The sequence below is a fragment of the Hemiscyllium ocellatum genome, chromosome 6 (genome assembly GCF_020745735.1).
Source record: "Hemiscyllium ocellatum isolate sHemOce1 chromosome 6, sHemOce1.pat.X.cur, whole genome shotgun sequence".
NCBI lineage: Eukaryota > Metazoa > Chordata > Chondrichthyes > Orectolobiformes > Hemiscylliidae > Hemiscyllium > Hemiscyllium ocellatum.
The window spans coordinates 110,906,515-110,978,603 of NC_083406.1; the positions used below are offsets into that span (position 1 = coordinate 110,906,515).

The 72,089-nt window shown below is 42.0% G+C and overlaps 1 protein-coding gene across 3 annotated transcripts; it reads left to right on the forward strand.

The window, feature by feature from the left end:
* The first annotated feature begins 4,577 nt into the window (after positions 1-4,577).
* Positions 4,578-53,023, forward strand: LOC132816866 (interleukin-13 receptor subunit alpha-2-like). Of its 3 annotated transcripts, none has more exons than XM_060826853.1 (11): positions 4,578-4,706; positions 29,422-29,575; positions 34,291-34,448; positions 37,834-37,981; positions 40,650-40,770; positions 41,466-41,641; positions 41,755-41,894; positions 44,108-44,249; positions 45,173-45,266; positions 50,751-50,841; positions 51,803-53,023. In XM_060826853.1, the coding sequence occupies exons 2-11, from the start codon at positions 29,488-29,490 to the stop codon at positions 51,926-51,928; spliced, it is 1,284 nt and encodes a 427-aa protein (XP_060682836.1). In that variant the 5' UTR covers positions 4,578-4,706; positions 29,422-29,487; the 3' UTR covers positions 51,929-53,023. The 3 variants fall into 3 exon arrangements, with proteins under 3 accessions (XP_060682836.1, XP_060682838.1, XP_060682837.1); XM_060826854.1 differs by lacking the exon at positions 4,578-4,706 and adding an exon at positions 16,126-16,186; XM_060826855.1 differs by lacking the exon at positions 50,751-50,841 and having other exon boundaries at positions 51,803-51,885.
* The last annotated feature ends 19,066 nt before the right edge of the window (positions 53,024-72,089 follow it).

The window sequence follows — 72,089 nt, forward strand, 5'->3', positions numbered from 1 at the left end:
GGTATTGGAAAAGATTGTGGGAGATAGGATTTATGACTATTTGGAAGAACATAGTTTGATTAAAGATAGTCAGCATGGCTTTGTGAGGGGCATGTCTTTAGGATGTGTCGAGACAAGTTGGTGAAGGTCAAGCAGTGGATATGGTGTCCAGTATATGGATTTCAGTAAGGCATTCAAAAAGTTTCCTCACAGTAGGCTCATTCAGAAAGTTAGGAGGTACGGAATAAAGGGAAAATTGTCTGTATGGATACAAAATTGGCTGGCCGAAAGAAGACAGCAAATGGTAATGGATGGAAAGTATTCTGCCCAGAGGTTGGTGACCAGTGGTGTCCCGCAGGGATCTGTTCTTGGGCCTCTGCTCTTTGTAGTTTTTATAAATGACTCAGATGAGGAAATGCATGGATGGGTTCGTAAGTTTGCCGATGAACAAAGGTTGATGGTGTTGTAGATAGTACCGAGGGCTGTTGCAGGCAACAACAAGACATTGACAGGCTGCAGAGCTGGGCTAAGAAGTGGCAAATGGAGTTCAATGTGGATAGATGTGAAGTGATTCATTTTGGAAGGTCAAATTTGAATGCTGAATACAGGGTTAAAGACAGGATTCTAGGCAGTGTGGAGGAACAGCAAGATCTTGGTGTCCATGTATATAGATACTTCAAAGTTGCCACCCAAGTTGATAGGGTTGTTACGAAGACGTATTGTCTTTTGGGTTTCATTAACAGGGGTATCGAGTTTAAGGACCGCGAGGTTTTGCTGCTGCTCTACAAAACCCTAGTTCGACCACACTTGGAATATTGTCACACTGATCCAGTTTTGGTCACCTCATTATAAGAAGGATGTAGATGCTTTACAGAGGGTGCAAAGGAGATTTACCAGGATGTTGCCGGGATTGGAAGGCATGTCTTATGAAGACAGGTTGAGTGAGCTAGGGCTTTTCACACTGGAAAGAAGAAGGAAGAGAGGTGACTTGGTAGAAGTGTACAGGGTAATGAGAGTAAATAGTCAGAGACTTTTCCCCAGGACAGAAAAGGCTGTCACAAGGGGCCATAATTTTAAGCTAATTGGAGGATGCTATAGAGAAAATGTCAGAGGTAGGTTCTTTACCCAGAAAGTGGTGGATGCGTGGAATGAACTGCCAGCAGATGGTAGTAGAGTCAGAGACATTAGGGAAATTTAAGCGACTGCTGGACAAACACATGGACGGCAGCAAATTGAGGGGTGTACAGGTTAGATTGATTTTAGATTAAGATAAATGCTCAGCACAACATTGTGGACCAAAGGGCCCGTATTATGCTGTACTGTTCTATGTTCTATGTTCTATAAAACCTTCCTCTTCATATATCCAAATGCCCTTTAAATGCTGTAAGTGTACCCACCTCCATCACTTTCTCTGGCAGCTTGTTCCATACCCACACCAGCCTCTGTGTAAAAAGGTTAACCCTCAGGTCCTTTTGAAATCTTTTCCCTCTCACCTTAAACCTATGTCGTCTTGTTTTGAAACCGCTCTACCCTGCGAAAAAGACCTTGGTCATTCACCTTATCCATGCCCTTCCTGATTCCCCTCAGCTTCCAACACTCCAAGGAAAAGCATCCCAACCTATTCATCCTCTCCCAATCAGTAAACCTTTCCAATCCCGGCAAAATTCTTGTAAATTGTTTCTTTACCCTTTCACATTTAACAACATCCTTCCTATAGAAGGGCAATGGGAATTGTACGCAGTATTCTAAAAGTGGTAATGATGTCACTGAAATAAAGGTGCACATTGATGAATTTCATACCTTGTAAAATCCTTTTTGAATGCAGATTATTGTGCACTGCAAGAAGTCTTAAACATAAGTAGCAAATGCTGTAAATACCCAATACCAAAGAAATGAAACAGACTTAACATTTCATTTGCCTAACTTTTCATCAATTCTTTTATTTATATCTGTTTTGAAGTCTCCTTAAGTTGCAGCTTAGCATGGATTAACCATGAATAGGCATTGTAAGTAGCTAACTTAATAAGAAATGGAGCTGAAAATGTGTTGCTGAAAAAGCGCAGCAGGTCAGGCAGCATCCAAAGAGCAGGAGAATCGACGTTTCGGGCATGAGCCCTTCTTCAGGAATCTGTAGAGGGAGGAGGAGAGCTTCTTCAAGGAAGGCATCTTTGCAAGAGGATTTGCAGTAGGTTAAAATCTTCGAGGAGAAAGTCAGGACTGCAGATGCTGGAGATCAGAGCTGAAAATGTGTTGCTGGAAAAGCGCAGCAGGTCAGGCAGCATCCAAAGAGCAGGAGAATCGACGTTTCTGGCATGAGCCCTTCTTCAGCCCATTCCTGAAGAAGGGCTCATGCCCGAAACATCAATTCTCCTGCTCTTTGGATGCTGCCTGACCTGCTGCGCTTTTCCAGTAACACATTTTCAGTCCTAATAAGAAATGGACTCATGTATGCCAACATATCTAGAAATTGGATCAGCACAATTTTTTAAGACATCTGCTCTGAACTAAGATCATGTTAATCATATAATTATTAAAAATATTTATTTTATGTGATAGATTTGTTGGATTTATGAAACGATCACTCAGTGCATGTTTTTCAATGCAAGGCAAAATAATAAATAACTGCATTCTATTGTGCTGCCCAAAGGTTCTGGCTCATGAATTAATTTTTTTTCTTTTTTAAGAATCCATTCATGAGCTGTGTGCATCCTTGGCTGGGCAAACCCAATGGGATATGGACCTATGAAGGATCTTAGCCTGGAGTTCTGCATTATTAGCCTAGTGAGATTAACATTATGCCACCACCATTTGCAATGCTGCTCATGAATTTTATCAAAAGCGTGGAGTAAAGTCGAGGACCATTTCTGCTGAAATCAAATCCCAGTTGTGCTCCAACGTGAAACATTTTCCTTGTTTTTCCACCTCACGGATCTCATCTCCTCCTGACACTTTTCTGTGCCATTTCTTATGGTTTTGAAAATATTTCAAGTTGCAATCGGCAGTACTTCGAAAGGTTAGAATTTAGGTGATGATTTGGGGTTTCCTCTCAGCTGAATTTGTTGGCTTTATTCCGTTGTTTCTCACTAGCACCGAGGAGAATATCACAAACTACAAGACTTAAGCTCAGTCTCAGAGCAGAAGGGGTTTCTGATCATTTTCTGAATGTCGTCATTTTCTTCTATATATTTTCCACCTCTATTTGCAATCAAAGCAACACCAGAGATAATTAACAGCAATGAAAGAGCAGAAAAGCCACATAATTCACTACAAAGTGTAATAAATACGAGTGTTCTGAGAAATAAGTTGGATTTGTTTAGGGGTCTGAATGAAGTAGGCGATTCAACATCTGTTACAGCACAGTGAGACCCATCTCGACATCGGCAGCACCTCTCTGCACTTTTTATACTTCTTCATTTGTTGAGATGGGTTTCTCATTAAGCATTGGTGAGTTACCAGTTAAGCTGGATTACTGCTTGTCAAACACTTTACTAATGGCCCAGTTAACCTCATTCATATTCAGCTGACCATCTGACAAATTAATTAGCCATCAAGAATTCTCGATATGAAAATTAGAGCCAGTAACTTCAGCTCACTGCTAGCTCCAAAGGACCCTTAGGCTGGCCACTGAGTGCTAACATCTCAGCTTGTGCTCCATGGGCACCAGCCACATTTCCATTGACATGTGGCAGCCAATGGGAACCCTCATGGCACATCCCCAGTCAACTGAAAGGATGCTTCTGCACTCAAATCTCAGGCTGCACCACCAATTCTCATTGAAATGCAGCAGCATAGACACTCAGGGACATCACCCAGCTCATGGACTGGACCAGGCTGCATCTCTGGGCTCTTCATGTGCTGTCATAGCGCTCTCGCGCTCCTTCCCTCTCTCTCTCTCTCTCTCTCTCAGTCTATCAGGATGCTCAATGCATTCCTCCTTTACATTGCTTTGCCTTGCTGTTGTGCACTTTGCTCCCTCAGCCAGACTAACCCCCCACCTTCTTAATATCGTCATGCCCCAACATAGCCCTGTCTAATTTTACCAACATCCATGTCCTTCTCCTTCATAAATACAGATGAAAAATATCCATTTGGGACCTCACCACTTTCCTCAAGCTCCACACATACAGTCTCTCCTTTGTCCTTGGGTGGACCTACTCTTTTTCTAGTTAGCCCTCTGCTCCTAATTACATGCATAAAGTGCCTTGAGATTCTCATTAATATTACTTGCCAAGGACATTCACCTTGAGAGAGTGATAGTGAGCCTGTTCTGCAACAGTCCATGTGTTACAGATGCATGCACAGTGCTGCTAAGGGAGGAACTTGCCCCAGTGACAATGACAGGACGTAGTTCCAAAGCAGAGGTGATGCATGTGTACCTTGGAAAAATGGTGTCGCTATGCACTCCTGCCTCTAATTTCTTCACAGTGTTGCTCCTGCACTCAAAGCGACATTATGCAACTTTGATAATAATCGGTTTGTGTGAGTTCTAGTCCCAGCTTCAGAGAGCACAGTCAGTCAGATGAACAGGAAGTTCTTTTGAGCAGCAACCTCAAAAGCCACGCTGAGAGGCAGAGAGTTACACAGCTGCCGTCACTTGCCAAGGGGCCATAAATGCACGTGAAGGAAAAGCTGTTTCTCACCAAGAAGTGGCTACATATCGGGAATCAAGCTCAGAAAGTCAACAAACAATTTGCCCCATTGTTCTTGCATGAACTCCCATTCTAATGGTGAGTGTTCTTAATTGGATGTGCTCCAGGGAAAAATGCTTCATTAATTTCAATTTGTTTTAGCTCAGTGAATTTAATGTTTGTCAGTACACAGATTTGTACTGCTACCCTTTAACTTCTCTTGGTGTTCTCAGGAAGCTAAGCTTCTTGAGCTGTAATTCCTAGAATGAGTGAATATGAGTCGTAATCTGATCTATGGCTGGGAAATGGGGTTGAGAGTGAGCTGGTTTCGTTTAAGGTGTATTCATGTTAAAACTAGTGAACAGGGTTTATAATTGGCGGCAGAGGCAAGAGTTCTGCATCCATGTCCAGTTTGTCATTATGATTCAAAATGTTTGCCTGCATGTGGGGCTGGGCAGAACCAAAAGGGAATTAGCAACCTAGTCTATATTGGGGCAAGGGATTTACAATGTCATACAGCAACAACGACGCTCTGCATTGTATCTTGGCTCATCCATCACATTCCTGACTTGCTCCTTGTAGATAGTGGACAGGCTTTCGGGAGTCAGGAGGTGAGTTACTCACTGCAGAATTCTCGGATGATAAAAGGAGGATGGTAGGCAATTGAGAATGAACGTGACAGATGATGAGCTCAGCAGCAGAAGATTAAAACAGCACAATGCAGTAAAGGGAATGATTATAAGGTGTTTTCAAATTCATCATGGGACCAAGTACTAAATTGTAAGACAATCCTACACTGTGTGATTCAGTTTCACAATAGAAATGTAATTGAGAAAACGTGGTCAGTTTCTAGAAAGAGAAGTTATGTTTATTTTTCAATGAGTCACTGGACAAATATTGGTTATTTCTAAATGATTCAAATTGCGTTAGTACTGGTTTGTACATGAGTAGAAAATACTTATTTGTGAAGAACATTTCTGTTTTACAATGGCTAGATTCCGCTTTCTATATCACAAGGCAGAAGCGTGATGATAGAAAAAGCAGCAGAAGTAGCCCATACAGCCCATGGAGCCTGCTCAGTGAATAAGGAACAGGAGCAGCTCAACAACCCATGCTCAGTCAATAAGGAACTCGAGTATGGTGCTAGAAAAACACAACAGGTCAGGCAGCATCCGAGGAGCAGGAAAATCAATGTTTCGGGCAAAGGCTCTTCATCAGGAATCCTGCTGTGCTTTTCCAGCACCACACTCTTGACTCTAATCTCCAGCTTCTGCAGTACTCACTTTCTCCTAAGGAACAGGAGTAGCCCGTAAAGCCCATTGAGCATGCTCAGTGAATAAGGAACAGACGTAGCCCATATAGGCCACTGATCCTACCCCACTTTTCAATACTATCATGGTTGATTGAACACTTCAACACCTTTTACCCATTCTATTCCCAGAGCTATGTACACCACTGGTATGCAGAATTTGGGACAACTCCAATTTAAGGCTTCTCAATGATGAAACCTCCACAGCTCTTTGTGGCAGAGGATGCCAACGGTTCACAACCCTCATAGCCATTATGCTTGGATCGGGGGGTGGAGGGTGTGGAGGAGAGGACATTTGGCTCAGTGGCTAGCATTGCGGTCTCACAGTTCCAGGGACCCAGGTTCTGTCTGTGTGGAGTCCACACATTCTCCCTGTGTCAGCGTGGGTTTTCACCAGGTGCTCCAGCTTCCTCCCACCATCCAAAAAATGTGCAGGTGAGGTGGATTGGCCGCGCTAAATTATCCATAGTGTTCAGGGATGTGCAGGTTAGGTGGGTTAGCCATGTGAGATGCAGGATTACAGGAATAAGGTGGGTCTGAGTGGGATACTCTTTGGAGATTTGGTAAGGACTCAGTGGGCCTAAATGGACTGTAGGGATTTGATAATCCGAAAGCAACTTCTCCTTATCTTTGACCTAATTGGGATCCCCCTTATTTTTAAATCTGGCCCTCTGGTTCTAAACTCCCCAACTAGGGGAAACCTATTGCATGTATTTACCCTGTCTATCCTTTTAAGTATGTTCTAGATTTCAATGGGTTAGATTCCGGCCTCGGGTGACTTGAATGTGTGGAATTTTCACATTCTCTCCGTGTCTGTGTGGGTTTCCTCCTTGTGCTCTGGTTTCCTCCCACAATCCAAAGATGTGTAAGTTAGGTGAATTGGCCATGTTAAATTGCCCACAGTGTTAGGTGCATTAGTCAGGGGGTAAATATAGGGTGGGTAATGGGTCTGGGTGGGTTACTCTTCGGAGGGTCGGTGTGGACTTGTTGGGCCAAAGGGCCTGTTTCCATATTGTAGGGAATCTAATTTAATCTAATCACCTTCTATTCTTTGACACATTAGAGAATGCAGGCCTGGTTTGCACAATCTTTCTTCATGAGATAGCCCTGTCATCGCATTAATAAATCTAGTGAACATTTGCTGTGAAAACTCCGGCTTTCCTTAATTGAGGCTAAAACTGCACAGAATACATTCCTCCAGGAGTGGTCTAAGCAAGTTCCTAAAAAGTTGGAGCAAGACTTAACTACCATTGTATTCATATCCTCTTATAATAAAGCCTGACACTCCATGAACCGATCCAATAGCTTGCTGCACCTGTACGTTGGCCTTCAATAACTTATCAACAAGAACATCAAAGCCCCTTTATGCATTACCACTTTCCACCCTCTTACAGTCAGAGGGTCACAGAGCTCCACAGCACAGGAACAGACCCTTCAGTCCAACATGTTCATGCCAATCAGCTATCCTGAATTAATACGGAAATTGCTGAAGAAGCTCAGCCAGTCTGGCAGCACCTGTAAATAGAAATCAAAGTTAACATTTCAGGTCCAGTGTCCCTTTCACAGAACATGTCACTGGACCCAAAACATTAACTCTGATTTCTCTTCACAAATGATGCCCGACTTGCATAGCTTTTCCAGCAATTTCTGTTTTGGTTTCTGATTTCCAGCATCTGCAGTTCATTTGGTGTTTATTCCAACCCAATCTAGTCTCATCTGCCAGCACCCAACCCATATCCCTCCAAAGCCTCCCTATTCATATACACATCCAGATGCCTTTTAAACTTTGCATTGTACTAGCCTCCACACTTTCTCCGTGTGAAAAAGTTGTCAGTTAGTCCCTTTTAAATCTTCCCTTCTCTCCTTAAACCTATACCCTCTAGTTTTAGATTCCCCTACCCTGGGAAAAAGACCTTGATTATTCACCCTATCCATGCCCCTCATGACATTTTAAACTTCTATTACGTTACCTCTCAGCCTCCGATATTCCAGAGAAAATAGCCTCAACCAAGTGAGCCTCTCCCTATAGCTCAAACCCTCCAGCCATGGCAAAAGCCCTGTAAATCTTTTCTGAACCCTTCCAAGTTTCATAACATCCTTCGGATAGCAAGGAGACCATAAATGAACACAGTATTACAAAAGTGGTCGAACTAATGTCTTGTACAGCCACAGTATGACCTCCCAACTTCTATACTCAACGCACTGACCAATAAAGGCAAGCGTGTCAAATGCCAATTTAAGGACTACTCTGCACATTCATTTCTCCTAGCAAAGTGGGTAACCTCAACACTACTCAACATTACATTCCATCTGCTACATTATTGTCTATTCACTGAGCCTGTCCAAATCCTCTGAAGCTGGTTTATACATTCCCACTTAGCTTTGCATTACTTGCTTAAGGTGTAAAGCTTATACAGTGGGAAAGTCACTGGGCTTCAGAATACATCTCCAGGGCACACACACAAAGCAACCCCATTGCCCCGTGCCCAAACACTTTAACTTCCCCTCCCAATCCGCCAAGGACAACCATGTGCTGGACCTCCTCCATCACCTGATCCCTTTAATCACAAGAGCCATGTTCACCTCCCTCTTGAAATATCCAACAACTTGTTGATCAAGTGAAGTTTTGATCCATGCTCTTACTTGTTTGCACAACATTGATTCCGAAGCAACTTATTTTAGTCACAGTTGCAAACCTCAGCATCTGTGGAACATTTCCACTGACACCTTAGCAATGTGGTTCTTTTCTAAAAGTGCCTGTGGAGTAGTAATTTTTATTCAAAATATATTTCTATCTAATCTGAAGCCTTTGGAGACTCCATGTGGACTGACTTTATAACCAAGAGCTCTGAAACACATTTAACATTTTTGGATGTGGTGAGGAATAGTTGTATGGTTTAGGCTGGAACATTTTTGTATCATGAATTGGGGCTAGGGGAGTTTTCAAGCTACTTTGAATTCTTAGAAGGGGCGGAAATTATTTGAATCACTTCATTTTTTTAATTCTCTTCCTGTCAGTTTGAGACACAGTAGAAACTGAAACATGCAGATGTTTATAAATTGTCTTCTATTGTAACATTTTGGGCTTCTTTTGAAAATTTATTCACTCACGTCCTGAGTGGATTGACTCTTGTGGGGTTACCATTTCACACGGTCTGATAGTTCTGTCAAGTTAAAAGCAAAATATTGCAGATGTTAGAAAGCTGAAACTGGTTGGATGACTCTATAACACAGAGGATGCTGGAGAAACTCAGCAGGTCTAACAGTATCTGGAGAGAATGAAACTGAGTTAACATCTGAGTCCCATATGACTCTTCTTCTACTTTGTTGTTTCCAAATTGATGTTGACAATATCTCCTTTGTCGATGTCCCCTTTACAGCTTCCAAACTCACAGTCCCCACAACTGTGCACTATCTGCTGTTACCTCCATTCCAAAATCTACAACTGCACAGCTCTGGCAGACCCATCCTTTCAGCCTGTTCCATCTCCACTGAATTTATTTTTTCCTGTCTTGACTGTATTTTTCCCCTCCTTGTTCAGTCTATCTCCATTTATATTTGTCAATAGGCTATAGTCCAACAGAGTTAAAAATCACACAACACCAGGTATAGTCCATCAGGTTTATTTGGAACTACAAGCTTTCAGAGCGATGCTTCTTCATCATGGGGCAGGATAATTGGACAGAGAATTTATAGTAAAAGATCAAAGTGTCATGCAACTGATGCCATGTATTGAGCAAACTCTGATTGTTGTTAACTCTTTAATCACTTAGAATAAGTTGCAGATTTTGATTCATTGAAATGTAAATTCCAGAACTTCTTTCGAGTCACATTCCCAAGATAACTTAAGGTTTTAAAGAAAAGGCAACATCTCAGCTCAGACAATGCATTAAAGACATGAGATTAAAGTCTGTCTGTATTCCAATCTTGAATCAGACTGATTCTATTTCCAAAGTAGGAATTTATGAATTGTCACATGGACTGACTGTCTCAAGCATCACAATGTTCATTATTCTACATCAGTATTCCCCACCACAACAGCATTGCTGCAACAGCCTCAGCACTTAATACCAACAACTCCCAATATCAGGACATCATCTCACAACTCATCCACAATGTCTTCACCTTTGACAACCAGTTCTTCATCCAGAAACACGGAATAGCCGCGAGGAGCAAATTTACACCCCAGTATGTCAACATTTTCATACACAAGTTTGAACAAGACCTCTTTGCTGCACAGGACCTCCAGAAATTTTGACAATATTTTCCTCTTCTGGATCCATGGCAAGGAGTCACTGAAGCAACTACACAGTAATATCAACAAGTTTAAAATCACCATCAGACTTACCACAGGCTACTCTTGGACTATAATCTGGTGTTGTTTGATTTTTAATTTTGTCCACCCAAGTCCAACACTGGCACCTCCACATCATAGTCCAACAGGTTTATTTGAAATCACAAGCTTTCGGAGCGTTGCTCCTTTGTCAGGCACATTTTAGTATCTACTCAAGGCTTCATGCCCCTATTTGGGCATTCACACTGTACATTGCTATATTGTAAGATTGTCACGTAGGAGATTGGGTGCCAGGTACCTTCTTTAATCCAAAACCAAAGTAGAAATTGCTGGACAAGTTCAGCAGGTCTGGCAGTATTTGTGGAGAGAAATCAGTGCTCTGATGAAGAGCAATCTAGATTCAAAATGTTAGCTAGCTCTGTCTCCATGGATGCTGCCTGACCTGCTGTGATTTCAAACCACAGTCAAGCCTGTAGCAAATCCAATGTCTTGCTGATTGACTTGCATTTCATTTTCAGTAACTTCTTGATTTAATTCAAAATATATCTCAGCATTCTTGGCTTTTATTTCTTTCTTTATGTGCTTCAAAACCATTTGATTTGCAAGAAGAACATAAAATGAATGTGAGCATTTTAGTTTTCATATTTAATTTTCCTCTCTTTAGATATTTTTTAATTAACAGGTCCAGACGTGTTACAGCACATGCCTGCGGCAGGTGGGATTCGAACCTAATGTTCCTAACTCAAAGTAGGGTCACTACTACTACATCACACACGATCAAAGCTTTTTCCATCAACAAAATCCCTCTCTACTTATATCTATTCCAGTCCTTACATTCATCAGAGATTTTCCTGTGTATCCTTAGAACTAAACCTAACATTCAATCAATTATTTGGCCCTATTTCAGTTTCTTGTACTGGAAATTTTGTGAGCTTAAGAAATAAGGTAAGAGGGATGTTTCAACCTCTTCAATATTTCAAGATTTTGTTTTAAATCCACGTTTTTTTCCCCCCAAAATCCCCAACTCTCTTGAATGTCCAGGCTCTTGGAGTTAGGCTCCAGAGTTCTCACCTCTACATGGGTACATCAGTTAAATAATTAGGACAAATAAATGTCAGCAAGCTGTTTATAGTAACCAGTGTCCATGGCACAACATCTTGATCTTGTCTGCTTTCTGTCCACAAATAGTCTCCAACATTGGATAGTGTCCTGTGCCTCATTCTTAATCTGTTCCTTTGTATAATCTCCTCCATCCAAATTAACAACCTGTCACTTTGTCTTGTCATCTCATGTGGGCCTTTTTACTCCCATTGTATCAATCACAGACAAGGCCATTTCCCAATTCTTTCTTATGTCACTCTTCAGCCCGAATCCCTTTTTGTAATTCATTCATGAAACGTGGATGCCACTCGCTCAATCAGCATTCACAGAGCCCAGGAGCCATTTTCTGAATTATGATGAACTTTGTCTTAATTTTGCTATTTTTTATTATTAAGTATGACTTCTGTCATTAGAATATGCACCATGGTGAGGTGATTTATAAAGCATTTCACTGTATTTTTCATGTCAAAGTACATGTGACAATAAATTTCTATTCTATTCTATCCTATCAATTTATTTATTGTCCATCCCTAACTGCCCTTGAGAAGGTGGTGGTGAGCTTGCTTCATGAATTGCTGTAATCTATTTGATATAGATGTACCCACAATCTGACACCTTTCCATGCTTTACTTGGGAAATTCAAAGCTCTTTCCCATTCACATGTACCTATATTTTCAAGCTACTAATAATCCAGTCTTTGGCTTTCCATTCGTCCTGAAAAACATCTGCAACAAACAATCTACTTGAACACAATTTCCATTCCACTTTTTAAAACCAAGTGTTTTACCCCAGTGATTTCCCCAGGTCAAACTTTATTGCTGCCTCCTTAAGCCCAAGGTACATTTACTTACATTGTTTCAATTTTCTTGGAGACTGATCAAGTTTCTTTCTCTAAGTTAATTCTCAGTGATCACCCACAAGCTCTCTCAAGATAACAAGATTAACAGCTTTTACTGCAACAAACTAACAGCAGCATTATCAAACACAATTTTTGTAGGCAACTTATACTTTAGACTTTTAGAATTTTCCCCTTTTAATACAAAATAACATTGCCATAATCTTACTAGACTAGGGGGCTGCTCTCTCCAATAACTGAGGTGACTGTTAGTGATTTAACCTGAGGGTCAACAAACTTCAGATGCATCACCAACTACATTACCAACTTAGATACAGACGTACCTGGGCACAGCTTCGTATGCCACAAGATTTTAGACAACAGAGAAATAAAATGTCCAGCATTTCAGGAAAGAATTCAATACAGCAGACCGCCATCTACAAAAGATGGAAATGTTGCTCTACCTCTATTTATTTTAGATGGGCTGTCTTCATTTGCTGTACCTTTGCTAATGGCCGTAGAGACCAAGCTTTGTGAGATGGGTTTTACCACAAATGCTGCATATGAAACTATCAGGACTCATTGTGGGTTCTTGTTTTCAGTGCTGAGATCTCTTACCAATGCACTGGAAATGACTGGTCACCATGAAGGTATGTGACAGCTCCCACACGCTGTTGCCATTTTTGTCTGTCATCAAGTAGTGATAATTAATGTCCAGAGATTTGATGTTGCACTTGCAAGCGTCCTTAAAGCGGAGCTTTCAGCATCCCACTGTTGTCCATCTCTGCTGGGATTTTCCAGTGCCACTTTTTTTGATTCTGCTCTCCAGTATTTGCAGTCCTCACTTTCTCCTACCACATTGTAAAATCTCATGGATGAAATGAGCTTGGAAGATCGAAAGCAGGAAATTGACCAGAAGCGAAGAATGACGTGAACTTATAAAATGGAAGCAGGAGTAGGCCATTTGTACCCTAATTCACATCAAGTCTCATTCACCTGTCACCCACTGTGCTCACGTTGGCTCTGGGTTAAGCAGCATTTCTCGTTTAAAATTCTGATTCTGATTACAAATTCCTCTGTGGCTTCACTTTTGCTGTGATCTCCTCCAGCCCTATAAGGCTCTGAGGTACCAGCTCTCCTGTAATTCTAGCCTTGAATATATCCCAAATGTTAACCCACACCACCATTATTAACCGGGCCTTTAGTTGCTGTGAATTTAAGCTCGAGAATCAATTCACTAAATCTACTTTTATACTCCATTCAGTTTGAAATAAGGGCCAACATTCAATTTCCCTTCCTGTTAAAAATTTTTGTGACTCTCAAATCCATCTTCATTTTTCCCCAGTTAAATAATATTCAGTTCCTCTCTTCTTCCTGCTATAGTGCATAACCTCACACTTCTCCAAAGTATATTCCATCTGCCAAATGTTTGCCCATTTGCCTCACCTGTCCACATTCCTCTAAGATTCTGTGTCATCCTCACCACTTGCCTTCCTAACTAATTTTATCTCACCTGCAAATGTGACAATAGCATTTTCTAAATATTGTAATGGGATTAACTCAATAATGCCCTCTCAGCAATTAGGATGGGCGATAAATTTGGGCACAGCCAGTGACCCCCACAGCCCATTACTGAATGAGGAAAAATCTTGCGGTTGGTTTTGTTTGACCAAGCTCCTGTTATGCGATGTTTTATTGCATTAAAAGTGCGATATTATGTGCAGGTTGTTGTTAATAGCAACTAAGTGGATGCCAGTGTTCTCTTCCTTTGCAACCCCTACCTCGCTCTTTCTCCAAAGAAATTGCTTTGAATTCAATCTCCTAGTTTAAAGTGAACTTTTGACCCTGAATGTACCTTCCTCTATCTCACTCACATTCTCACTACCTCCACTGACAAATGCACTAAGTGACCATATCTGTGTTTTGTTTTCACTTGAATGCAGTATGGCATTAATATTTTCAATTCTGCAGCTAATTGTAACTTACTTGAAGCTTTGTTGCTCATGATTGTGCAATGACCCCTGTTTGAACATCGAATAAGACATTGGTAGGCTGATGATGCTTTGTCTTTAAAAGGTGTATGTTGTCCTTGATTCTTTAAAAAGAGAGATTGAAGAAGAGGTAAGCAGCAGTCTGTGGTAACATAAACAGCTTGTGAGGCTTTTTTTTAATATTAAAGTTGGAACAGTCTGGATGGATGTGGCCAGTTCTCACAGAACAGGATCGCTAGAGTTTTTTTAGTTTTGGATTCAGCCAAAGTTGCTGTGGTTTTGAAGAAGTAAAAGCTATTTTTTAACCTCTCTTGGTTACAACTACGAAGTGGGGTTTCTGTTCCCTCTACAGGCATTGTGTGTGAGCAAATCTATTTTCTGAATTTGCTTTTTTGCCAAGGGGTGTGTATCTGGGATTTTATTATATTAGAGCAGTTAATAAGTAATTGTCACTGTATGTATAATACTGTTAAGTTTTGCAATCAAGTTGTTATCTTAAGTTTTTTTTAATTTTGTTGTATTTTAACTATTGTGTTTGAATAAGTTTGAATAATTTGCATAACTTTGAGTAGTTTGACTAGTCAAATTGCATTTGGAACGCAGCACCCCAAATTTACCTTTAAAATAAGAAAATATTAGGGTCTAGGCTAACTTCTTAAAATATTTTGAGGGAGTCTCATCAATTACAATAGCTTAAGATTAGATTACTTACAGTGTGGAAACAGGCCCTTCGGCCCAACAAGTCCACACCAACTAGCCAAAGCACAACCCACCCATAACCCTATAATTTACCCCTTGCCTAACACTACGGGCAATTTAGCATGGCCAATTCACCTAACCCGCACATCTTTGGACTGTGGGAGGAAACCCACACAGACATGGGGAGAATGTGCAAACTCCACACAGTCAGTCACCTGAGGCAGGAATTGAACCCGGGTCTCTGGCGGTGTGAGGCAGCAGTGCTAACCACTGTGCCACCCGTGCCACCCACAAACATGAACATTTTTCTGTTGTAAGACTCTTTTTGGTCTTAGGTGGTACCTCTGCATTATTGTATTCAGCTGCATTATCTCCTGCACTTCTCTCTAAATATATTGTAGTCTGAAAATTGTCAAAGCAGATAGTATCATCTCTTGAATGATAGTGGATCATTCATAAATGAAGTAGCCTGAAGTCCATAGTAATGTTCCCCTGGCTTCTTCAAAGAGCTTCATCTTCACATTATAGCCTCTACTCAGAGTGTCTCATTCTCACCTGAGTCAACAAATTCAATTCATGCAACAGAGACTACAGAACAAAATGGAGGCTGATACTTCCAGTACAGAGTTTTTACTCTTTCTTATGTTTCAAACTCCATTTTGTTAAAGCTGCTGCCTTTGAAGTGAGATGTTCAAGATTCGCTATTAAATTCAGACAGGTTGGCTTTCATGATTTTGTTGCAAACAAAGGAACACAGGAACAGAACTAGGAACTTCTGATGAAGGGCTTTTACCCAAAACGTTGATTCTCCTGCTCCTCAGATGCTGCCTGACCTGCTCTGCTTTTCCAGCAACACATTCTCAACTCTGACTTGACTTATGGCCTATCTCTAGATATTCGCCTTTGATCTATATCTCTAATAACTTCTCTTAACTAAATTGTTTTTCCCTCCAATTTAGAATTAACATTGACATGCCATGAGTATTTACGAACAGCTGAACCTGCCGGAATTACATTCAGGATAAAAGTGGGAAATACAAACCCAGTTGTGTTCAAACCCAACTAATTGTGGGATGCATTTATCCAACTGGCTGGGCTTCTTCTTCCAACATTCAATGACTACAAACATCCTCCATTACTTGGCTCCTTCATAACATAGTATATCTTTGCTTACAGTGTAAAAGGTGAAGTTGGGCAGCAGCTATACTGGCTGACATCAGGAAAACCAGACCAGAGGATAAGTAAATGGAGCTGAACCCAAAAAGGGGCATGGCTCAAAAGTACATCTTTTATTGCTACACCATTGTCCCATGCAAAGATTTTGATGCATTCTCCTAATTGGAATGAAAGGTCAGTGAACTGACAGTGCCTGAATCTTGTGTCGCCTTTAAGTGCTTTAAGTGCGAATCCTGGCAGATGTACAAGAGTCAGTTCCAATGGCATCACTTTTGTGACAAACTGACCAATATTGATTAAACATGACATGTCTGATGGAGGAACCTGGCACCCAATTTCTTATGTATCAAGCTTACAATGTGGCAAGGTTACAATGTGAATGCACACTCTCAAAAAGAGGCATGAGGCTTTGAGTAGATAGCGATATGTGCCTTGCAAAGTTCAGTAGACAACTCTTCCTTTTGCAATACTGTAGCCAGGTTCTCATTGTTACGAAGGTGAAGGCATATGCTGTACTTTTAAGAGAGAGTAAATGCTGTTCTGAACTGACAGCTTACAAACACCAGTGTATATGACTAGATGGCAGTATCAGAGTGCTCTGGAAAATTGAAAATATGTAACATTGGGCTGTGAAATGAATTCCTGAGTTGGTTGCTATTTTGACAACAATGTAAATTTAACCAATCAGTTTAATACTAAAATCCAATTGAGTTTGAATTTATCGTTTTGCCAACATCAACCCAATGAAATGATCCAATGTTGGGGATACAAAAATGCAGGCATTTTGAAAATTGGAGACAGAGTGACTGCCATCGAGAGAGATCCAAGACATTAGGAAGCTCTCTCTATCAAAGGTACCTTTTCATATGAAACATATTCTCAGTAAAAAGAAAGAAGACAACCCAGGGAGATCTTCTGATGAAAGAAGAAAGACACTGAAGACAATAGCCACTTTGTGGTTTTCAAATTAAGTTGATACAATTTCAGTAAGTGTCTGATTGGAACAGTATAGTATTATAGAGTTGGGGGCAGGTAATAAGCAGTTAAGAGAAAGGGAGGCTTAGAGTTGTGAATAGTTGCTATTTAATGTTCATTTTTAGAGTTTAAAGAGTTGAAATTATTTTCTTTAAATAATGGAATTTGGGAGTTCTCTGTCGCTCATATTTTAATAGACTATGAGACGAGGTGAGTTTTTCTGGGTGTTTGGTTTAGTGGGATGCATACTTCAGCTGAATCTTTCACCATTCTGTCTTAGTCTTAACACCGGTATCGTAACAAAGAGGAAGGAAGTTGTGCATTATCTGCACTTTAAGGAAGGCAGGGCTGTTGTTGTTTTGTGTGAAGATCGAGTGAATACAGATGGCGACCTGTGATCAGGGCTACGATACAGTATTCAAGTAATGATCGTTGAACATAGAAGTCTAGGCAACATTCCTGATGAAGGGCTCTGGCCCGAAACGTCGAATTTCCTGTTCCTTGGATGCTGCCTGACCTGCTGTGCTTTAACCAGCAACACATTTTCAACATATCCATTCCACCATAATCTAGTGTTCAAAAGCATAAGTCAAAATCTGATAATGACATTTTGTGGTTGAAAGGCTGTGTCTCAATCAGATTATGACAATGATGCCTTTTGTAACTTCAATAAATTTGAAAGGGTCAATGATATCTGAGACTGATGGTAAATATTGACATTATCACTGGAGACTGTTAACAAACCCTTCCGATTAGAATTGATTAGTCACGCTGAACTTACTGGTAGCAGTATTTGTCTTCAGTTTTAGTGACAGCCTAATGTTGTTGCTTTCAAACAATGTTGTGTAAAAACCATGTTGTTCTACCATTTACAACAGCAACTTGCCCCATCCAGGTCAATGTGTTTTGTCAAAATGTGTTTACTCAGGCTCCACCATAAGAAGATGTTTTTAAAGGAGGGGAGAGAGAGAGATGGGAAGGTTACAGAAGGAGATCTTATGGCCAAGAAACATAAAACATGGCCAGCAAAAGATGGAACAAGAGAATTCGGGAATGGTCTGGAGGCTTAGGGTGAGGAAATACTCAGGGTTGTAGGACTAAGGGTGGTCACGGGGGTAGGAGTGACTGAGATGAATAGTTTTAATGAAGATTGCTGATCTGGATGCCAATATAGAGTCTTTACATCATGGAAAGAGGCCCCTCAGCCCATCATGTCACCAATCACCAAACATCCATCTGTTCGAATCCCATTTTTCCAGCACTTGGCCCATGTCCTTACTTGGTATGGCATTCCAACTGTTTATCTAAGTAGTTCTTGAATGTCTTGAGGGTTTCTGATTCCAAGACCCCTGTTAGGCAGTGAGTCCAAATAGCCCAACCAAAAAATCTTTCTTCAAATCCTTTCTAAACCGTTTGCTCCTTATCTCAAACTGTGTCGCCTGGTTATTGACCCGTGTACTAAATGGAAAAGTTTCTCCCTACTTATCCTGTCCATGCCCCTTAGAACTTTACGCACCTCAATCAGATCGTCCATTAGACTTCTCTGCTTGAAGGGAAACAATCCATTCTACCTAGTCTCTCTTTATAGTATGGAAAACAATGGATAAAGCAGACAGCTTCTCAAGGGCAACTAGGGATGGGCAATGAATGCTGGGCCCACCAGCAATGCCCATGTCACACTCGTAAATAAAGAAAAAGCTTTAAAAAGCATCATTTGGAATTGTAGGTCAGTGAGCACAAAGGTGAAGAGTGAACTGGGCTGAATTTTTAGATTAGAGTCGAGGGTATGATGCTGGAGAAGCACAGCAGGTCAAGCAGCATTTGAGGAGCAGGAGAATTGATGCTTCGGGCAAAAGCCCTTCCTGCTCCTCAAATGCTGCCTGACCTGCTGTGCTTTCCCAGCACCATACTCTTGACTCTAATCTCCAAGAGCTGCAATCCTTACTTTCGCCGAGTTGAATCTTTAGATTAGTCCTGCTTCTCAATGATCAAGACAATCAATCATTTTCTTTGAAGGGTGTTAGTGTCAATGGTAGGGCTTAAATAAAAGCATGCAAAACAATAACTTGAAAGGAAGAGAACAAAGGTCACAAAATTTAATGCCAACTATTTTTTTGTCTCAGTACTTAAAATACTTAAAGTGAATTGACTCCTCAGGGGATAAAAAGTGTTGGTTAGAAGTTTATCTGATTCATTACAAAGGTGCAGAGCCATACAGGATTCATTTGAAGTGTAATGTTTGCAATTGATTATATATTACAATGAAGGTAACTTGTGGCTCATCTCAAAATGCTAAGGTTGAAGACTTCTATTTTTTTCTCTGAAGAAACTGCATCAAGAATAAGCTCCTGAATGGTAGAACTTGATCTTTTATTGTTAAAACTCACTTGTTATTGTGCTAATTTCTTAGTAAAGCTTGCATGCCTCAGTGCAATGAGGAACCAAATTGTACAAGTTTACTTTAATACCAAACTGCAACAGGATAAAGTTTTGATTTGGGCAGACTTTTTTTTTAATGTGCACCCTGCTTCCCAGCTTCTATTTTTTCTGTCTCAACTCCTGACCCAAACAAGATTATATTTGGGCAGCAGATGTAATGAGAATGACAGCTTTTTAGCCAGGTTAAGTGAAAGCAAATCAGGTATTAGAGTTAAAGATAACGCAACACCAGGTTACAATCCAACAGGTTTACTTGGAAGCACTTGCTTTCGGAGTGCTGATCCTTCATCAGACGCTCCGAAAGCTAGTGCTTCCAAATAAACCTGTTGGACTATAACCTGGTGTTTTGTGATTTTTAATTTTGTACACCCCAGTCCAACACCAGCTCTTCCAAATCAGAGGTATATCTTTAACTTCCAGCCTGGGGTATGGGGAAATTGGAGGGTTGTTAAAATGAAGCTGGAGCTAATTGGGTGTCAGACATCACAATGAATGGCTGTTTTGCCTCCTCAGTCTGAATGTCATGGATTGAAGTCTCCTTAAGGCTGGAGTGCTTGTGAACCTAATGCTCCAACGCAGTACTGTTCATTCAGATAAGACATTAACCTAAGATCCCATCCACCCTCCCAGGGATATGAACATGAATTCCTGGGACATCTGAAGAATGACAGGACCTATACAACTAAAATTAGGGACTTGGGTAATATTGTTGAGCAGAGAGACCTAGGGGTTCAGGGACATAATTCTTTGAAGTTTGCACCACATGTAGAGAAGGTTTAGCATGCATGCCTTCATTGCTGAGACCTTTGAGTATAGGAGTTAGCTTGTCATATTGAGGTTGTGCAGGACGTTGGAGAGGCCTCTTCTGGAGTACTGTGTCCAGTTCTGGTTGCCCTGTTTTAAGAAGGGCATTATTCAACTGAAGAGGCTGCAGAAACAATTTACCAGGATGTTGCGGGAATGGAGGGTTTGAGTTATAAAGAGAGCCTGGATAGGCTGGGACTGTTTTTCACTGGAGCATAAGAGGTTGAGGGCTGACCTTATATAAAGTTTTATAAAATCATGAGGGGCATGGATAGGGTGAAGGCAGGTATCCTATAACTGAGGTGGGGAAATTCAAAACTAAGGGACATCGTTTTAAGGTGAGAGGAGAAAGATTTAGAAAAGACATAAGGGGCAAAAGTTTTATACAGAGAGTGATTTGTGTGTGGAATGAACATCCAAAGGAAATGGGTGGGTGCAGGCACAGTTATAATGTTTGAAAGCCACTTGGATAAGTACATGAATAAGAGGAATATAGGCCAGGCGAGTGGGACTAGTTAATTTGGGAATATATTCGGCATGGACTAATTGGATCAAAGGATCTGTTTCCATGCTGCATGATTCTATCACTGTAACAGTGGAGTTCTGGTAGCCTACCTGTGGGATTGGAGTAGGAATTGGCAGTGGTTGGACAGGGTGATGGCAGTGATAGAGAGAGAAAGAGGCATGCCTGCCTGTCTGGACATTGTGTTGCTATGCAGGGATTGGCCTCTCCACACCAGCACCAATAACCCCACTCCCTCACCATACCCCGCCCCCTCCCCCCCACCCATCCCAATTGCAACTGCACCACTGAAGCCATCCTGACTGACCAAGGCCAAATGGCCTACCTCTCCACCAGGGATGCCAACTTTCTGCCAACTGCAGTCTCAGCTGTGGACACAGCTCCCATTGATACTGCCAGCTGCTGGCCATCCAATTGACTGGAAGCGCTTGGAGGTGTGGCCTTTTCTACCAAAGAATAGGGAGCTCGAGTAGCAGGCAGTAAGCTTGGATTTTATTGAGATTTTATCCCCTGGAGGCAGAAATGCCCACAGTGATGTTGTCATTAGGTGTCTAACTGGTTGAAAGTGCTCACTGCCACCATCATTAAATCCTCTGAGGGCAGCACTGGTAGTTAGCACTGCTGTCTGATAGTGCCAGGGACCTGGGTTCAATTCCAGCCTCAGCCGACTGTCTGTGAGGAGTTTGCACATTCTCCCTGTATCTGTGTGGTTTTCCTCCCACAATCCAAAGATGTGCAGTTTAGGTGAATAGGCCATGCTAAATTGCCCAGATGTGTAGGTTAGGTGCATGGGTTGGGGGGGGGAGCGTATGAGTCTAGGTGGGTTACTCCTTGGAGGATCGGTGTGGACTTTTTGGGCCAAAGGGCCTTTTTCCACACTGTCGAGATTCTAATTCTAACCAGTGCTGCGTAAACTTTTCTGTCTCTTCAATTGCCTTTCCAACCTGTTTTGCCAGCCTCATGGATTTGGTTCCTTCATGCACTCAGAATGATACGACTTCGATTATTCTCCCTCTCTACATTGGCCTTTGTAAAGGGTGTTATTTTCAGATGTACCTACATTCCTCATTTCACCAGTCTGAAATCTGTTTCTGTTTTGTTCACTAGTTGTTTACTATTTTGTCTTGATTAGTTTAAATCACAGACTTTCTGAATTGAAACCCCCTAAAGTTAAATCCATGTAGTTTTATAATATAAGGAGACGACTTGTCCTAATGTTGACATCCAAGATTTCCTCACTCTTCAGTTCAAACATTACATATTCACCTGGAATGTCAGCTCCTTGTTTCGATAATCTATCACTGTTTAATTTTATCTGGCAAGCTAGCGGATAAAATGGGACCTGTGGATGAGCTAATCTGTTGCTTGTGAAAGTTCTGACATCTGTTCCTCTTTTCCCTGAGATTATCTTTCCTCTAGCTGTTGTGGTGAACTTCCCATCGTCAATTATTTTCTTCTCGTTCAGGCTCATTTGAAGGTCACTTTGGGACTGTGTGCGTCAATCCATCTGGAGCTGCGGACTCTCTCCTGCACCTCGAGCCCCAGACCGTGTGGTGTGACTGAGTTTCTCACAACTTGCTTTGTCTCCTTCTCATTTCATCCCTCCTGCCTTACTTGACATCTCTGCCTCATGCTTTCCTGCATGATGAACATATTGTCATCGCTTTCAGTCACAGACTGTTGGCTGTGATCTGTTATGCACCACAACTACACATATGGTGTCCTCTTGTTAATGCTTTGTGGTCATGATTGGCTTGTTGGATATAATCCTGGATTAGTGGTGCTGGAAAAGCACAGCAGCTCAGGCTACATCTGAGGAGCAGTAAAATTGACGTTTCAGGCAAAAGCCCTTCATCAGGAATACAAGCAGAGTGTCTGAAGGGTGGAGAGATAAATGAGAGGATAGTGGGGGAGGGGAGAAAGTAGCATAGAGTACAATAGGTGAGTGGGGGAGGGGATGAAGGTGATAGGTCAGGGAGGAGGGTGGAATGGAGTGGATAGGTGGAAAAGAAGATAGGCAGTTAGGACAAGTCATGGGGACAGTGCTGAGCTGAAAGTTTGGAACTGGGCTGAGGTGGGGGAAGGGGAAATGAGGAAACTGTTGAAGTCCACATTGATGCCCTGGGGGTTGAAATGCTCTGAGGCGGAAGATGAGGCGTTCTTCCTCCAGGCGTCGGGTGGTGAGGGAGCAGTGGTGAAGGAGGCCCAGGACCTCCATGTCCTTGGCAGAGTGGGAGGGGGAGTTGAAATGTTGGGCCACAGGGCGGTGTGATTGATTGGTGCGGGTGTCCCGGAGATGTTCCCTAAAGCACTCTGCTAGGAGGCGTCCAGTCTCCCCAATGTAGAGGAGACCGCATTGGGAGCAACGGATACAATAAATGATATTGGTGGATGTGCAGGTAAAACTTTGATGGATGTGGAAGGCTCCTTTAGGGCCTTGAATGGAGGTGAGGGGGAGGTGTGGGTGCAGGTTTTGCAATTCCTGCAGTGGCAGGGGAAGGTGCCAGGATGGGAGGGTGGGTTGTAGGGGGGCGTGGATCTGACCAGGTAGTCATGGAGGGAACGGTCTTTGCAGAAGGCAGAAAGGGGTGGGAAGGGAAATATATCCCTGGTGGTGGGGTCTGTTTGGAGGTGGCGGAAATGTCAGCGGATGATTTGGTTTATGCAAAGGTTGGTAGGATGGAAGGTGAGCACCAGGGGCGTTCTGTCCTTGTTACAGTTGGAGGGGTGGGGTCTGAGGGCGGAAGTGCGGGATGTGGACGAGATACATTGGAGGGCATCTTTAACCACGTGGGAAGGGAAATTGTGGTCTCTAAAGAAGGAGGCCATCTGGTGTGTTCTGTGGTGGAACTGGTCCTCCTGGGAGCAGATACGGTGGAAGCAGAGGCATTGGGAATATGGGATGCCATTTTTGCCGGAGGTAGGGTGGGAAGAGGTGTAATCCAGGTAGTTGTGGGAGTTGGTGGGTTTGTAAAAAATGTCAGTGTCAAGTTGGTCATCATTAATGGAGATGGAGAGGTCCAGGAAGGGGAAGGAGGTGTCAGAGATGGTCCAGGTAAATTTAAGGTCAGTGTGGAATGTGTTGGTGAGTTCGATGAATTGCTCAACCTCCTCACGGGAGCACGAGGTGGCGCCAAAGCACTCATCAATGTAGCGGAGGAAGAGGTGGGGAGTGGTGCCAGTGTAATTATGGAAGATGGACTGTTCTATGTAGCCAGCAAAGAGACAGGCATAACTGGGGGCCCACGCGGGTGTCCATGGCTACCCCGTTTGTCTGGAGGAAATGGAAGGATTCAAAGGAGAAATTATTGAAGGTGACGACCATCTCCCTCACCATCCGACACCTGGAGGAAAAATGCCTCATCTTCCATCTCTGAACACTTCAACCCCAGGGCATCAATGTGGACTTCAACAGTTTCCTCATTTCCCCTTCCCCCACCTCACCCCAGTTCCAAACTTCCAGCTCAGCATTGTCCTCATGACTTGTCCTACCTGCCAATCTTCTTTTCCACCTATCCACTCCACCCTCCTCCCTGACCTATCATCTTCATCCCCTTCCCCACTCACCTATTGTACTCTATGCTACTTTCTCCCCACCCCCCCCCACCCTCCTCTCATTTATCTCTCCACCCTTCAGGCATTCTGCCTGTATTCCTGATGAAGGGCTTTTGCCCGAAATGTTGATTTTACTGCTCCTCGGATGCTGCCTGAACTGCTGTATTTTTCCAGCACCACTAATCCAGAATCTGGTTTCCAGCATCTGCAGTCATTGTTTTTACCTTGTTGGATATAATGTCTACTGAATCATCCAGCTCCAGCTCATTTAACAAGGGGCAACTGACCTATGAAGGCATTTTTAGATTAAGTACCACCTCAGTGAAGGAAGGTACATATCATGCTGAGACTGTAACTTGCCCAACCCTCATGTCTTGCTTGACCAAATTGAATACACAGAATCCCCACAGTGCGGAAACAGGCCATTTGGCCCGTCGAGTTCAGACTGGCAGTCTGAAGAGTATCCCACCCAGACCCACTCCTCTACCCTATCCATGTAAGCCCGCATTTCCCATGGTTAACACACCTAACCTGCACATCCTTGGACACCATTGGCAATTTGCCATGGTCAATCCACCTCACCTGCACATCTTTGGATTGTGGTAGGAAACCGGAGGAAATGCATGCAGACTCAGGGAGAATGTTCAGACTCTAGACAATTGCCTGAGGCTAGAATTGAACCTGGATCTCTGGTGCTATGAGGCAACAATGCTAACCACTGAAACCTACTCATCCCCCTGCGTAAGATGGTTTCCTTGCATTTGGAGATGTCAATGTGACTTTATTTGTAATACAGAGCTGTAAAACAGAATAAGAAGCTTGCTTCAATCCTGCTGTTGACTTTATCTTACCCATGGCCGGAGAAGAGGTTTTACCTGTGGAGAAAGGTTTCAAAAAATGCATGTTTAAAATTCATTCATGGGACGTGGACATCACTGGCTGGGCCATCATTTATTGCCTGTGCCTAGTTGCCCTCAAAACATTGGTGGTGAGCTCCCTTCTTGAACCACAGTAATCTGTATGCTTTAGCCAGACCCACAATACTGTTAGGGAAGAGATTCCAGGATTTTGACCCAGTGACGATGAAGGAACAACAATATATTTCCAAACAAGTACCATAGAATCCCCACAGTGTAGGAGCAGGCCATTCAGATCATCCAATCCATGGCGAGCCCCCAAAGAACATTCCACCCAGACCCACCCCATCCCTTAACCCTGCATTTCCCATGGCTCATCCATGGTAGCTACACATTTTGGACTGTTGGAGGAAACTAGAGCATCCAATGGAAATCCACACAGACACAGGGAGAATGTAAAAGTGAAGAGAACCTCATGGCAAACATGTAATCTGACGATGTCAAAGATTCTTAGACAGCACCTTTCAAACTCAGGGAGAATGCACAAACTCCATACAGGCAGTCACTCGAGGGTCCAATCAAACCCAGTTCCCTGGCACTATGAGGCAACATACTAATCGCTCAGCCATCATGTCCCTCCTGGAGAGTAGCCTAGAAGGGAACTTACAGAACTGGTGTTCCCTGTATCTGCTGCGCTTCTCCTTCTAGATAGAAGTAGTCCTGGTTTTGGAAAGTGCTGTCTCAGGATTTTCGACATCTCCAGAAAAAAAATGTTTGTCATGTGGCTCTCTTCACTTTTACATCGGCCTAAGCACCCAAGTGGGACCTCTTTAGTATCACAACTAAAAGGCAGAGCCTCAGTGCTGGACAAGAGTATCATCCTAGAGGTAGAGTTTTATGGCCCCGAGCCATCTCCTTTCCAGGAAAGAGAAGTTGATGGGCTAATGGTATCATCACTTGGTTATTAACCCAGTGACCCAGTTGGTGTTCTGTGTGGAGTTTGCACATTCTCCCCATGTCCGCAGCGGTTTCCTCCCACTGTCCAAAGATATGCAGGGCAGGTGAATTGGCCATGCTAAATTATCTATAGCTGTTAGGTGCATTAGTCAGAGGGGGAGGGGTGTGGGTTACTCTTCAGAGGGTCAGTGTGGACTTGTTGGGTCGAAGGGCCTGTTTCCACACCGTAGGGAATCTAATCAAAAGTCTGATAACAGCAGGGAAGAAGCTGCACTTGAATTTGTTCATGCGTATAATCAAACCTCTGTATCGTCTTTGGGTGGAAGAGAGCATAACTGGGGTGGAAGGGGTCTTTAATTATGTTGATTGCTTTCCCAAGGCAATTGGAAGTGTAGACAGAGTCAATGGATTGATAGTTATGGACGCAATGCGCTGAAGAGCCTTTTTCTCTGCTATTTGATTCTGTTATTGATACTTTGAAGATCTGTTTTATTGATACTTCTATAGAATTGTAACAATTGCCATTTTTTCAAGGTTATTATGAATGGATATTTTCTAAAGCATTCTTTGAAACATTTAAACATGCGTTTGTTACTGTATGGCTCATTGGTTCTGTACAGAGTTTCTATTGGATTAATAGGCATGAAAGTGACTTGAGTTCACATGGTGGGTACAAGGAGCAGTGGGGCAGGATGGGGGAGGCATGAATTGCCATGGAGAAAAGGAATGGGTTTGGGTGGTGGGGTGATGGTGTGTGAGGGGTGAGGGCTAGAGGATCTAAAATCTAAAAAGAAAAGACGACTGGTAAACTGCTCCAGAGGACCAATGTGATCTTTTTAACCAATCTGCATTGCTACCTGTGGGAAAAGATCTACTAACCCATGATAGGCCCACAAAAGCAAACTGTACCAAAAACGCCCAGAATTCCCAAGCAGGCTCACAAGCCAAATCAGACAGCCCACGCAGTCAAAAGAATACACTTTAAGCTCGTTAACCATGACAGAGCACCACAGATATCTCAAAGCCCCAAGGGCCCGTTCACAACCCAGCAATATCAAAGCCACACAAAGAGCAGGTCAGACAGAGAAGAACCAGCAAGGACATGCTCCAGGAACAGAATAATGGAAGCACCTCACCACTTCAGAGGAGACATTAACACCTACCTGTGAAGAGGAATGGAACCCTCGATACTGTCAAGATGTTGCATCATGTGAAGGAACAGGACATTCATCCAATAACTGTTTTCCAGTTAGCATCTTTGTAACTAGATTACTCCATTTCCAAATACATTGTAGTTTCCCATTTCTTAATCCACCTTATTGTGCAGCATTATTATAAAACTGGTCTCATCCCCAGCTCTGGAAAGAGAAACCTGATCTATCTGTACAAACTGTCAGTTCTGTGTCAGCCTAGTCAATTTCTTTTCCAGTGATATGGCTTGCAATTAACTGTCAATTTCACTTTGAGCTGTGTTTTGTGACCTCTAACCTATTGGGCACATTTCTTCGACACTACCTCTGACCTACTTCCAAACACAGTAGGCCTATCTCTGAACTAATTTAGTGACACAAGCTGTTCACCTTAGTCACAAAAATCCCAGCTTGGTTTTTGACCTGCAAAAGACGATCACAGCTTGATTTTTATTTTCTACTGTGTAAAATAATTCTGGTAGTGTCCATTTTTATATTTGTTTGAAGTTCCCTCTTTCTCTTTTGTTTAATAACATACTTAGTCATTGTGGTTCAATGGATAACATTCACTCCTCTGATTTACAGAGGCTAACACTCTTGGACAATGCTGAAATTATACAGTTTGAGCTGTCTGAGTGTTTATGGTATTTGATTAGATTAGATTCCCTACAATGTGGAAACAGGCCCTTCGGCCCAACCAGTCCACACCGACCCTCCGAAGAGTAACCCACCCAGACCCATTTCCCTCTGATTACTGCACCGAGCACTATGGACAATTTAGCATGGCCAATTCACCTGACCTGCACATCTTTGGACTGTGGGAGGAAACCAGAGCACCCGGAGGAAACCCACGCAGACACAGGGAGAATGTGCAAACTCCACACAGACAGTTACCCGAGGCTGGAATCGAACCTCGGACCCTGGTGCTGTAAGGCAGCAGTGCTAACCACTGAACCACTTCCCTTGCTGGCCGTGATTTAAATTTTGATAAAAATAATTTGTATTTGTGGGATATAGGTATATATAAATTAATGTTACTTGATTAGATTACTAACGGTGTGGAAACAGCCCTTCAGCCCAATCAGTCCACACCGACCCGCCAAAGCGCAACCACCCATACCCCTACATTTACCCCTTATCTAACACTATGAGCAATTTAGCATGGCCAATTCACCTGACCTGCACATCCTTGGACTGTAGGAGGAAACTGGAGTACCCGGAGGAAACCCACACAGACACAGGGAGAATGTGCAAACTCCACACAGTCGCCTGAGTTGGGAATTGAACCCAGGTCTCTGGTGCTGTGAGGCAGCAGTGCTAACCACTGTGCCACCGTGCCGCCCATTATAATTGCTGGTGCGGGGTGAATGAACTCACACCGGTGTGTAGTTGTTTCGGCCGGGGGCTGAGTCAGCGGGAGTGGAAGCTGTGTGGAGGAAATGCGTAATTGTTTGTTTGCATTAGCTAAAAATGTATGCAAGAAAGAAACGGGACTGCAAAACAATGGTAGTAATACAGGCGACTAGATAAGATGCTGTGAAGAGAGGCAGTTAAACTAAATATGCCTGTATAAATAGTAGGTATAAACATCTGTTTCCCACTTTTATTGAAACACAGGAACAAACCCCAATTAAAAGAGTCTTAATGATAAGATGCTGAGAGGGGCGGAACAAATGGAAGGAGTAGATAATGGTAAGGCAAGGATGTGCCCACAGCAGGATGAGTTCAAATGGCCTTGTGAGGCCAGAATTAAGCATTTTGTCACAGACAAGGCCGGATAAGACAAGAGATAAACAGGAGTAATGGGTACCGGTCTTATGGAAGTGGAGGATGTAAACAGGGGGGGAACAATGAAATTTTAAAAAATGTAGGAACCAAATTATATAAATATTGAGTATTCATTGAATTCAGTGTGTTTTGTCCCTGCCTTGTCAAACATCACACCCACTTGCAAGTGTGAAATAAATGACACTACTGATTCAGATCTTGTCTCGGACTGAAATTATTGAAGTGAGTGAGCTTAGTTTCTCACAGTATTCAAAACTATGCTTACAGTTTTTCTTTCTTTTTTTAATAATATGATGCATTTTTCTTTTTGCTGTTTTTCAGGATGTTTCATTATCAGCATCTGACTTTCCTTCAGAATAGGCAATATTTCTGTTGAAGATTTCCACCATGGTTCCACCAATCACCTGCTTTGCAATTTCCTTTGTTTTGCCAATACTTTTAAGTGATGGATATATGGACTTCCTCGCAAACCTTAGTAAGTATTAAATTTATATTAGCTATATTGTATTATAACTTGGATTTAAGACCACTCTGTATTTAATAAAGTTACATGACATTATGATAAATGACGTTCCAGTGTATAGGTTCTGACTCATAATGGATTCAACGTTTGTTGGTTGCAGTCAGTTCAGTACATATGTGTAATCTACAATAATATCAGTAAGCACAGAGCCCTGACCTAAGTGTGAATCTGTGATGTCATAGCTTTGCAAATATTTAGTATTGTGAGTAAACTCCTAGATATCTGACTCAACAGAACCTAACTATCTGTGGTATATCTTACATGGACTAACATATGTAGAAAACAACATACTGTGTTACGCATGAAATGAGGGAACATTTGAACTCTCGCAATTTTAAGGTACAAACGAGGATGGAACACGTAATGAAAATGTGTTCAGAAATGGTGGGCCAGGATTGCTAACTTTTGAAGGTTTAAAATGTTGCAGGAAATGAATAAGTTGAGAAGGATTATTTAAGGAAAAGGATGAGGAGGACAAGTCAGTGAAATTTAAGGGAGAAATGTTTTACTTTACAGAAGCTATTTATCTCAGAAACAAGACAAAGTCAAAACAGATGAGTAAAGTGAGAAGTAGAGAACACAATAAGATGGAAGAAGATAACTTCAAAAACAGCAATTGAGAAACATCACTGTTAGGGAAGATGGAAATTAAATCCAAGTAATATCTACATGCCTGAAAAGATACATGAGATGCAGATATAAAAAAAAACAAGAACTTTATGGATGTTATACTGCATTTGTTGTGTATCTAAGCAGCATCATGTGATATATTAATCTATTTATAAATGTGTTAGGGAAGTAATATTTGAGAACACAGAAGTAAAGGATGTACCAAGTCATTGCAATTTTTAGCCACTGATAAAGGATGAGAGATGACTGCTTGAGAGAGCACAGACTGGAAAGGGTCGGTATCACATAAGAAAACATGGCAGAAAAAGTTGGAACACACAAAGTAAAAATAGCCACCCTGTTAATTACATTGCAAGGATGTTGGAGGATTTGGTTGAGGTTATTTTCAGATCAGTAGCATACATGGCTGTCAGCCTTCACTTAATGAGAACTTAAATTGACTTAATAGAATTGAGTGGAGCAGTTGAGGCCCAGAGAGGAGTGGGCAGGAAGCATGGACTGAAGAGAACTGGAAGGATGGAGTGGACAGAACTGGAAACATGGAGCAGGGAGAACTGGAAACATGGAGTAGTGAGAACTGGAAACATGGAGCAGGGAGAGAACTGGAAGGATGGAGTGGAGCAGAGTGACTGAAGGCTGGAGTGGAGTAAGGACAGGGGACTGTTGCATGTTGTCAGTGGCTTGTCAGTGTGGTCAGACCACATATGGAAGCCGACTGCGCTGATCTACTGCAATGTAATGTTTATCCGTAATCTGTTTATCTGATTGTAATGTTTATCCTTTTAACTTTATTTCTTACTTTCTAACCTATAATGTGAATCACTGTAATGTTCTCTACTTTTCTATTTTGTATTTCAGGTTTATACCTAAGAATTTTGTAGCGAAGACGGCATAGTGAGAGGTGACTTTGTAACTTTTCACTGTGCCCCTGTACTTCTGTATTTGAGTACACATGACAATAAGCCTAATTCTAATTCTATCATCCTGTTAATATTAACATCCAGGCCTTCAAGCATATGTACAAAGTTTACACTTTGCGCCATCAAAGTGCAGTATTTTTGGCTGCATAATTTTGCTGCTGACCTCAGAATGTTAATCTCCCAGATCGACATAAACAGACATAATGATACTACATAGGCAGAGAAAGGAAACGTTCTCAGTGTTCTGATTAATTCACACCCCTCAACCAACATTACCTCAAACCAGGTCAACTCATCATTTATCCCCCGCTTGGTCTGAGACAATTGACTATCACATTGCAACATTTCTGTGAATGCGAAAAATGTAATATAAGTTCAAGATTTTGCTTCACACATTATTGGAAACAAGTAACATTAATTAGACTTTAAAGTCACAAATGAATTCGTCCAACTTATAAAAAAGAAGAGAGAAATAATTGCTCAGATGATTGACTTAATGCAATTTCAATTATTGAAGTCACTCTATTGTTTCAGTAATCGTCACTAAATCAACTTCAATTAATTGTTGTGATAACAGGAGGGATCACTGGTCCTGAAACGTTAACTCTAATTTCTCTTCACAGATGCTGGCAGACCTGCTGAGCTTTTCCAGCAACTTCTGTTTTTGCTTCTGATTTACAACAACTGCATTTCTTTTGATTTTTCTGTTGCAATAACCTATCTCGTTCAGAAATGCCCTTTAGGGAAGGTAAACCGCAATTCTTATCTGGCCCAGCCTAGGGTCTTTCCAAGCTGACAGCAAAATATTGACTTTCAACTTCCCTCTGTAATGGCCTCATATTGAATTACAGTTAGAGTTTGGCAACAAATGCTGACCTCGTCAGTGATGCCCACATTTGTATCAAAAAGTTATTTGTCCTGATTTGTTTTTCTGAAGAGAGTTTGTAAGGCAGAGGTGCTGAATTGGCTACTGAAGATGTCATGGAGTTATAGAGTTGTACAGCACAGAAACAGACCCTTCAGTCCAACTTGTCCAAGCCGACCTGTCTTAAGTAAACAGCTTGTGAGGTCTTTAGTTTTTTTTAAAATTTGGAACAATGGAAACAGCCTGGATGGGTGTGACCAGCTCTCACAGATCCAGATTTCTAGGTTTTAGTTAACTCAGTAACATCAGAAGCCTTCTGGGGTCTGAAAAGAGTTGGAGGCTTCAGTTAATAGGCTGCTATTCTTTCTGAACCTTCTCTTGATGCTTTTCCTCCTGGATTGGAGAACTGCATGTAAGAAGCTGTGTCTAAATTTGCCTTTTTGCCAAGGGATGTGTTTATGGAATGTTATTATATTGTAACAGTTAAGTAGTAATAATTAATAGTAATGGGTGTTGTATTTATTATTGAGTTAGGTTTTCCAATAGTTAAGTTATTCCAAATTCCTTTTTCTTTTGTTTGTATTTTAACTATAATACTTAAATAAATTCTGTTTTGCTTAATACTGAGTAGTTTGACCAGTCACAATGTATCTGGAACACAGCACTTCACATTTACCTTTAAAATAAGAAAATGTTAGGGTCTATGCTACCTTCTTAAAATATTTGAAGGGGTCTGGTCTGGTCTACCACATGAAAGAATAAGGAAAATAATATAAAACAGGGCAGATTAATGATCCAGGTCCTCATGTTTACAGGCGAAGTCAAAGTGAGTGGAGAGTCAATGCCTGGAACTAAAGGAGATTTGAATAACTGAGGTTAGCTAAACAAATAGTGGGTTAGGATTCAACACAACTGATCTAAAGTAATCAGATTTGGTGGTAAATATTTATGGATGATACAACATTTTGGAGTGTTATAAAGAGGACATAACATATACTAACATATTGGTGGAGTGAGCAGATAGATGGCAGATGAAGTTCAATGCAGAAGAATGTGAGGTGATACATTTTGGAAGAAAGGAAAGAGAGAATGGAACCAAGAGACCTGTGCACAAGACACTAATGTGGCTGGTCAGATGGTGACACCAGTCAATTTAATATAGTGTATCAAAAGTTTTATTTATAGGGTATAGAGTATAGAGCAGGGTGGTTGTGCTGAAACTGTATAAAACTCTATTTAAACCTCTCCTTGAAGATTATGTACAGAGATCTAGACAGAGCAAATTGGGAAAACATGTTTCTGCTGATACATAGATTGGGAATGAGAGAGTGTAGATATCAGGCCATTTACAAAAGAAGCAAATGTGATGTCAGACAAATATTTTAACGTAATTTGTGGTTTGGGTCTGGAATGGACAGCTTAGAACTGCAGTCAACAGGTTCAACTGAGGCATTGAAGAGGACATTATAGGTGTTTATTTGACTGGAAGCAATATTCAGGGTTTGGGGTATAAGGCAGGAGAATGGCACTCAGTCAGAATGCTCATTCAGTGAATCATAGAATCCCTACGGTGTGGAAGCAGGCTATTCGGACCAACAAGTCCACCTCAGAAGAGCATTCCATCCAGACACAACTCCCTATTGTAGCCCTGTGACCCTACACTCATCCACCTAGCCTACACATCCTTGAATACTATGAGCAATTTAGCACTGCCGATCCACTTTTGACCTGTACATCTTTAGACTGTGGGAGGAAACCGGAGGAAACCCATGCAGGCATGAGGAGAATGTGCAAACTCTGCACAGACAGTCACTGAGGCTGGAATTGAACCCAGGTCACTGGTGCTATGAGACTGCAGTGCTAACCACTGTTCTGTACTGTTTGCTATATGTTCTATGTTCTTTGACACTGTGGTTAAGACATGTTGGCCTGAATGACCTAATTTTGCAGTGTAACAATTCTGTGATTTAACATGTGATGGAATTATGGATCGAACAACAAGTGGATCCTTCTCAGTAAAGAGGAGACTTTGTTTGCAGATTCTCAGTAAAGAACTTGATAGATAGTTTTGAAGGGGAGCTTACATGGAATTTCCTACCTTGCACTGTTGCTAAAAGTTGTATTAAGTCGCTAGGAGTACATACATTTTTATCAGTGGCTACTAATGTTGAATTGCAATTAGGATGTGATACTGAAAATGTTTATAACTTTCTCCTCAAACCATTTATTTTTGTTTATTTATCATTTAACAGCCGACCTTAATCCGCCGACCAATGTCACGATTGTGGATAGACAGCTTGGGGAAGTGACCATTTCTTGGAATGATGGCCTCAGTGAAATCATCGATGCTTCTACACACGTTAGATATCCATTTGAGTACAAATACTTTGATTCTCAAACTTGGCAAGAAGTAAGATTTAGATATTTTCCCTCCGTGTCGAAATCTAATTCCAACATGCTGTTGTTTATTACGAACTTTCACTTGGGAGAAAAACAGGAATGTGGTTATGGAGAATTCGCTTTCTGCGCTTTCCAGAAATGCTCCAGTCTCCCTTCAAGAGATTGATGGCCAACAATTGTGAGACTTCTGCAGATGCTACATTTAATTGACAGGGAAAAAAGATACAGCATTTTAGCCTTTAATGCTTCTTGCCCTTTCTGGGCAAACACAACTGAGTTTGGAAATTCAGAAGCATGAGGGAATCCATGCTGTCAATGTGGTCTCCTCCATATTGGAGAGACAAATTGCCGACTGGGTGATTGCTTTGCTGAGCACCTTCGGTCTGTATGCAATCAGTTCCTGGTCCTTCCCGTTCCTTGTCACTTCAACACACAACCCTGCTCCCATACCCACATGCCTGTCCTTGGCCTGCTGCAATGTTCCAGTGAAGCTCAACGCAAACTGGAGGAACAGCATCTCATCTTCCAATTAGGCACATTACAGCCTGCCGGTCTCAACATTGAATTCAACAACTTCACATGATTATCCCATCTTGACCCTTCTGTTTTCATTCTGCTCTGTAATTTTATTTCATTTATTTTATATTTTTAAAGCTTTTTTCACTGTTCTGTACCTCTTATTTTTTGATTGTCTCTCTCTCTCTCTCACTCCCCACTCTCTCGTCATCTTTTTCCTCTCCTCTTCCCCTTTGCTACCCTTCTCCCCTGTTTTCCATTTTGCCTCTGCTTCACCCCCCCACACCCCCACTGCCCCACCATCCTCCACATATTTTGTCACATAGCATTAGCTTCAGCCGTGGTCATTTACAGCTCCTAATCTCCCTATAATCTCTCTATGCACTGTCATTATCACCTCTTTATTGCTACCTTTGCTACTGGAGCCATGACTCACCTTCTCTCAGGAGAAAGTGAGGTCTGCAAATGCTGGAGGTCAGAGCTGAAACTGTGTTGCTGGAAAAGCGCAGCAGGTCAGGCAGCATCCAAGGAGCAGGAAATTTGATGTTTCGGGCATAAGCCTGATGAAGGGCTTATGCCCGAAACGTCGAATTTCCTGTTCCTTGGATGCTGCCTGACCTGCTGCGCTTTTTCAGCAACACATTTTCAGCTCACCTTCTCTCAGCCTAGTATAAATACCTCCCTATTTCTCCCTTTTTTTAGCTTTGACAAAGGGTCGTTAGACTCGAAATGTCAGCTCTTTTCTCCCCTTACAGCTGCTGCCAGACCTGCTGAGATTCTCCAGCATTTTCTCTTTTGGTTTCAGATTCTAGCATCCGCAGTAATTTGCTTTTATCCCATGCTGTCAGAGTTATTTTATGTCCCAGCTACCACTACCCAGGAATGATGCAGGCACAATGTCAATAAGACAAAAGTAAAATTTACACAACATCAGCTTGTCGTCCTACGGGTTTATTTAGAAGCACTAGCTTTTTTAGCAGTGCTCCGAAAGCTAGTGCGCTTCCAAAAAAAAACCTGTTGGACTATAATCTGGTGTTGTGTGATTTTTACCTTTGTACACCCCAGTCCAACACCGGCACCTCCAAACTATGACAAAGGGTCAACCATAGTGTCATGTTACATAGTTTTATCACATAGTTACACTGGTCAGCCATAAAGCTGTGAGGATAATCACTTTAACCTCAGTAACGGGGAAGCATTTCAACACTAACATTTGAGATAAAATTAGGCATCATTTTGGCAAACTTGGATGAGTGAACAAAATCAAGTGCAAATTATATATGGACAGATTGTGTTTAATAAACCTGACTGAGTTTTTTGAGGTGGTCACAGAGGGCAGATGAGAGTAATGCAGCGATGTGATGGACATGGACATTTAATAATGGCAAAAAATTGCTGGAATGTGTTGAAAAGTACGAGATAAAATGGAATGTGGACAACATGCGAAATGAATGACAGTGAAGTAAAATAAAATAATGGATACCATTCTGAAGAACAGAGGGCTCTAGGATTATTGATGTTCAAATTTATTAAAGGTGACAAGACAGGCTGAGAGAGCAGTTAATCAAGCCTACGTGACCATAGAGTTTCAGATGTCGTCTGTAAGAGCAAGGACATTATGACAATTCTCTATATATCCAGAATAAATACAACACCTATTTTGTCGAATGGATTCCCAATAAAGTTAAGGTGGATGTTTGTAACATCACACCTCAAGATGTCCGCCACCTTATTTGCAACAATACAGCTATGCAGCATCTGTTTAAACACATCTCTGAATGGTTTACTGCCATGTTACAGCATAAAGCCTTCCTGCAATGGTACACTGGATGAGATGGAGTTTACTAAGGCTGAGAGCAACATGAATGGCCTAGTTTCTGAGTCCCAGCAATCTCAGGACACTAGAATTGGAGATGAAGGTGAATTTGAAAAAGAGGGTGAGGAAGAGGCTGCATAAGTAGAATTGCATGTTTTGAATCTTTAAACATGTTTTCTTTGTTGCATTAAGACCTGTTTCTGAAGTTTGTCCTGTTTCCTGTTCTGTGGTTTCATATTTTCTGATATGTGTCAACTACTGGTTTTGATTTGAACAAAAATTGTTGACAGTAATTAAAAAAAAAACAATGGGTTCACCCACATCAGGAGAATGTGGTCCAGTTCTGAGTAGCACACTACATAAAGGGTATGACAGGATTAAGGAAAAGATTTAAGGAATTGTTCCAGTGATGAAGAAGTTTGGTAATGTGGATAGATCGGAGAAATAGGTCTATTCTCTTTGGGGAGAATCTCCTTCACTACAAGTTGAAAAGCCTGGTTAGGGTGGGGAGAGACAAACTGTTCTTAAAAGGTTCAACAATCACAAACTAGAGATTCAAGGTGATTGATTTTTTAAAAACTGATGAAATGAGAGTTCTTTTGAATCCATTGAGTGGTTAGAATGTGAACTGCACAGGCTGAGGTTGTGGTGGTGGGAAGTCTAATCGTGCCTTCAAGAGAGAATTGGATCTTTATCTGAATAGAAAAGAAAAATTGGAAGGCTACTGAAAAAAGATGACACGAGAGAGGGAGAATTGCTACGGTAAAGAGTTGGCACAGACACAATGGATCGAAGTGCTGTAATCATTCTATTCTACAATCATATAATAACTGAGGTCCAGCTCAAGTTCAAATCACCACTCGTGTTTCTCTAAAGGCAGTACTGCCAATCATCGAGGTGCACGGTCTCCCCATTGCTTAACCTTAGAGGACTGTCACACCCTTATAAAATGCAACCTATGCCTTGAACTATTTAGCAAAGTGTAGGAACACAATAAAAATGTGACTGATTGGATGAATTCAAACAACAGTAATTACACAAATTGTTCTAACTTCTACCATAGGATTCCAGGCTTCTGCAACCAGAATATATGAAAAGATTTGAATTGCACAGGGGTGTTTACATACGAGTTAAAAATGTGCTTCTGGATGAACACAAAAGAACAATAAAAGAAAGCAACTGGACAGTAATGGACATTCAACCACCACCTGGTATGGGGGTGGGGAGGGGGGTGGGGTGCAGATTTGTGTATTGTGTATGTGTGTGTTTGAGAGAGAGAAAATGTGTGAGTGTGCATCTATGTATGCTTGGTAAAGTGTGTGTGCGAGTGTGACAGATTATATGTGTGTGTGTGTATGTTTGTGTGTTTGTGTCTGAGAGAGAGCATGTGTATGAGAGAGGGTCTGTGTGAGTGTGTTTGTGAGTGAGAGTGTGCGTATATGTGTTCATGTGTGTGAGTATGTGTGTCAGAGTGTATAGTGTATTGGGGTCACCTGTAGTGTGATATGAATCCAAGATCCTGGTTGAGGCCTTCCTCATGAACTTAGCTATCAGCCTCTGCTGGAACCGTGTCAGTGAAAATTAGATTGCACCAGAAATGTGGGCTGGAATCTTGGCAATTTTTAAACAATTCTGGAATCATTCTAACTCTCAGAAAATGTGGGCCAGGGTCATTACGTAGCAGAAAGAAGTCCTTTGAGTCCATGCCAGTTCTCGAGAGAACAATTCATATTTTATTTTTCATTTCTCCCCATCCCTCGTAAGTTTATTTCCTTGTTTAAAAATGTTATTAATTTTGTTACGACACTGCGGTGTACCCTCCTGTTAATTAAACCAAACATCCAGAAAGGCTCACCTTGCCTCATAATCTGTTAAAATATGGGTGACAGAGAATTCCTAAATTCCACTATTTTAAGAAAATAACATCAACTTATTTTTTAACTCTAAAAGTGAACATTAAACAACATTAAACACTCTCCTCATTCCTGATGAAGGGCTTATGCCCGTAACGTCGAATTTCCTATTCCTTGGATGCTGCCTAACCTGCTGTGCTTTAACCAGCAACACATTTTCAACATTAAACAAGTATTCACAACTTTAAGCCCCCCTTTCTCTTAACTTATTAGTTGCCACCAACTCTATATAATATGCTGTTTCAACTTATTAAAATTACATCAACTTAATTTCAAAACCACCCATCTACTGTCATCTTCTGTGTCTTTCATCTGAAGATCTCCCAGTGTCATCTTCTTTCTTTTTACTGCTAGTATGTTTCAAATAAAAAAGGTACCTTTAATAGAGATTGTCTCCTAATCTCATGGGAAGCTAGGTGTTAGCTGTCTATGCATTTCTGTCAACGGCAGTTGCTCTCTGACCAATTTTCAAAATGTTTGCATTTTACACTTTCGCAACATCGGATCGTCTCATTGGTTCGATGTTGGCAAAACAATAAATTCAAACTCAATTGGGTTTTAGCATCCTGGGGTATAATTTAAATTGATTGGTTAAATTCAAATTGCTGTCAGAACCGCAACTAAAACTCAGGAATCCATTTCACAGCCAAATTTTACATATTTTCAATTTTCCAGTACACACTGGGATTGTCATCTAGTCATATATACAGGTGCTTGTAAGCTCTCAGTTCAGACAGCATTTGCTCTCTCTTAAAGGTACAGTACACACCTTAACTTCATAATAATTTTAAGCTTCAATATTTTCATTAAAAATTTATAATTATTAATCATCTCCATTTTTAGCATCTTTGAAGGCATTGCATGCCAGATGATTATTTCCTCACATTCCCACACCCTTTCTCACTTTCCAAAGCTTTAATTATGTCCCTTAATCCAACTACCATTATTAATAAGAATAACTGTACTTCATCTGTTTTACCTGACACTGCCAAAAGATTACCCAACTCTCTCTAATCTCCCCTCAATCTGCTTTACTCTGAGGAGAATAAGCCCAGCCTCTTCAACCTAACTTTCCATCATCTCTGGAACTACTCTAGTAAATCTCCTTAACACTTCTTAAGGATCCTTCTAAGTTGTGGCAAGCTGGTTAAGAATATGTTGTATGTGGTCAAAGCTGAGCTTTCCAAGGGTTTATCTTTGCTTTTGTACACAACCCTTTATTTATTAAGTCCAAGGTCCTTTCTGCTTTTCCAACCACTCTCTCAATAAGTCCTGCCACCATTAGAGATCAAAGTACTTAGACCACGTGGAACCACAATTGTGGAATATAACATGAGACTGGAACACATGGACAGCCAAAGATCATGAAACAGGGATTCTTCTTCCACTGGCATCAGGTCATTACAAATATGAAATTAAGAATAAATGTCAAATGATTCACGTGGAATGAGCCTGAGGAAAACCTTTAGACTGTCTGTCCTTCTTCCATTTCCTGTCAGCTACATTGACACTAATGCACCTTTTTCTCCCGTGCGAGGGTCTGTTTCACTGCCCCAGTTCCTCTCCTTCATGATCGCCACCAGCTAGAATCAGTCCTGGTGAACTGCTCATTGGCCTTGCTCAGGTCCTCTCTCACTACTGCCACCTACTGTTGGAGGTCTGTTAAGTTAAGAAAGCTTCGCACAGCTTTTTCCAAGACAATAAATGTTGTCCTTGGTTGTAGAACATCATTCCAAGATCCATATTTTGTAAAAGCTGGGATTAGAGGGAAATCTATATTAAAGTTTACTTTAAAGTTGAGACCAGTGCATTTTCACTTGACATTGCAGTTACGTGTAATAGATTTAATTTTGAAAGAAAATATCTCTGACAACAATCTGTGTAAAAGATTTTGTCAACTAAAAATATTTTAATGAGCCACAGACATAAGAAATGATTTAACTAATATCCTGCTTGTGTCATGCAGGTGATCAAGAAACATTGGCTTTCAATTTCTCATGTGTTCTCTATAATCATTCGACCATGAATTGTACATGGAACAGTGGCAGGCAAGCAGCACATGACACACAATATAAAATGTATTACAGGTAAGCTCAATTAGGTCTTATCTCAATTTTGAGTGTTCCTTTATTCTGCAACTGTATCCTCTGGAACAAGATTCTTTCCATAGTGTAAACTTCTTGGCATCTTCCCTGTCAAAAACCCTCAGGATCATATGTATTTCAATAATTTCCTTGTTTAAATTAAAGTGAATAAAGATCTAATTGATATTCTGGGTCTGTACTCAATGGAGATTAGAAGAATGAGGGGAAGTTTCATCAAAGCTTGTGGAATACTAGGAGGGTTGGATAGAGTGGGCATGGAGAAGATGTTTATTCACAGGAGAGAGCAGAATCCTAGAGAATAGCATCAGAGTAAAGGGACAACCCTTTAGAAGTGAGTTGTGGAGGAGTTTCTTTAGGTGGAAATGGTTAATCTGTGGAACTCATTGCCACAGAAGGTTGTGGAGGCCATTGAATGTATTTAAGACAGAGATAGATAAGCTGTTGATTATTAAAGGGATGAAAAGGTTGTGGGAATAAGACAAGTGAATGGAGTTGAGGAACATATCAGCCATGATTGAATGGCTGACCAGACTTGATGAGCCACAAATAGCAGAATTCTGCTCCAATATCTTCTGGTGCTATGATCTAAGCATCAAATATGAGTACATAATAAGTTAAGACATCTTCAAATCCATTGCTAAGGTGTTTACATTAAAGACAAACATTTTCCCTTTAAGACAGAATGATGTAACTCTGCAGTGTACTCATTATATGGATGTCGGTGGGAAAAAGGGATGCCACATTGCTCAAGGCACAGTTGATGTCGAGGAGAACATTCTGATATGTGTCAATGGATCGAATAGTTCAAGAACGATTCAACAATATTACACAGAATTTGACCCACAGGAATATGGTACTCACCAGCTCTTTTCTAAATGCAGTGTTTTAAGTTTTGTCAACTGTTGCGTTGCTCAATGCATTAAAGGTTGAATTGATTGTGAACAGCTTTGTGTTCTTAACTTTCAGAGGTTTACAACCCACCAGTAAACCTTGAGGTTTTGCCAAACCTGACAGTGAAGTGGGACATGCCTCCTGCCTATGATATTAATGTTCATTGCTTTGAGTTTGAACTGAACGTCACCGATCTGGATCAGGGTAGAACTGAGGTAAAGTTCACTCTCTGAATTGCTAACCTTTGAAATATTTTTAAATCCACCATTGTTCGCAGATGGTTTAAGTAGAGATTACAGGTGTAATGCCCTGATTGTATAAAGAGAAATCTGATTTCATAATATTAACCTGTCCACTATCTACAAGGCATAAATCAGGAGTGTGATGGGATACTCCTCACTTGCCTGGATGGGTGCAGCTCTAACAAAACTGAAGAAGCTTGACACCATCCAGGGCAAGGCAGTCTGCTTGATTGCTGCCACATCCGCAAACATCCATTCCCTCCACCACCGATGCTCAGTAGTAGCAATGTGTGCTATCTACTTAGAGTCATACAGCACGGAAACAGACCCTTCGGTCCAACCAGTCCATGCTGAATATAATCTCAAACTAAACTATTCCCATCTGTCTGCTCTTGGCCCATATCCCTCCAAATCTTTCCTATTTATGCACCTAGCCAAATGTCGTTTCAACATCGTAAGTGTACCCATGTCCACCACTTCCTTGGGCAGTTCATTTCACATGTGAGCCACCCTCTGTGTAAAACACTCACCTCATGTCTTATTGAACCTTTCTCCTCTCATCTTACAAATATGCTCCATCATCTTGAAATCCATCATCCTAGCAAAGAGACAACTACCACTAACTCTATCTATACCCCTCATTATTTTATAAACCTCTGTTAGGTTGCCTGTCAATCTCCTATACTCCAGTGAAAAAAGTTCTAGTCTATCCAGCCTTTCTTTATAACTCAAATCTTCCACACCTGGTAACATCCTGGTAAATCTCTTCTGATCCATGCTACATTGCAGAAATTCACCAAAGATCCTTAGTCAGTACTTTCCAAACCCACAACAACTTCCATCTAGAAGGACGACTGCAGCAGATACATGGGAATACCACCAGCTGCAAGTTCCCCTCCAAGTCAGTCATCATCCTGACTTGGAAATATATCAGGGAGGAGAAAGTGAGGACTGCAGATGATGGAGATCAGATCTGAAAATGTGTTGCTGGAAAAGTGCAGCAGGTCAGGCAGCATCCAAGGAGCAGGAGAATCGACATTTCGGGCATGAGCCCTTCCTGAAGATTCTCCTGCTCCTTGGATGCTGCCTGACCTGCTGCGCATTTCCAGCAGCACATTTTCAGCTTGGAAATATATCACCATTGTTCCACTGTCACTGGGTCAAAATTCTGAAATTCCCTCCCTAAAAGGCATTGTGGGTCAACCTACAGCACATGGACTACAGTGGTTCACGAAGGCAGCTTATCCCCACCTTCTCATGGGCAGTTAGGGACGGGCAATAAATACTGGCCCAGCCAGTGACACCCACATCCCATGAGTGAATAAATTTGTAGAAAACGAACCTGAGAAAGGAGAAACCACAATTAACAGAAATGGAACTGAAAGAGAACAGAGGCCTGTGAATGTTTTATGCTGCTCCCAATATTCTAGCCATTGATCTTGGGGGTTCAGATGCACATTCTCCTCTCTTTGTTTCACCAATCTACGTTGCCAAAGAGAAATAATCCATAGAATCTGTCAAATTCACATTGCACTGCCTTTTATGGCACAAGATCAAGCCGTTATGTCCTTTTATTTGTTCATATTGGTCTTTAAGCTCCACACAAGTCTTCAATCACCTATCAGCCCTTTAACCTAATCCTATTTCCCTCATGTTTCTGCCTAACCTCATCTCAACTAAATTTGCGCTGTCTTCGAGGCAGAACGCCAGTGAAACCTCCCAGTTATTCCAATTCCCAAACGAATCATTCTTTTCCTCAACTGAGCATCAGGCAGGAGACTGACTGACTGAACCTCCTCCTGGATTTCAGAGACAATAGCTTGCTCTCTCTGCACTTGTGAATCAGGGAAGACATGCTTAACATGGAGTCCGCTCGAGAATCAGGCAGCACAGATAGAGGCCATTCAGCCCATTGTGATAGTACTGGCTGATTGACAAAGTTCAAGATGAAGCAAAGTATACACCCAAATCCATCTTAAAAGTTCTTGTTGAACTTGCTTCTGTTTCTTTCAGACAGTACATTCCTAATCAGGATACCCCTCTGTGTAAAAGCAAACAGGAACTGCTACACACACACACACACACACACACACACACACACACACACACACACACACACACACACACACACACACACACACACACACACACACACACTCATTATTAATTGTTTTGTTTTGTTCTAGCTCTTCACTTGCCGATATGAAACAAAGTATGTCCTTGTAAACATCAACCCCACGACACGTCACTCCGTGAAAGTAAGGATGAAATTAAAGTATTGCAAAGAAACAAAATTCTGGAGCAACTGGAGCAATGAGGATTTTATCGGTGAGATCCCAATTTTCTGCTTTCATGAACCTTTGTTAATTGTCATGTGCATTGGGTTTTCTGTTTTCGTAGCATGGATTCTAGGTTTTTGAAACATAGAAGCTTTTCTTTCTCACTGCCAGTGAGATTGTGGGCTCATTTCTTTTTGATTATTTGCTTCTACACCACAGACTTCCCCAGTGGGTCAAGATCCTCAATTTTGCAAGTTCTAAGAGACCAGTGGCTACCCTGGAGGCCTCATGTGAGGCTGTGATCTTGTTGTTGCTCACACTGCCTACACCTGATGGAGCTTACAGGCAGACCACATCAAATTGACCCACAGGGCTCATTAATGTAGGACTGGTGTGCTACTATCAGCATCCCTATTTGAATAACTCGGTGGGCACCAATAAGATAGATTGGCTTGAACTGTGGAACAAGGTCTTAGGAGTAAATCAAGAGAAGTAAAGTTAACCATGGGTGGCAAAGTCACCCCTGATTTATAAGGTGCAGTCATTCTCTTTCTAACTCCAACAAAATTGAGTGAGACAATTGGAAACTTCCCATTCAGGTGGCAGCTTCTAGTGTTCCCTCTCAAGCTTGCTGACCTCAAGGGCAAACAGACTCCTACGCAGTCAAATTTTATTAAGGGACGGGTAGGCGTAGCAAGGGCCTAACTCTAGTTGCAGGCACAAAGACTGCCAAAGCACCCAATCCAATTAGAAATATCTCTTGCAGAATTATTAAGTATTCTCTGTCTGTCATATTGGAGCCTTCACTTGTTTCCTTTCTGTAATACTGCAGGGCATGATTACATTTCTCAGGCCATATCTTTAAATGTAATTCACCTTTATCACATTTTACGATAGGTCACATTAACTCTTTTTAGACATAATTTTTGAATATTACTTGTGATCAATAAAAACTGCCTTGTTTATTTACAGAACCAGTCCAGATGTTTAACGTTTATTGGATGCTGATTATATTGGCCGTATTGGTAATGGTGGTAGGATTGATTCTAATGCTTGTATTCAAAAGGTAATCCTCCATCCAAAGGTTCATTGGTTATCGCTGGTTGTTCCAGCCTTGATTACATTGACTGGCAAAGGGTTCAGCTCCAAATCTGCTGCACTGTCCTGAGGATCAATGGGTTACATTGGAGCTTTGGTGTGAGACCATTCGCCTGGGAGTAAGGGAGAATGCCATCAACCTCCTAGTTTACCAGAGTGGATAATAGGATTACTAAACTTCTCAGTTTTCCCTGGAATCACCCAGGAATTGAAGCTGTGAGAAGATCATGTGCAGTTAGGATCTTATTGAGTGGTGGAGCAGGTTCAAAGGCAGGCTACTAGGTTCCACGTTGCTATGTGAAACTTGAGAATTAAAAGACACTTTAGTAATACATTCTAAAGATGTTAGATATTGATTGTAAAAAAAAGCCCTTTGATTGAGTTACTCTCTCTATTTACAGGGGCGGTTCAGTGCCTCAGTGGGTAGCATAAGGACCTGGGTTTGATTCCAACCTCAGGTGACTATCTTTGCAAGGTTTATACATTCTCCCTGTGTCTATGTGGGTTTTCTCTGGGTGCTCCAGTTTCCTCCCACAGTCCAAAGATGTGCAGGTTAGATGAACTGATCTGGAACCAGTGTTCTGGCAAAAAAGGATAAATAGGATGGTCAGTAGGACTTTAAACTTGTGAGTCAGGGGGAAAGGAAAGGGAAAGCAGCAGGGAGTATGAGTCAAGTAGAAAGATAAGCAGCAGATTAGCATTTGTGCAGGGTTTAAGTTCAAGACAGACTAGGAATGAAGCAAAAAGGAATGATATATTAGGACATATTACTAGAATTATTGGAAACATGAGGATAAGAAAATTAGCTTTAAGGCGCTTTATCTAAATGCTTATAGTATTCGTAACAAAGCAGATGAATGAACAGCATAAATGATCGTCAATAATTATGATGTGGTAGGCATCACAGAGGCATGGTTGCAGGGGGTTCAGCTCTGGCAGTTAAACATTCAATGATCTACAACTTATCGAAAAGACAGCGAGATGGGCAGAGGGGTCGAAGTTGCCTTGTTAGTTAAGAATGAGATTAAATCTATGGCACTGAATGATATAGGGTCAGATGCTGTGGAATCTGTGTGGGTGGAGTTGAGGAACGACAAAGGCAAAAAAAAAATGGAAGTTATGCACAGACCTCCCAGCAGTTGTCAGGACCAGGGGTGCAAGATATACCAGGAAGTAAATAGGGCAAGGTCACGGTGACCTTGGGGGACTTCAATATGCAGGTGGACTCAGTGAATAATGTTAGGCAAAAGTGAGGACTACAGATGCTGAAAATCAGAGTCTAGATTAGAGTGGTGCTGGAAAAGTACAGCAGGTCAGGCAGCATCTGAGGAGCAGGAAAATCGACGTTTCGGGCAATGGATCCAAAGAAAGGGAATTCATGGAATGCTTACAGGATGGCTTTTTGGAACAGCTTGTGATGGAGCCCACAAGGGAGCAGGCTATTCTGAACCTTGTTCTATGTAATGAGCCAGACTTTATAAAAGATCTTAAAGTAAGCAAACACTTAGGAGGCAGCAATCATAAAATGGTACAGTTCAGTCTGCAGTTCGAAAGAGGGGAGTAATGGTGTTACAGTTAAATAAAGGTAATTACAGGAACATGAAGATAAGCTAGCCAGTAATATTAGAAGTGATAGTAAATGTGTCTTTCAATACATAAGGAACAACCAAGAGGCAAAAGTAGAAATTGGGCCATTCCAAAATGATGCTGGAAGGCTAGTGCTGGGACATAAGGAAATAGCTGAAGAACTTAATAAGTACTTTGTGTCAGTCTTCACAGTGGAAGATATGAGTAATCTCTCAACAATTAGGAAGAGTCAGGGGAAGAGTTGAGTATAGTAGTCAATACAAAAGAGGGAGTGCTAGAAAAGCTAAAAGGTCTAAAAATCGATAAATCTCCTGATCCTGATGGGCTAAACCTGAGAGTTCTGAGGGATTTAGCTGAGGAAATAGTGGAGGCACTGACTGTGATCTTTCAAAAATCACTGAAGTCAGGGAAAATGATGATGGGAAAATTGCTGTTGTAACCCCCTTGTTCAAGAAAGGATCAAGACAAAAGATGGAAAATTACAGGACGATGAAGCCTAACCTCAGTTGTTTGTAAAATTCTAGAATCCATTGTTAAGGATGAAATTCCTAACTTCTTGGAAGTGCAGGGTTGGATTAGAACAAGTCAGCATGGATTTGTTAAGGGGAGGTTGTGTCTGACAAACCTGTTAGAATTCTTTGAAGAGGTAAGAAGTAGGTTAGACCAGGGAAACCCAGTGGGTGTCATCTATCTAGACTTCCAAAAGGCCATTGATAATTTACCTCATGGGTGGTTGCTGAGCAAGGTGAGGGCACATGTTGTTTGAGGTGAGCTACTGGCATGGATTGGGGATTGGCTGTCTGACAGAAGGCAGAGAGTTGGGATAAAAGGTTCTTTTTCAGAATGGCAGCTGGTGATAAGTGGGGTCCCGCAGGGTTCAGTGTTGGGGCCGCAGCTGTTCACTTTATATAGTAATGATCTGAGTGAAGGGACAGGGACATTCTGGCGAAGTTCGTCGATGATACGAAGTTAGGTGGACAGGCAGGTAGTTCTGAAGAGGTGGGAAGGCTGCAGAAAGATTTAGACAGTTTAGGAGAGTGGTCCAGGAATAGGCTGATGAAATTCAACAAGTGTGAGATCTTGCACTTTGAAAAAAAAGTATACAGGCATGGCCTATTTTTTAAACAGTTGAGAAAATTCATAACGCCAAAGTACAAAGGGATCTGGGAGTGCTAGTACAGGATTCTGTAAAGATTAATTTGCAGGTTGAGTCCGTGATTAAGAAAGTAAATGTGATGTTGTCATTTATCTCAAGAGGGTTGGAATGTAAAAGCAGCGATGTGCTTTTGAGACTTTATAAAGCTCTGGTTAGGCCCCATTTGGAGTACTGTGTCCAGTTTTGGGCCCCATACCTCAGGAAGGACATACTGGCACTGGAGCGTGTCCAGCAGAGATTCACACAGATGATCCCTGGAATGGCAGGCCTAACATATGATGATTGGCTGAGGATCCTGGGATTGTACTCATTAGAGTTTAGAAGGTTGAGGGGAGATCTAATAGAAACTTACAAGATAATGCACAGCTTAGAAAGGGTGGATGCTGGGAAGTTGTTTCTGTTATGTGGGGAAACTAGGACCCGTGGGCACAGCCTTAAAATTAGAGAGGGTCAATTTAGAATGGAAATGAGGAGACATTTCTTCAGCCAGAGAGTGGTGGGCCTGTGGAATTCATTGCCACAGAGCAAGGTGTTCCAGTTTTCTCCCACAGTCCAAAAGATGTACAGACTTGGTGGAGTGGTCATTCTGAATTGTTCATAGTATCCAGGAATGCGTAGGTGAGGTGCATTAACCATGGGAAATATAGGATTACAGAGATAGGGTAGCGGGCTGGGTCTGGGTGAGATGTTCTTTGGATGGTCATTGCTGGCTCGATGGACCAGATGGCCTTTTTCTGCACCGTAGGGATTCTATAATTCTATGAATATTAGGAATTATCAATTGAGGAATAAAGGGTCCATTTGCATTTCAGTCGGTGTGGGAAGCCAGTCCATCACAAGTAAAGTTAAAAATCACACAACACCAGGTTATAGTCCAACAGGTTTATTTGGAAGCACTAGCTTTCGGAGCACTGCTCCTTCATCAAGTCCACAACCACCTGATGATGGAGCAGCGTTCCGAAAGTAAGTGCTTCCAAATGAACCTGTTGGACTATAACCTGCTGTTGTGTTATTTTTAAGTTTGTCCACCCCAGTCCAACATTGGCACCTTCAAGTCATCACAAGTGAGGATATAATTGATGACTGATGACAAAGGTGTGTCGATGGGAAAACTAGAGACAAGAGGTCAATGATGACACCTCCAGGAACCACAGAGGGCATGCCCTGTCAGGAGGCTGGAGGACTCATGAAGGAATTTCAAAGTCAATGCCACCACAGTTATGAACATTGGAAGGTTATCCCACTGGAGGGCTGTTCTTTCTGAACTTGAACCCAATCCTCATTTATGTTCCGCACTGGTACACTTTCCAGCAGAGGTCACAGTGCTACCAATTTTGAACAAGTACCCTGGCTGTTTTTTTTCCCCTACGGCTGCCCCTCATTAACTTGGAGAAACCGGAATGGAATTGCTATATTCTCCCAGCCCAGCATCACAGTGACTCTCAATGAGTGTCATGAGTCAAACTTGTTCTTTGTATCAGAATGCCACACTGCCTTGGAGACTTACCCACTAAATCATTAAGAAACTGGATTTTATTCCTTTTGTTTACTTTTACCACCATTATTCATTCCTCCAAACTATACTTTCTTCAGTTCTTTACTCTGTGTTTAAAACTAGCTGCCTTTCTTCAATGAACTTCAGGCAATTTCCAGCTACATCACTTGGTTGTGAGCTAAGGACATTAAATTTGATATGATGGGAACAATTTGTTCCATTCAGCTCTCTCCTGCCCCTGGTTATACACAATATGTGTCATCTTGTATTTATCCTTTTTTTTGTGGAAGACAATTAAGAAAAAGCTTCAGCATGCAGTTTCCTTTCTCCCATGGGTAATTGAACAGAACTTGAGGATATCAATCCAGATTTCCAACCAACCTGACAGCTCAAACCAGCTGTGATCCACAAGTAATTGATCTTGTCCATAGCAAGAGTGTAACCCTGGTATCTGCAGAGTGTTTGATGATCTTTGTCAATTCTCATAACCTTCATTCTTCAAAGCTTGAAATCTGCTACAGACAGAGGGATTCCGGAGGGTGTCTGCATTGGTGGTAGGTTATCTACTGACACAAAATTACGAAAGAGCAAAACTTGCACTGCACATTTGATGGTCTCCAGTTCTCTACATTGGAGCTGGGATATTGAAATCACGAAAAAAAATATGCTGCATTACGATTCCCTGTAGCCTCCTTTCACTATCATTTAAGAAATATCTTATTGGATGTAAAGAAGTTTGTGAGATGATAGATGGTGTTACATAAATGTAGACTTTTCTTTTTCTGGTTTTCTCTCTTTTCACTCTCTCACCTTTTTTTGTATTCTAATTTTCTCTCTCCACCAGCCCTTTACTTTATCATAAGAATGGTCAAAACTGAGTGGAGAAGCAAACAGAGAGAGTGCAGGAGAATCTCAGCAGGTTTGGCAGCTTCTGTGGAGTATTTAAAACTGTGTTAGCAAACAAAAGGGTACATTTTGACTTTGTGGAATGGCATATGATGAATGTAAGTGACCCGGCAGCTTACTTTCTGGCTTTCCAATTGACTTCAATTGAAATAGTAAGGACTGAGATCAGAATTGGGCTGTTGACCCAATATCACTCATCTTCTTAGCTATCAGACAGAGTCACAAACTACCCCAAATGCTCTTCTGTATTTATTTGCAAATTAATGTAAAGTGAATGCGGATTGAACTAACGTATTGAACATGTTTAGTTACAGCATGTTGGAACTTGTACTCAAACCAATTCCCAGTCCTCAAAAGAGGTTCAAATCATTATTTGATGAATACAACGGTGATTTCCAGGTAGGCAGGTGCTAATGAAATCCAGAAATTGCTGGAAAAGCTCGGCAGGTCTGTGAAGAGAAATCAGAGTTAACATTTTGGGTCCAGTGAGGAAGGTTCACTGTCTTCTGTCCACAGATGCTGCCAGATCTGCTGAGCTTTTCCAGCAGTTTCTCATTTTGTTTCTGATTTACAGCATCCGCAGTCCTTTTGATTTTTATTTAATAAAATGTTTAATGGCTAGACAATCAAATGTCAATCACCTGCTTCTTTTTAGCTAATGATGCATTTTGTGCTTTGCCGTCAAATAGAAAATCTCTAATTTTATAAATAATTCCTCTTCATGCATGCAACATACATGATCCGCAATGACTGAACCAGTAGCTCATCCTCACTAGTGAAAACGGAAGGGGTTGCAAGCTCTCCTTTTTTCTCACTTGCAGTATTTCAGCTGGAACTCCAGAGTCTGTCTAATAAGCTTCAGGATTCAAACCATTTATTGCTGCTGTGTTCAAACAAAAGAAAAAGGATGAAGGATCACAATTGGGGATGTAGAGTCAATGTTTGACTTTGCTCTATAAATGGTAATCTGGCACAGTGGGTCATTCTCTAGTTATAGGCCCCTGTCCAATTTATATCCCACCCCTAATCATATAGGTGCACCAGTAATTCAGAGAATTAACAGAAGTATAAGAGTCAATGAGAGGGAAATGTTTTGTGTTGCCAGTTGTAAGCATCTCCAATGCACAGCCTAAAAGGATGGGCTGATTGCAGATACACCATCCCACTAAAAGGTACATTGGCTGGATAGTTGAATGCGGTGGAGAAAGCGCTGAGACTGAGAAATGGAATAGCTTTGTAAAAGAGTTGGGGCAGATGTAGTTATGATGGGATGAATGGCCTATTTCTGTAAAATCTGAGTGTTTGATCCAATGATAATTGCAATAACAACAAAAATAATGCAATTTTCCTTCCTCATCAGAATTGGATGAACTGTCAGGTACCAGTCTCAAAAGTTGATGAGTGCCTTCCAGTTGTCATTGAAGAAAGTCCCCAAACTGAAGAATTAGGAAGCTTTCACTGCCGCCAATCCATGCATCTGCCATAATCCTGAGTGTAACAACCTGTGTTTGGAATGCTTTATTTCTCCCATGGCTTGTCCGTTGTGAACTGCTCAGCATTGTCAATCAAGATTTTCTCATAGCTCAGGATTAGTTCTTATGCCCTATCTGACTGAATTCTCATGATCCTAACTTATTAATAGGTGGGTGAAGAAATTAGTAGGGAATTACTTTTGCATGGTACCTTGGCAGAGTCTCACGAGTAGAGGTTTCCCAGAGATGGCTAATGGAGCCAGCCAGCCTATTCACATGGATAAGGCTGCCAATGGAGACAGTAAAGAGGCCTTTGTGGTGAAACAGCTTTCCTGGAACAAAGGCTGGCAATTTAACAGAGGCTGATTTACAGGCAGCCTTCAGAATAAGGAGCCTCATGTTGGTTATAGAGAGATATGGGCAGGGAAAGCCACAATGGGGCTAAGACAGATGCAGACATAGGCTTCTCCTAAATTACAACTCATTGATCGCTACAGATTAAGTGCAGAACCACAATAGATGTACATAGATCCCTGAAAGTTGCCACTCAGCTTGATATAGTTGTTAAGAAGGCATGTGGTGCGTTAGCATTTATTGGTGAAGGAGTAAGTTTTGGAGCCATGTGGTCATGCTGCAGCTGTACAAAACTCTGGTGCAGCCGCACTTGGAGTATGGCGTACAGTTCTGGTCACTGCATTATAGGAAGGATGTGGAATGATATATTAAAATGATATATTGAACAAACCTAGATTGCTATTAAGTCTTTCATCTATTAGAATGGGTTGCAGGTTTTGATTCATTCAGTTGCATAATACTGTAATCTTTTGTTATGAATTCTGTGTCTTATGATCCTGCTCCACAACCACCTGATGAAGGAGCAGCGTTCTGAAAGCTAGTGCTTCCAAATAAACCTGTTGGACTATAACATGGTGTTGTGTGATTTTTAACTTGCTTTAAAGAAGCTTTGCAGACTGCAATTGGAGAAAAAAATGCAAGAATTTCAGAGCTCCTGTGTGATAAAGGTAATTAATTATCATCAAGATGAATGTCACTGTGGATCAAAGATTTGATTTTGTCCAAATCTAAAATGGGCTGTGTGTGTGTTTTAGTTTCATACTTCAGCTGAGAAGTTGGGTGGTAAAATTATATTCTCAAGATGCAGTCTAATTGTACAATGTTAGATGATTCAAAGTATAGATTTGTGGAATGCTTTATATCAATGTTTGTATTCTATTTCTATTTTAATAAAAATTATTAGGATAATTTTCTGATTTTTATTTACACTTCATGTTCCTGACTTGTGGAATTCCATGGGTTGACAAAGGCGAGAGCCTCACAGAGTAACTAGAAAACTATTCAGGAGGCTTAAAGGGCTAATGGTGACAGTTTTAATAAGGAAAATGGGAGCAGGTTTGGGTGAAGCATAAACTTTCTCTTTAGGTCAGCTTCTGTGCAGTGCAGCCTTATATTGTATGAGGTCATGGTTCTGAATAAGTTAATGTTGAAGTTGCATGAGCTCCATGAGCTGATAATGTCAAACAGCCTTTGGACAGAGACAGCTTGTTCTACATGAGCCTTAGCAGAGAGCAGATGTATTCTGTACAACTCTTGAGAGTCTTGGTAACTATGCCTGACTAGTAATTTAAGTTCTTCTTATTGCCATCATATAATAAATGAGCTTGATTCGCGAGACAAGTGTTTAGACTCCCCCAGTTGGTATTCGCATTTCAGCTGCTGACTGACTTCCTAAAGAGGTCATGCTTTTAAAAGTGGTTTCTTTCCAAAAAAAAATCTTCCTTCTAGTCCATCTCAAATGTTCTCCTTGTTGTGGAAGCCTCTGCATAGAAATTGAATCCACGCCACTGTTACCATGTGCCCTGATCGCCACTGTTGGTGCTTCACAGTAGCTGCCACCTTTGCCAGTACATGGCACAGGACAAGGTTTGTTGGAGATAGTTTGCTGTCACCAGCTTGTTGTACTGTGACTAGGCTGTGTGTAGCTCTCAGTGGTGGAGAATAGGCCACTACCAAGTCACTACAGGTTTTACATTCTCACAGATTCATCTCATCTAGTGTTTGTGCAGCTTCCCAATTCCTTGAAACACTGGTTAAAAGTTTTCTCTAAGCTTTTCACATAGATTTCACGGAATTCATTTGCAATCTGAGATGTAGCATTCCTATGGTTTGATCAGTTTCTTTGTTCAGATTAGATTCTCCCCACTCCCAACCAATACTAACTCTATATTCCAATCTCCCCAGCTCTCATATCTGCACTGAAACACCTGATAGGTTCAGGTGTGACTTCAGATGTATAAGGTTGGACCTTTATCAAGATGTGTACTTGATTCTCTTTATCTTCAGAGGCAGTGTCCTGACAATGACATAACTGTCACTGCCGGAATCTACGATAACACCAACACCCAAGTGAAACTTTAAAGTAGTTGCTTCTGTTATAGAGTCCCTACAGTGTGGAATCAGGCCATTCTGCCCAACAAGTTCACACTGGCTCTCCAAAGAGAAATCCCACCCAGACCCATCCCACTACCCTCTCAGCCTGCATTTCCATTGGCTAATCCACCTAATTTACACATCCCTGAACACTATGGTCAACTTCAGCATGGCCAATCCACCTAACCTGCACATCTTTGGATTGTGGAAGGAAACCAGAGCACACAGAAGAAACCCACACAGACACGGGGAAGAATGTATAAACTCCACACAGACAGTCGCCCAAGGCTGGAATTGAAATTGGATCTATGGCGCTGTAAGACAGCAGTGCTAAGCTCTGAGCCACCGTGCCACTAAATGTAAGTATTCTTTTTATTAATTCATGGGAGGTAGGCATCTCTGGCTGGGCCAGCATTTATTGCCAACCACTAATTGCCCAGACAAGGGCAATTACGAGTCAACCACAATGTTTTGTGTCTGGAGTCACATGTAGGCCAAACCTCCACTAAAGGTCATCAGTGAAGCACACTTTTCTGTTTCTTTCCCCCAAAAATTGGCAACAACTGTCATTGTTAAACTCTTAATCTCAGATTTTTAAAATTGATTACACATTTCAAGATTGTTATTTGTGTCCTCACCTTCTGCATCTTCTTCAACTTATTCCATATTTCCTTGACATTATTTGCCAGATTTTCCTCTCAGTTCATAGAAACAGAATGAACATTTTGATTCCAACGTGTCTCTTCTTCAGAGCTGGACTGATATTTGGTGCAATACTCTAACATTGTTTCTTTATCCAAAGGATTCTGCCAAAGCAACTGAGTTTCTCCAATCCTTTTGCTTCTGTTTGCTGTCCATTCAGCTTTGCTTCACAATCATCCTTCACCCCTCCAACCTCAAGGTGGTAAGCATTTTTCCCATTGTGCTCCACATAGCCACATTTGAACTACTCTCTCTCTCTCAAACTGATCAATTTATATAAACATAGATTCTATTGTGCCACTTGGTTAACATCAGTAGTAGACAGGCAGAAGGCTTGAAAAACACAACAAGCCAGGCCACATCAGAAGGTGGAGAAGTCAATGTTTCAGGTCTACCCTCCGAAATGTCGACTTCTACACCTCCTGATACTGCCCGGCTTGCTGTTTCTTCCAGCCTCCTGCCTGTCCACTTTGGATTTCAGCATTTGCAGTTTTTGTTTTGTCTCTAACTTGGTTAACATCAGCGTTTGTCATCTCAATGGCAGAGATTACACCAGGTTTCACGCTGTGAAATCGTTCAGAAACTCTCCAATTTGGCTGCTATTTCAAAAGTGCAATCTATTGTTAAGCCCCCTTCTCTTGCCAGTAACTTATGCCTCAACTTTACAGACCTCAATGTTGGACCACACGATCGAAACTTACAGAACGCTCAGAGGCCTGGATAGAGAAAATGTGGAGAAGGCGTTTTCACCAGTAGGAGAGACTAGGACTCGTGGGCGCAATCTTAAACTGAAGGATGACCCTTTAGCACTGAGATGAGGAGGAATTTCTTCAGTCAAAGTCTATGGAATTAATTATCACAGAGTGTGTTTAAGACAGAGATAGATAGATTCTTGATTCATAAGGGGTTGAAGGGTAATGGGGATAAAGCAGGGGAATGGGGTTGAGAAATATGTCAGCCAATGAGCAGTCTTGATGGGCAGAATGGCCTCATTCTATTCCTATAACCATCTTCCAGTGGTGAACAGGAACTAAGACTGGAAACTCCTCAGCTCTTTCTACATCTCATGGCCCTATGGTCTAATGGCCATATCTGGTTATTCAGCTATCTCGCAATATGATTACATCCACCTGACACCTGCCTCAAATGAGTCACAAACTGAGTTACTGCTTCCCCTTCTTTTCGTTTCATCTGAATGAAAATATGTCTTTGGAGCACATCGTCTCGTATCACCATACAATTGTCCCTTCAAAGCTGTCATTGCCCATTTATAATCTGCCTTTCCTGCTCCCTCAGGCAACATTTTGAAAGCCTATTTCACCAACATTATGGAAGCCTATTGGACAGTTATAGGCCCATTGCTGTAGTCTCCGCATCATTGTCACCCCTATACTGAAAACACATCATGGCTGTCAGCACACACTTCAAACTCTCCGCATCATCCTTCCCATTTCACACCGACTGGACAGGTATTGCCCAACAAACCCCTGGATCAGCAAACCTCTGAGCTCCAGCATAATATTTACCTCAATATTTCCATCTGCATTCTTTTTCTTCACATCTTGAAACAACATTTGACGTCAAAATTTTAACAAATTTTTAAAGAAGATCAATTCTGTGTATTTAAGATTGAGGTTGATGAGCTTTCGATCTGTAGATGAATAAAGGGTGACAGAGAAAAGTTAAGAAAGTAGGCCTGAGGAATGTTGGATGAGCCGTTATCCTACAGAATTGTGGCGCACACTCAAGAGATGGTTGGATGTCATCCTTTTCCTATTTTTTATTGTCTTATGGTCCTCTCATTCTTCTTCCATGTGCTGGGTACCTTCTGTGTAACTACCTGAGCTTAGAGAACTTCTCATGACATAGATGAGGGAGATTAGTGTGTTGTAGGAGCTGGTTGGAAGAGGATCTTAGGTTTCCATGTGTTTTGTCAAAAAGTCCATTTGTTCTTTTATGCTTTGGAGAAGCTGACAACAAGTGAAACTTAACTTCTGAGTGCAGCTTCAATAATGTTCACAAGAACCTGGATATCTTGCAGGATCAAGGTTGCTTGGTCACTGAAGAAGTTAACTCTACTTTCTCTCCACAGGTGCTGAGTTTTCTTCCAGCAATTTATGTTTCTGGCTGATCAGTACCCCAACTTAAACACTCCCTCTCCACCACCAGTACAGCGTGGCTGCAGTATGTATCAGCTAAAATATGCATGAAGTAATTCAGGCTCCATCAACTGCTCTTTCCAAACCCACAACCTTTATCGCCATAGAGGACAAGGGCAGTAGATACATGAGACACCATACTTTGAAGTCCCCCTCCAAGCCACTCAACATCCTGACTCAGAAATATATAGCCATTCTCTCAGCTTCACTAGGTCAAAATCATGGACCTCCCTCCCTAACAGCACTGCGTGTGTATTTAACCCAATAGTTCAATAAGGTGACTAAAAGTTACATTAAGGGTAATTAGAGATGGGCAATAAATGCCCACTTTGCTAACAATGCTCACGTGAATAAATATAAAAATAAACACTTGTTATTGTTAGGAGCATCCTAGCTGAGTGACGATAACATGTTACTTCGTCCTCCTGATACAGCATGAATGTGGTTATTTGTGTAATGGGGAAATCCCCAATACAATAAACTCGATGAGAAAGGCGATCGACTGAAGCACAAACAACATATAAACTGTGCACGTAAGGCATTTCCTGACCTGTAGCACCACTGGGTGTTCTGTATTGCAGTTCTGTCTCAGTTTTACACTGACACACATTGCTGGATATTATAGAGTCATAAAGATGCACAGCACAGAAACAGACCCTCTGGTCCAACTCGTTCATACCGTCCAGAAATCCCAACCTAATCTAGTCCCATTTGCCAGCACATAGCCCAGATTCTTCTAAACTCTTTCTATTCATATACCCACCTAGATGCCTTTGAAATGTTGTAATTGTACTAGCCTCCACCACTTCCTCTGGCAGCTCATTCCATACACACACCACCTTTTGCATGAAAAAGTTGCCTCATAGGTCTCTTTTATATCTTTCTCCTCCGTCGTTAAATCTATGACCTCTAGGTCTGGACTCCCCCACCCCAGGGAAAAGACTTTGTCTATTTATCCTATTCATGCCCTTCATAATTTGATAAACCTCTAGAAGGTCACCCCTCAGCCTCTGAAACTCTAGGGAAAACAGCCCCAGCCTATTCAGCCTCTCACTCTCACTCCAAACCTTCAGCCCTGGCAACATCCTTGTAAATATTTTCTGAACCCTTTTAAGTTTCACAACATTCTTCCTATAGGAGTTGTGTGATAGGCTGGTGTGGTTTGGAAACTGTGGGAGATGGAGACAAAGTGTTGCCAACTGCCTGGTGAGCAGGTACAGAAAGGCTTGGTAAACACAGTGGTCAACTGTGTTGCAATGGCTGACCCACAGTTGTCTCCCGGTGGTGTGCAGGGACTGAGACAGAAGGCTCATCAGTGCTCACTCCACACAAACTTTGTTTGAGACAACTTTGTGATGAAGCCATCAGTTTATCATTTGCGGAGTTGCACTCCACTGCATGAGGAGTCTTTCAGCCCAGCAGCAGACCTTGGGGCTATTGGAATGAGAGGCAGGAAAGGCAACTTGTGCTGACAAGTGACAGGTAACATTTGTGCTTCACAAATGCCAAACAATGACCATTTCTAATAAGAATCTCTAATAACCACTGACCCTTGACATTCAATGGTGTTACCATCGCTGTATTCAAGTTTGCTTGGTCACTGAAGAAGTTATCTCTACTTTCTCTCCACAGATGCTGAGTTTTCTTCCAGCAATTTATGCTTCTGGCTGATCAGTACCCCAACTTAAACACTCCCTCTCCACCACCAGTACACCGTGGCAGCAGTATGTTCCAGCTAAAATATGCATGAAGTAATTCAGGCTCCATCAACTGCACTTTCCAAACCCACAACCTTTATCGTCATAGAGGACAAGGGCAGTAGATACATGAGACACCATACTTTGAAGTCCCCCTCCAAGCTACTCACCATCCTGACTCAGAAATATATAGCTGGGGATCACTATTGACCAGAAACACAACTGGACTTGCCACATAAATGCAGTGGCTCTGAGAGCAGGTCTGAGACTAGGGATCCAGCAGTGAGTAATTCATTTCATGACTTCCCAAAACCTATCAACCACCTACAAGGCACAAGTCAGGAGTGTGATGGAATACTCCCACCATCCTGACTGAGTTCAGCACTAATTACCCTCAAGAAGCTTGGCACCATGCAGGACAAAGCAAGCCATTTGATTGACACCACATTCACAAGTATCCTCTCCTTCCACAGCGATGCTCAGTAGCAGCCATGTTTACTATCGACAAGATGCATGGCAGAAATTCACCAAAAAGTCCTTAGACAACACTTTCTAAGGCCACAACCACTTCCATTCAGAAAGACAAGGCAGCTCCCCATCACCTTCCTGAGGATGATTAGAGATAAGCAATAAAAGTGTTAGCTTCGCCAGAGAGATCCAAATATTCCTGAATGCCCGCAATGTCAATTCTCCTGCTCTTTGGATGCTGCCTGACCTGCTGCGCTTTTCCAGCAACACATTTTTCAGCTCATACAAACGTAAGCTCTGTTTCTTGGGAATCCATACAAAAGTGTGACATTCCAAAAGATATTTGAGAAATTATGGCTGATCTGTGGCCTAACTCCATAAACCAGTCTTCAGCCCATATCCCTTTGGGCTGAAATACCTTTGTTTAATGAAAATGTATCCATCTCAGGTTTAAGATTAACAAAAACTGAAAGAACTGCGGATGCTGGAAATCAGAAACAAAAATGAAAAGTGACGAAGGGTCACTGGACCTGAAGTGTTAACTCTGATTTCTGTCCGCAGATGCTACCAGACCTGGTGAGCTTTTCCAGCAATTTCTGTTTATGTTTAAGATTAACAACTGATCTTCTTCTCCCTTCAACTGCATCATTCATTTCTCGAAGTGTTTCATCCACATCATTTCGGAATACCTTGTTCTGACTTCACAGGGTAGCAATGTAATGGCTCCTTTGCCTATCCACCCCTGCTGATTCCAATTCATAAGCCCTATTCCTGATGAAGGGCTTATGCTCGAAACGTCGAATTCTCTATTCCTGAGATGCTGCCTAACCTGCTGTGCTTTGACCAGCAACACATTTGCAGCTGTGATCTCCAGCATCTGCAGACCTCATTTTTTACTCGATGATTCCAATTCATGGCAGAGTACCTATTACAGACCAAAAGGAAGGCCATTTTATAGCCTAAGTCATGATCCTTCCAGTATGGAAGCAAAGACAGTATGTTAGAAGGGCACTATGAAAATTAGTTAACTGAATTCATTATGAAACTATTCAATAGAAGTATCTTCCCAGCCAACATTGGGGAACATTTCAGGACTACACCAGCAGTATAGTGAATGATTTACATACGACTGGGGCACACTAACCCAAAACATCTCAGGAATGATTCTTGATTTGAAACGCAGATAGCAACTGGACAAATTGTTGAGGCTAAAATAACAAGTCAGAGACTGGGAATTCCGTGGTGAGTAACCCCCCTGCCTTCCCGTCGACCCATCCATGCCACATGTCTGCACGGGTGCAGCTCTAACAACACTCAAGAAGCTCAACACTGCTCTAGACAAAGCAGTCTGTTTGTTTGAAACCATGTCCACCCCAATAATCCTTCATCCCTTCACCACTTTGTGGTAGCAATGAGTAGTATCCACAAGATGCACTATGACAACTTGTCCATGATCCTTCAGTAATGTGTTACAAATTTTAACATTATTACATGGAATCTAGGACTCAGGCAGCAGGCACACAGAAAGGCATCATCTGCAAGTTCCTCTCTAAAGGCTACACCATTTTAGCCTGGAGCTACATTGTTATTTCCTTAGTATCGCTGGATCAAAATCCTGGAACTCTTTCCCTCATGGCATTATACCTGCACTGGATGGACTGCAAGAAGGCTCCTCATCATTACCTTATCAAAAGCAACAAGGAACAGGCCCACATCCCACAAATAAATAAAAATGCACAATTGGATCTCAGTCCTTTATCAAATAGAGAGTAATCAAGCAGGAAAGTTCTTTGTCAATCTCTGGGCAGCAAACTTTCTCCACCTGAGTGTGAACATTTGCCAAGACCAAGGTGACCTGAGGGGTCACAAAGGAATTACCCTAAGTCTTTTTTACCCTCTTCATGCGGAGTATTTCTGCTCTTTTTTTTAATTTGCGCATCCAGAAATCTATAGTTGTTGGCAGTGGGGTTTATGGGACAGGAGTGAGGGGTGTAGGGATGTATTGTGTAGGGAGTGTTAGAACTATAGAAAATAGGAACAGGAGTGGGCCATTCAGCCCTTTGAACCAGCTCTGCCAATCAACATGATCATGACTGATCATCCTACTCAGTATCTTGTTCCCATTTTTGCCCCATACCTTCTGATCCCTTTTCCCTCTGTATCTATCTCTTTCTTGAAAACACTCTTATGTTTTGGCCTCAACCACGTTTTGTGACAGAGGATTCCGCAGATTCAACACACTCTGGGTGAAGAAATATATCCTCATCTCAGTCCTAAATGGCTGAACCTTATAAACCTAGACTGCGACCCCCAGGTTTTGGACTCCCTTGTCATCAGGAACATCCTTATTTGCTTTGATTATCTGAATCTAGCTACTTTAGATCAGTCTAAACTATCTCTCTCTTCTCACTGGGACTTCAGCCTTGATGCATCTGCAGGTCTTTTCCTCACTGTAATTTCTGTGTGTTAAAGTTGGACATGCAGCTTTAATGCATTTCACTGTTGAATATTGTGTGCACACAGACTGCTGTGGTTCATTGTTAACAAAAAAACTCTTCAGGCAAGGTTCTGAGGGCTGGGTTTTGGTCCCTAGTTGCTTAATCAACAACAATCTGTGTGGGCAGGACAGCTGTGGAGAAAGGAAGAGCATAAATATCAAAAATCTGTCATACTCCCACTTCAGGCCCAACCTGAAACTCTCCATAAGGAGTAAAGCCATGTGACTTGCTAAAAAGGAGGAAAAGACATCAAGAATTGTTGCTTTCTCCTAACATTTGTCGTAAAGGTTGGATCAGTTCTGATGGAGTGGGTGGCTGGGTGACTTGTTGCCTGGTAACCCAGCTCCCATTGAATCATTTTCCATTGTAATGCACCACACTGGAATCCTTTTGTTCAAACACTTCACCTCCCAACTAATGTATCCCCTTTTAGTTGCTTTTCAAAGTTTTCAATAATCAATGCTTGTTTGGGTCAGTGGTCAAATTTTGATTATTAACACCTTCAGGAGCAAGCACAGCATCAGTGGCTCAATGGTTAGCACTACTGCCTCACAGTGCCAGGGATCCAGGTTCAATCCCACCTTTGGGCAATTGTCTGCATGACTTTCTCCAGGTGCTCTGGTTTGGTAGATTGGCTATGCTAAATTACCAGGGAAAAATGAGGGCTAGAGAGTCAGAGTAGATGCTGGTAAAGGGTCATCTCATCATGAGAAGGATTATGCCTGAATCAATGACTCTCTTGCTCCTCAGATGCTGCCTGACTTGCTGTGCCTTTTCCAGCGCCACACTTTTCCTACTTATGCTAAATTACCCCGGAGTGTCCAGGGATGTGTAGTTTAGGTGTGTTAGCCATTGAAAATGTAGGGTTACAGGGTTAGGGTAGGGGGATGGCCCTGGGTGGGATGCTCTTCAGAGAGTCAGTGTGGACTTGTTGGGCTGAATGGCCTGTGTCCACACTGTAGGGATTCTGTAAAAAGAAGTGTTGGGATGCTTTGTGGCCTTGAGGGCTACACAAATTCGCTAATTGTTATAATGTAGAAATTAATGCAGGAATCAAGTCAATGGGAATTATTTCAGTAGTGAAGGGATTATTACCTGACCTTTAGTTTTGATCAGCTTTTTATAGCAGTAACTGGTTATTTCGGACGTTTCCTATCGTTTTTGGAGCTGAAGGAGAACAGCTCACGTTTGAACACCCACCACCTCAGCTGGACTTGCTTTCCTCAATTTAGTGTTTTAGCTTGGCACTGAAAGAATGTCAGATTATCATTTATTTCCTGAGCACTACCTTTATCTCATTGTCTTTACAGATGGGAAAATGATAGGCTGAATAATATCAGATTTTGGAAAGGGTAATTTTCAACAAGTTTCATGAAAGGTTTCTCTCTCCGACACCCAGCACAATTGTCCCAAACCCACCTCTTTAATATCTGACCCCACCTCTGTGATGCCCATCATGTCTGATGCCACCTTGCTTCTATACTTACCAGAGCTGGAACTACTTGCCAGTCCTGGAATATCCCAGAATAGACCGTCCATGGTGGAGGTGCCATTTTTAAAACACTGCAGTCCACCAGGACTGACTCTGACACTCCAGAGCTGTCCTGCACAGCTTGTGATAATTGATCTGGAATTGGCAAAGAAGAGGCATATGGCATCCTGCTTCAGGGTCAGGGACCTGGTGGTCCTGCTGGATGGGACAAGTCAGAGGGAGACCATCCTATTCCCCAGGACTGGCAGAAGATGAATAGTACCACACCCTGCCAGCCTGCTCCAGGATAGCACTTGCCACCTCACCCCAGGTTAGTGCAGATTTGGCCATCTGAGGGACGTTCAGCTTTACTACAGGAAGTCGATGACCCTCCCCACTGTGCCACCAACTTGTTTCTGCTACCTCACATGCAGCTTCTCTGCTACTGCACCCACCTCCCTCCAAAATACACACTCTACCATTCTCATTATTTCATGCAACATCTTCTCTCACCCGCTTTCTGCCACCCAATCCCCCAACGCTACGATTCATGCTTGGCCTCAGTGCTGCCTACTCACTCACCTATCGTCCCCCACCACCTTTTGACTAATGGCAACTACATTAATGGCTGTGTCAGTCATTTTCATCTCAAACAACCCTCCCTTGGTCTCAATCTGGAAAATGCTGGTGTATAAAAGGGCAGATCATAGAATCCCTACAGTGTGGAAACAGACCGCCTGGCCCAACAAGTCCACACTGACCCTCCGAAGAGTAACCCACCAAGATCCACTCCTCCACCCCATTATTCTATATTACCCCTGACTGATGCACTTAACCTACAGATCCTGAACACTCTGGACGATTTAGCTTGGCCAATTCACCCAAGCTGCACATCTTCAGAGTGTGGGAAAAAAACCGGAGCACCTGGAGGAAACCCACACAGGCACAGGGAGAAGGTGCAAACTCCACACAGACGCCCAAGGCTGGAATTGAACCCGGGACACTGGCACTGTGAGGCAGCAGTGCTAACCACTGAGTAACCATGCCACCCATATATAGCCAAGTGGATATGCCCAATTTGTGGTTCCTCATCCTAAATGAGAGGGTCTGACTCTGACTCCCTTCCTGACTGCCCTAAAACAGCATGTGTCCCAAGTCCCAGGATTTATATGGCAGTCTGCCAATGACTTACTGTGCTGGGACCCCCTGACTATAGGATGTCTTTCTGAATGTGACTGAGCACTACTTCCATCCAACTTTGAGACATGGCCATTTGGTTGAAGCAGTGTCCCTGCCTCAGCAGCTACTGTAGCATAGTGCAGGTATAATACTGAAGTAACCTGGTGACTTCCAGCAGTATGTCCACTGGTGACTGATGACTGCTGACAATGCTGACAAACTGCCTGACTTTGAGTCTGGGCTAAAAGACAATGGGAGGACAAGGCAGAGATGATGTGAGCATGCGAGTAAACACAAGGTGAGTGAGCATTGGGAGAGCAAGCAAGCTGCCCTGAGACACAGCCAGGTCTAACCCATGCGCATATCCTTGTTCATATACCATTCTGTCAGTAGCATTACAATGAGAGGTGCCAGTGTGATCCACAGTTAATATTTTGATTTCAAGTGTCATTCACTCCAGGTCATTGAGCACGGGCTTGTGTGGTCACTGTCCTAGCAACTGGTGGTATAATGGCTCAGTGGTTAACACTGCTGCCTCACAGTGCCTGGGGTTCATGTATAATTCCAGCCTTCCAGTAACTGTATGAAGTTTGCATGTTCTCCCCATGTGTGTATGGGTTTCGTTTAGGTGCTCCAGTTTCCTCCCACAGTCCAAAGATATGCAGGTCAGGTGGATTGGCCATGCCAAAGTGTTCAGGGATATGTAGGTTAGGTGGGTTAAGTTAAGGGAAAATTTGGGGTTAAAGGGATGTAGTGCGGGGAGTGTGGTATGCCCTTCAGACGGTCAGTACAGACTCAATGGGCCAAATGGCCTTTATTTATACTGTAGAGAGTATATGAATGCCCTGAGATGTTAGTGCTGGGTATCCAGACGGTGGTCCAAAAGATGGGATGGACCACTAGGTTCCCACTTTAACTTTCAGGCCAGAAGCTTTCAGTGTCTAATTCCCATCTGGTCTGTGCTACTAGTGGAATCATCTGTGTCCAGCCCAAAGCATGCCTTCTTTCCCTCCACTGAGTCATTAGCACTCCAGTACCTTGTTTCCTCTTATCAAAAAAGATATCTGCACATTGTACTTCAGCGTTGCCATCCTTTCAGGGTTTCTCTATTGGTTTATTCCATGATAGTCTTTCCACGATTGGAAGTGACCCTTCTTTTCCCAACATTAGTATTCTGTGTTTTTGGTGGAAAGCTTAATTGGTGAGATAACTTTCCCACATTTTTTTTACCACCACATTGATAATAGCTGGAGAGGTTGATACACAGTCTTCCTGCATCACTCTGTGAATAGACAAATATACTCTGAATTTGAAACTTAATATAGTTACTGAGTCATCAATGACCTTCCCTCCAACATGAAGTCAGGACTGCGAATGTTGTGCTAATGATCGCACAACGTTCCTCAGATTGTGAAGCAGTACATATTCAAATTCAATCAGATTTGGACAATATCCAGGCTTGGGTTGACAAGTGGCAAGTTACATTCATGACATATAAATGCCAGACAATGACCATCTCCAATAACAGACAATGTAATCACCATGCATTAATATTCAATGGCATTACCGTCATTGAATCCTCCATTATCAACTTCCTGTGGGTGACCATTGACCAAAAATTCAGTTGGACTCACCTCATAACACTGTGGCTACAAGAGTAGGTCAGAGACCAGAATACTGCGTTGAGTAACTCCCTGACTCCCCAAAGCCTGTCCACCATCTACAAGACACATGTCAGGGGTATGATGAAATATTCCCCACTTGCCTGTGTGAGTTCAGCTCCAACTACCCTCAAGAAGCTTCAAATCATCTAAAACAAAGCAGCCCATTTGAGTGACACCACATCAACAAGTCAGGGATGTGACAATATTCTCCCCAGTTGCTTGAGTGGGTGCAGCTCTAACAACCCTCAAGAAGTTTGATACTCTGTCATTCATGACAGAGTAACCTGCTTGATTTGCAATATTTCCACAAGCATCCACTTCCTCCAACACCAACACTCTACAAGATGCACTGAAGACATTCACCAAAGATCCTCAGACAGCACCTTCCAAACCTACTTTCCAACTAGAAGGACAAGGGCAGCAGCGTGTGTGGGAGGCACCACCTGTAGGATTCCTCCGACCACTAACCATCCTGACTTGGAAATATATTGTCCTTCCTTTATTGTTGCTGGATCAAAGTCCTGGGAATTCCCTCCCTAAGGGCATTATGGACCTACCTATTGAACATGGACTGAAACATTGAAGAAGGCAGCTCACCACCATCTTGTCGGTGTCAACTAGGGATGGGCAATAAATTATGGCCGGGCAGCGAAGTCCACATCCCTTGAGTGATTAAACAAAACAGGTGGGTCATTTTTGAGTTGTGGCTCTCCCCAATATTCAAAAACATCATTCAGCATTACTTCCTGATCTCAGTTCATCACTCAGTTGAATTATCTTTCTTGATGCTAAATCATCCCTCAACTTCAAGTATTTAGACAAACCTTCATCCAAGCCCCTGGGGTAACTTACTTCCCAATTTATTTTTCTGTTAAGCTGCCATTCTCAGTACACTACATATTAATCGGTCACTGATTAAAATAAAACAATACTTTTCTATTATCGAATAATAAATTTAGCCTTCTCAACAAAAGTATATTGCTCACAAGTTGAAGTTTGCATCAAGTGCATTTTTAGCTTTATATACTGTATAGCCTTTTCTCCTTTCAACCAATACCTGTCTAGGTATTATCTAGATTAGATTACTTACAGTGTGGAAACAGGCCCTTCGGCCCAACAAGTCCACACCGACCCGCCGAAGCGCAACCCACCCATACCCTTACATTACCCCTTACCTAGCACTACGGGCAATTTAGCATGGCCAATTCACCTGACCCGCACATCTTTGGACTGTGGGAGGAAACCGGAGCACCCGGAGAAAACCCACGCAGACACAGGGAGAACGTGCAAACTCCACACAGTCAGTCGCCTGAGTCGGGAATTGAACCCGGGTCTACAGGCGCTGTGAGGCAGCAGTGCTAACCACTGTGCCACCGTGCCGCCTACTTAGCCATTCGTTGCATACAATGACAAAGTGAGCAGGTCACATTTAGCTTCACAGTGCAGCCAAATGAAATGCAAATCTCTTGTAAATCCTTGGCACAACTGTTGCTTCATTGGGATGTGGAACCTGGTCAAGATTTTCAGTAATAGCAGAGACTTTTCCAAATTCTTTCTTTGCTTGTAGCCATCATAGAATGTTATTGGTGGCATTAAACTGCTAAAGAACATTGAGATTTGGCTGTTGTAAGAGGATGTGGAGATGCTGGTGTTGGACTAGAGTGGGCAAAGTCAGAAATTGCTTGACACTAGGTTATAGTTCAATAGGTTTTATTTTAAACCACAAGACTTTGGAGCATTGCATTACCTGGCAAAGGAACCACGTTCTGAAAGCTTGTGATTAACTTGTTGGACTACTATGTGGTGTCATGTGACTTCTAATGTAGTAAGAGGAAACATTTGCTTTATTTAGGAAATGTCTGACTGTCGTTTAATCTTTCTACCAGGCTGCAATAGAGACACAGAGAGAGAAAGATTATGTGACATTGCTTCGCTTACTGTAACGGTGTATACTGCACCTCATTAGCATATCAGATACTTTCAGATTTGACTCCTATTACTATTAATACCAGTCGTAATTTAGCAATTCTGAGAAAGTGGTTTACTTACATGCTAAATATGTTTCAAATCTATTTTTAACATTTTCGGTTCTCCCCTTATCTCAGTTTGTTAATCTGTGTAAATGTCAGTCATTGTCATTTCTTGATTGCTTGTGATTTTGTGTAGAAATGATGGGGAGGTGCCGGTGTTGGACGAGGATAGACAAGGAAAAAAAAAGTTCACACGACGCTGGGTGATAGCTAGGTGCCTGAGGAAGGAGTGGGGCTCGAAAAGCTGGACTGTAACCTGCTGTCGTATGATTTTTAAATTGAATTGAATTTATTGTCATGTGTGCTGAGGCACAGTGAAAAGTTTAGGCTCTCTGCAGAAGCATTGCCTTATTGGCAAAATCAAGTTAATTTGGTGTTTCCAAATTCTTGCAAGTGACCTCTTGATTCTTCCATGACATTATTTCAGCTCAGAGATTCCTCACTCACCCATTTTCTACCTTTTGCTTGCTGACCTGCAATGGTTTCTGGTCTGCATGATTCAAAGTACTGACCATTATTTTCAGAACGTCTGTTGCTACAGTTCACATTCACAGTGTACCTCCTTAAACCATGAATAGCTGTGACATTTCAGCATTCCTCCAATTCTAAACCTTGCTCTTTACCAATATTGACCAAACCAGCATTTTTGCCTTTAGCTGCCTCTGGGGCCAAAGTTTTGTAAATTATGTCTCAAAACATCTCCAGTTCACTGTTTCATTTTCCTCATTTCAAGTACTACTCCAAATTATCCCTTTGACAAACATTTGGGTCATTTTTTCCAAAGGTGGTTTGGTGTCGTATTTGTATTGTCATTCCTCAGTATAGAGCCTTGAAACAGTTTAATTCAAGAAAGATGCAAAACAAATGCAAATTACTGTAATTGTCAGGAAGCATGAGGGGTGAAAATCAAAATGAACAAGGCTACACAACAGAAGGGATTGTGTTTGTCCCTTACTCTACGACAGGCCTGATAATCAGTTTTCCCGTAATATTCTAACAACAGGTCCACAGATCCCTGAAGGTGGCAACGTAGATGGATAAGATGGTCAAGTGGCATACAGCATGCTTGCCTTCATCAGCCAGGGCATCGGACATGAGAGTCAGCAAGTTATGTTAAAGCTGTACAAAACTTTAGGCCATATTTGGAATACTTCATGCAGTTCTGGTCACCACATTACCAGAAAGATGTGGCTGCTTTGGAAAGGGTGCAGAGAAGATTTACCAGGATGTTTGTCCAGTCTGGAAGGTTTTAGTCATGAGGAGAGGCAGGATAAACTTGGATTGATTTCACAGGAGAGAGATTAGATTAGATTAGATTACTTACAGTGGGGAAACAGGCCCTTCGGCCCAACAAGTCCACACCGACCCACTGAAGCGCAACCCACCCATGCCCCTACATTTGCCCCTTACCTAACACTACGGGCAATTTAGCATGGCCAATTCACCTGACCTGCACGTCTTTGTGACTGTGGGAGGAAACCGGAGCACTCGGAGGAAACCCACGCAGACACGGGGAGAATGTGCAAACTCCACACAGAGAGTCGCCTGAGGCGGGAACTGAACCCGGGTCTCTGGCGCTGTGAGACAGCAGTGCTAACCACTGTACGGGCTGGAGGGAGTGATCTGTTAGAAGTTTACAAAATTATGAGAGGCATAGATGGAATGGATAGTCAGAAGCTTTTTCCCAGGGTCGAAAGATCAACTACGAGAGGGCACAGGTTCAAGGTGAGAGAGGGATGTTTGGGGGAAAAGCACAGGGAAAGCATTTCACACAGAGGGCTGTGGGTGCCTGGAAAGCTCAGCCAGGGGAGGTGTTGGAAGCAAACAGGTTAGAAACATATAAAGTATACATGAACAGAAGACAACCAGAGGAACCACACATGGGCAATAAGCAGGCGCTCTAAGCAAGGATTAGAATCAGCGAAGGTTTGATGGAGCGAAGGGCTTGTCCCTGTGCTGTGATGATTTGTATTGTATTGTATTGAATGCAGTGCAATGTATGTGAGACAGTGCATATGACACCACCTGCACTCATTGTTAATTGGTAAGAAGTGAGGAGAATAATGTGCCAGTTTGAATAGAGAATGCAGAGGGTTGAGATCAGTATTAACAGATAGGCAGTGAGAATGAGAAAGCGTCAAAATTATCTGATAGAGAGTGAGGAGGGTCGAGGGTCAGTGTTATTTGTTTGGAAGTGTGGAAGGTCATGAACCAGTATGACCAAGGATGTCAATGATGGAACAGCAAGAACTTGAAATGTCTGTGAGCAGTGGCGGAGATGATCTGTTGGCACAGGTAGAATTCAGAAATTACAGTAAGTTTGAGGGAAAAGACTGTGAGTCTGGATTGGTAACAGATAAACATAAGAACATGGTATTAGATGGGAGGACTGACCAGAACAGTGGAGTGATTTTACAGCTTGCCAGTAGCGTGTGAAGCCAGCATTGTCAATCTGTACTTTTTATGGAAAGTACAATTGAATTGCCACTGGAAATGCTGAACTCAAAGCTGCCTTACCAATGTACAAACACGTCCCAATAAAACAGACTATGAATATCACCAAAAAGAAGGGCAAATTGCTGGTATTGAGCTCACCATTATTCCTGTTTGTCCTGGTGAGTGCAAGATTAAAAGCTGTAGCACCATTGCCCTTTTCCTACTATTTTTCCCATTCATCTCATTAATAACCTGTATACTCTGTTGGCATGGTGGCTCAGTAATTAGCACTGCTGCATCACAGTGCCAGGGATATGGGTTTAATTCCAAGCCTGGGTGACTGTCCATGTGGGGTTTGCATGTTTTCACTATGTCTGCTTGGGTTTCTTCCCACAGTCCAAAGATGTGCATTATAGGTGGATTGACCATGCTAAATTGCCCATAGTATCCAGGGATCTGCAGGCTAGGTGGATTAGCCATGGGGAATGCAGAGTAAGAGGGGTGGGGATGCTCTTTGGAGGGTTGGCATAGACTTCATGGGCCAAATGGACTATTTCCACATAACAGAGAATCTAGGATACTAGATGGTTCCTGAGTTATTCTGTCACTATCTAATCCATTGGGTTGCTCCTGTTGACCTGAGCAGATTCCAATGGCTTTAGACCCCAGTATTAAATCTCCTGTATCCTTTGTCAACTTTCCCCTATTGACCTTGCCTTAAATATTATGAACTAAGTCCAAAACTGAAATTTTACCAATTGATGTGGACAAAGCAATAGAAATGTACTGTTTTATAACTTGACATGTCCATTTCTGGCCCTTTGTTACTTATTTAAAATTAAAAATTACTGAAATGAAACATTCCATTTCAATCAGCTGATCCCGGCTGTACCTGCATTCTGTTCCACTTGACTGGACTCCAACCCAATCAATACCTCTTTCTATTTGTTTTTCTCTCGTGTTGAACTAGCTTCTTCTTACAAGAATAGCTCTGGTAATGAGAAATAGCAATTATAAGGTTAGATTGTAGATTTTGGGACTACTCCCCTGGGAGAGAGGGAGCCTAAAAGGAGAGCTGATAAAAATGTTAAATTCATGACAGAGCTGGATAAGGTAGATAAGGAAGAATTGATCCTCCACCTCAACCCCTTACCCAGCAAAGAAGAGTTTAACTTGTCTTCACCCAATTTGTCTTTTTCAGAGTGCAACGAGTAATCTCGTCCAAAACATATAATTTCAGAAACAGCCACAGACGAGTTTATATATCAATTCTCGTCATTTCTGGGCCCTTCTCAGTTAGAAACGAGTATACTCGGTGACTCATACGTCTGGTAGCTGTGTCTCTTCCACCTCAGGCATTGCAAGAAGCGCGACGCTTTTGGGCACATACTTTTTCTGTTTTGTTTTACAAATTATGCCTAGA

Coding starts and splice junctions, on each gene's coding strand:
- LOC132816866 (XM_060826853.1), top strand. CDS start 29,488: ATGGTTCCACCAATCACCTGCTTTGCAATTTCCTTTGTTTTGCCAATA. Junction 34,449..37,833: donor ATTCTCAAACTTGGCAAGAA/GTAAGATTTAGA, acceptor CTTCTACCATAG/GATTCCAGGCTTCTGCAACC. Junction 50,842..51,802: donor AATACAACGGTGATTTCCAG/GTAGGCAGGTGC, acceptor CTTCCTCATCAG/AATTGGATGAACTGTCAGGT.